Consider the following 62,393-nt stretch of genomic DNA (forward strand, 5'->3'; position numbering starts at 1 on the left):
AAGAACCTAACCATGCACTCCCATACGTAATACACCTTAGATATGAACGATGCAACACTGAAGCAACGCCGTTGTGGCAGATCATTTTTTTCATCGATGTGACGCAGAGGCCACGAGAACAGAAATATTACCACAGGCGGTAATACCTGTTGAAAAGTAAACACATAATATTAGTAAATATGCGCAAGCAGTTAAGGTAACTCGGATCCTCGATCGGACAATAATGAGAAAGTATCTCTGTGTTAACTACATAGTAAGATAGAAAAATCAGTTTTAAAATATCAAAAAATGAACAAATCTCAATTTCTGGTTTTTGTAGTAGAAGATTTCAGGGTACGTATTTAAAAGCAGGGTCGCCAATTATGGGGAGCAACCTTTTGTCGGCACGAGGCAATACGCAAATGAACTATTTACCGAACTCAGAACTCTATTGTAAATTCGTCCAATGCGATTCTTATGCACTTAATGAGATCTGACCATACAGCCCAGGTATGTATTGAAGAATCAGGTTGGGTGAGATCGCTGGCATCATAGTTAGTAGTTACGCATGTAAATTATTAACATAAAGTTAACCCCACCAATATTTGTGAGTTGGCTGGATTGTCAATATACATACAGTGAAATACCAGGAGATATGTATTTAGTCTGTTTGACAAGTTACATATATTAACAGATCGAATTAAGGTGATAGATCTTGAATGTGGACAAATTAATATTTTAATAAAGAGAAAGGAGCACAACACAAATCTACAACCGTAAGACCTAGCAATGCGGATTGGTACTTCCCCTTAACTGGAAGGGAGTACAAGATTCTAGGTCACGTTCTTTTCATTAGAATCTGATCACAGCACAAAATACGATAATGTGCTGTAATGCTCAATTGATCAATGGCCACCCGTTTACCTTCTGTAAACTGCAAGGCTGACCATGCTACGGCTGATGCTGCGTATATTACCTATTCTGCTCTTCTGCCGAACGACGGCGTTCCAAGCCAGCTGTCCTTGTTGTGCTGTTATGTAGATCAGGTATGATGTCACTGCAACCACTGCGCCGTGCATACACGACACAATTATCTGGAATTCCGAATGAGCTACACAACTGCGGTACAAAGTACTGCACCCTTATCGGATAGACTTTCTACCAAAATCTACTGCGGCTTGCTGTTCTACTGCTGCGGCTGTTCGATGGGAGCATTTAAAAAAAAATTTTAAGCAATGAGCGCCTCCCCCTCACGATTGCAGGTGCACGGGAAACACTGCTTACGTCAGATCGATTTGGCCGACTGCAGTTGACTGCCAGTCGTTCGAAAAACTTTCCGAACGCTTCCTTGGCACCAGTGTTTAAACGGACGTATTCCGCTCCTCTGTCTTACGCACAAAAAATGGATTGGGTGACTCACAGAGGTACATTTCTTGCTGGCAATGACGCCCGCGACGCTTTTGTGAGCCCAAGGTGACATGGCCAGTGGGAAACAGCGTCTCTCAGCGTTATCCACTTTGGGGAGAAGTTCTGCTGGCCTCGCAGTGTTCGGCCGGAAACGCCGCCTGGCGTCCGGCCACATCAAAACACTGCCGCTGGAGACCGTCATGGCAGGGCCAGAGTCTCCTGAAGTGCTGTAGGTTGTAAAATTCGACCTTCGGGGAAAATTGTGCCTGGCTTCCCGCACGAAACTCCGTCCGCAAAATGATTAGCATTTAACGCAATCCAGTACATACTTATTGCTCATCCCTTAGCCACCTCTGTTGACATAGTGCGAGGAACCGTAAATTTGTTTACCATCAATGCTGCTTCTTGTCAGTGACGCCCTAATTGCTTACTCAAAAATGCGAAGTGGTGATTGATGTGGGCGTTGTACTCCCAGTGCATGATCCACATAGGTTGCCACCTTGCATATGTTTCCATCAACTATTAAGTTTAGCACGAGAGGATGCAACAAAAACACATATTTTAGAAACAAAATAATGAGAATTGTTTACATTTCACATAAAATACTGTAGGGTTTTGGAACGTATACTGTATTCGAACATTATGAAGTACCTCGAAGAAAACGATTTATTGACACATAATCAGCACGGTTTCAGAAAATATCGTTCTTGTGAAACACACCTAGCTCTTTATACTCATGAAGTAATAAGTGCTATCGACAGGGGATGGCAATTGATTCCATATTTTTAGATTTCCAGAAGGCTTTCGTCACCGTTCCTCACAAGCGTCTTCTAACCAAACTGCGTGCCTACGGAGTATCGCCTCAGTTGTGAGACTGGATTCTTGATTTCCAGTCAGAAAGGTCACAGTTCGTAGTAATAGACGAAAAGTCATGGAATAAACCAGAAGTAATGTCCGTCGTTCGCCAAGGAAGTGTTATAGGCCTTCTATTATTCCTGATCCATCTTAACGACATTTAAATTTTGTCGATTTGTTTGCGCTCTCTGTAGGTTAGTTCAGACGTTCTTTGCACAACAGTTTTTAGCATGGATAGGGACTGCAACTGCTGTGTTCGGATGCAGGCTGAGTTGGCATCCCTTCGCTCCCAGCTTCAGGCAGTGTTGGCTTCGGTCACACAGCTTGAGGCTGTTGCCAATGGGCATCACTGTGGGGGTCCGGATGGGGGTTTGTCGGGGACGGCCAGCTCGTCCCACGCGTCCCCCGATCGGACTACGACTGTGGTTGCCCGGGATACTGCCCGCATTGAGGCTGATCTCTCACCTGTGGTAGAGTGGGAGGTCGTCTCAAGGTGTGGCAGGGGGCGAAAAACATTCCGGAGGGCTGAACGAAAGGCCTCTCCAGTTTGTCTGACGAACCGGTTTCAGGCTCTGTCTCAGGCTGATACTGACCTTCGGCCTGACATGGCTGCTTGTCCTGTTCCAGAGGTTGCCCCTCAGTCTGCAACATCCGGGCGGTCGCAGAGGGTGGGCTTACTGGTAGTTGGGAGCTCCAACGTCAGGCGCGTAATGGGGACCCTTAGGGAAATGGCAGCAAGAGAGGGGAAGAAAACCAATGTGCACTCCGTGTGCATACCGGGGGGAGTCATTCCAGATGTGGAAAGAGTCCTTCCGGATGCCATGAAGGGTACAAGGTGCACCCATCTGCAGGTGGTCGCTCATGTCGACACCAATGATGTGTGTCGCTATGGATCGGAGGAAATCCTCTCTGGCTTCCGGCGGCTATCTGATTTGGTGAAGACTGCCGGTCTCGCTAGCGGGATGAAAGCAGAGCTCACCATCTGCAGCATTGTCGACAGGACTGACTGCGGACCTTTGGTACAGAGCCGAGTGGAGGGTCTGAATCAGAGGCTGAGACGGTTCTGCGACCATGTGGGCTGCAGATTCCTCGACTTGCGCCGTAGGGTGGTGGGGTTTCGGGTTCCGCTGGATAGGTCAGGAGTCCTCTACACGCAACAAGCGGCTACACGGGTAGCAGGGGTTGTGTGGCGTGGGCTGGGCGGTTTTTTAGGTTAGATGGCCTTGGGCAAGTACAGAAAGGGCAACAGCCTCAACGGGTGCGGGGCAAAGTCAGGACATGCGGTGACCAAGCAGCAATCGGTATTGTAATTGTCAACTGTCCAAGCTGCGTTGGTAAAGTACCGGAACTTCAAGCACTGATAGAAAGCACCGAAGCTGAAATCGTTATAGGTACAGAAAGCTGGCTGAAGCCAGAGATAAATTCTGCCGAAATTTTTACAAAGGTACAGACGTTGTTTAGAAAGGATAGATTGCATGCAACCGGTGGTGGAGTGTTCGTCGCTGTTAGTAGTAGTTTATCCTGTAGAGAAGTAGAAGTGGATAGTTCCTGTGAATTATTATGGGTGGAGGTTACACTCAACAACCGAGGTAGGTTAATAATTGGCTCCTTTTACCGACCTCCTGACTCAGCAGCATTAGTGGCAGAACAACTGAGAGAAAATTTGGAATACATTTCACATAAATTTTCTCAGCATGTTATAGTCTTAGGTGGAGATTTCAATTTACCAGATATAGTCTGGGACACTCAGATGTTTAGGACGGGTGGTAGGGACAGAGCATCGAGTGACATTATACTGAGTGCACTATCCGAAAATTACCTCGAGAAATTAAACAGAGAACCGACTCGTGGAGATAACATTTTGGACCTACTGATAACAAACAGACCCGAACTTTTCGACTCTGTATGTGCAGAACAGACAGGGAATCAGTGATCATAAGGCCGTTGCAGCATCCCTGAATATGGAAGTTAATAGGGAAAAAAAAGGAAGGAAGGTTTATCTGTTTATCAAGAGTAATAGAAGGCAGATTTCTGACTACCTAACAGATCAAAACGAAAATTTCTCTTCCGACACTGACAATGTTGAGTGTTTATGGAAAAAGTTCAAGGTAATCGTAAAATGCGTTTTAGACAGGTACGTGCCGAGTAAAACTGTGAGGGACGGGAAAAACCCACCGTGGTACAACAACAAAGTTAGGAAACTACTGCGAAAGCAACGAGAGCTTCACTCCAAGTTTAAACGCAGCCAAAACCTCTCAGACAAACAGAAGCTAAACGATGTCAAAGTTAGCGTAAGGAGGGCTATGCGTGAAGCGTTCAGTGAATTCGAAAGTAAAATTCTATGTACCGACTTGACAGAAAATCCTAGGAAGTTCTGGTCTTACGTTAAATCAGTAAGTGGCTCGAAACCGCATATCCAGACACTCCGGGATGGTGATGGCATTGAAACAGAGGATGACACGCGTAAAGCTGAAATACTAAACACCTTTTTCCAAAGCTGTTTCACAGAGGAAGACCGCACTGCAGTTCCTTCTCTAAATCCTCGCGCAAACGAAAAAATGACTGACATCAAAATAAGTGTCCAAGGAATAGAAAAGCGACTAAAATCACTCAACAGAGGAAAGTCCACTGGACCTGACGGGATACCAATTCGATTCTACACAGAATACGCGAAAGAACTTGCCCCCCTTCTAACAGCCGTGTACCGCAAGTCTCTAGAGGAACGGAGGGTTCCAAATGATTGGAAAAGAGCACAGGTAGTCCCAGTCTTCAAGAAGGGTCGTCGAGCAGATGCGCAAAACTATAGACCTATATCTCTGACGTCGATCTGTTGTAGAATTTTAGAACATGTTTTTTGCTCGAGTATCATGTCGTTTTTGGAAACCCAGAATCTACTATGTAGGAATCAACATGGATTCCGGAAACAGCGATCGTGTGAGACCCAACTCGCTTTATTTGTTCATGAAACCCAGAAAATATTAGATACAGGCTCCCAGGTAGATGCTATTTTTATTGACTTCCGGAAGGCGTTCGATACAGTTCCGCACTGTCGCCTGATAAACAAAGTAAGAGCCTACGGAATATCAGACCAGCTGTGTGGCTGGATTGAAGAGTTTTTAGCAAACAGAACACAGCATGTTGTTATCAATGGAGAGACGTCTACAGACGTTAAAGTAACCTCTGGCGTGCCACAGGGGAGTGTTATGGGACCATTGATTTTCACAATATATATAAATGACCTAGTAGATAGTGTCGGAAGTTCCATGCGGCTTTTCGCGGATGATGCTGTAGTATACAGAGAAGTTGCAGCATTAGAAAATTGTAGCGAAATGCAGGAAGATATGCAGCGGATAGGCACTTGGTGTAGGGAGTGGCAACTGTCCCTTAACATAGACAAATGTAATGTATTGCAAATACATAGAAAGAAGGATCCTTTATTGTATGATTATATGATAGCGGAAGAAACACTGGTAGCAGTTACTTCTGTAAAATATCTGGGAGAATGCGTGCGGAACGATTTGAAGTGGAATGATCATATAAAATTAATTGTTGGTAAGGCGGTTACCAGGTTGAGATTCATTGGGAGAGTCCTTAGAAAATGTAGTCCATCAACAAAGGAGGTGGCTTACAAAACACTCGTTCGACCTATACTTGAGTATTGCTCATCAGTGTGGGATCCGTACCAGATCGGGTTGACGGAGGAGGTAGAGAAGATCCAAAGAAGAGCGGCGCGTTTCGTCACAGGGTTATTTGGTAACCGTGATAGCGTTACGGAGACGTTTAATAAACTCAAGTGGCAGACTCTGCAAGAGAGGCGCTCTGCATCGCGGTGTAGCTTGCTCGACAGGTTTCGAGAGGGTGCGTTTCTGGATGAGGTATCGAATATATTGCTTCCCCCTACTTATACCTCTCGAGGAGATCACGAATGTAAAATTAGAGAGATTAGAGCGCGCACGGAGGCTTTCAGACAGTCGTTCTTCCCGCGAACCATACGCGACTGGAACAGGAAAGGGAGGTAATGACAGTGGCACGTAAAGTGCCCTCCGCCCACACCGTTGGGTGGCTTGCGGAGTATAAATGTAGATGTAGATGTAGATGAGACCATCTGAATAGCTGTCTTAGATTGTTTGCAGATGATGCTGTCATTTTCCGTCTTGTATAGTCATCAGATGATCAAAACTACTTACAAAATATTTAGATAAGATATCTATATGGCGCGAAAAGTGGCAATTCACCCTGAATAAGGAAAAGTGTGAAGGTTTTCACACTAAAAGAAATCAGCTAAATTTCGATTATGCGATAAGTCACACAAGTCTGAAGGCTGTAAATTCAACTAAATACTTAGGGGATTACAATTACAAATAACCGAAATTGGAACGATCACATACATAATATTGTGGGTAGAGCAAACCAAAGACTGCAATTCATTGGCAGTACACTTGGAAGGTGCAACAGGTCTACTAAAGAGATTATTTACACCACACTTATCCGCCATATTCTGGAGTATTGCTGTGCGGTGTGGAATCCGCATCAGGTGGGACTGACGGATGCCATCGAGAAAGTACAAAGAGGGCAGCTCGTTTTGTATTATCGCAAACATGGCACGTGAATTGGAGTGGCAATCGTTAAAAGAAAGGCGTTTTTCGTTGCGACTGGATCTTCTCATCAAATTTCAATCATCAGTTTTCTCCTCCGGTTGGGAAACAATTTGTTGGCACCCACCTACATAGGGAGAAATGATCACGATAAAATAAGAGAAATCAGGGCTGCACAGAAAAATTTAAGTGCTCGTTTTTTTAATCACGTAGATGTAGATTAATATTTTGATAATGATTTTGCTTCTTTCGCCAATGTGGTAATTAAAAAAAAACTTTTCAGATGTAAATTTTATTAATGAATGAATTCTTTGTCTTTAAATGCACTTCCTTAATTAATTAGTCTATAATAAACAACTAACTGATTATATGATACACAAATATTTTTACTACCTCATTCAAATGATTCCATTAGACTTTAACCTTTAATTGATATGTCAACTATAAATAATAATTCCCTCAGTGAAAACAATTGTACGTATGAACTTCGTTTATCTACATTGCTTACGGGGAACACTCTTCACCTGGTTTGTTTACCTACAGATATATTGAGATGCATCCTTGATTGCGTCACATTGGGGTTCGTTCATTCTCTCACTCTTGCCATGTCAGCCGTCGGCCACGCCCTTCAGAGGCCATTATCACTACCCAGGCTGTCCGGCTCTTTAAATACCTCGCCAACGCCACAACATGCCTGACTTGATTCTCGCAAAGTTCATTCGATCCTGCTGTTTACTGTGTACAAACAAAACACCAGACAAACATTATCTAAGAATTATTAAAACCGTTCTTCCTCTTAATATTCCTACTCTTACTGTACTACGGCGTACGCTGAATAGAGTGACATACCTGGGCGTTTGAAGTACACTTCATATGTTTACTTACTAAAAAAATGGTTCAAATGGCTCTGAGCACTATGGGACTTAACATCTAAGGTCATCAGTCCCCTAGAACTTAGAACTACTTAAACCTAACTAACCTAAGGGCATCACACACATCCATGCCCGAAGCAGGATTCGAATCTGCGACCGTAGCGGTCGCGCGGTTCCAGACTGTAGCGCCTAGAACCGCTCGGCCACCCCGTCCGGCTTCTTACTAAAGAAATATTCTCGACGGTAACTTGTATTCAAACTTTTCAGAGCCGGCAGGCTTCCCTTTGACTACCATGCTATCTCTTAATATCTACTACATTGTATATACCGCTTACTATTTGGGCTCTGGATACGCCACTTCTAATAGGTTTGGGTGTGGTACCCAGTTCACCACATATGGCTCTTCAAAAATTTCGTAAAGTTTCTCTATCTCAGCTTTTACTATGAGCCCTTATTAGTATAATATCTCCAACTATGTATTCCTTTGCTACCACTTTTCTGTCATGACTCGTCTTTCGAGACCCTCCTTTTTCAACCTCGCCAAAGTTAGTTTACGCTTTTCTTCCACACATGTCAGTTCTTTCTGAAAATTTAAACCAGTATTCGATCATAGTTTCAGGCCTATTATCCATCAGCAATACTTTTAAATGATAACATCTGCCTCTGTGTACGAAATTTGCGTACCGCCTATATTTTCAGCTAATTGGGACTGCCAGTAGCCACTGGTCTAATCAAGACTAGATAACTTACTAGCCCCTCCAAATTTCTCTAACAATTTCTCGAGAGATTCTGTCCGTTCTCAGGCTCTATTACTTTGTTTAGCAGTCCAGTATCCAATCCTACTCGTATTGAACCATCCTTTTTTGTAACATACACTAACGGGTTGCAGTTCTGACTAACTGATCTCTCAATAATCTGTAAAGACAGCATTCTCTGTATCTCTTTTCTGCAGCTTCCTTTTTGCTAACGGTATTACATGTGGTCTTAATTTAAACGGTTATGTGGCTTGATTTTAACTCGTTAGGTTCTCCCTTCAATAATCCTGGTTTATTAGAAAACATCCCTATATATTATAAAAGAAAATTTTCGAGTTCTCCTTTCTCATCTTGTCCAAAACATCAATATTTTACTACTGTTTCTCTTATCTCATCTGCTATTTGATTTCGACTACCCCTTTTTTGTAAAATGTTTTTACTTTATACACCTTGTAAACACTCACGTATTATTTTTACACAGTATTTGTCTTGTACCTTCTCATTAGGACTAACTATATTAGAAAATTTAATTTCTCTTTGAGTACCATTTACCGTCCGGGTCATGCTACCCTTTCCTAAATCGATAACAACTGTGTGATCCACCAATAAATCAGTCCCTATTATCAGTACAGTGTAGCTATGTAGCAGCACCATGACAGGAACCTCCAACACTACTCGTTGCACTCTTACTAACAATAATAAATGATTCTTAATCATTTTACTCTTGCCACCTACGATACTGAAAACGTTAACTCCTTGCAATGGTAGTACCGATACTTCTTTACTTACTTATTAGTCATAAAGTCTCTTTTCTACAGCACACAAATAACAGAAGCTGCCTTAATACCACGAATTTCCACATCTACTATAAACTGGTATTCTCTTTACTAGAAACTTAGTGTTCCTCAAAAAGAGTTCCCCTAATATCCCCAGAATGTTCTTTTCATCAATCGTTTCATTGCCACTGGTTCGTCTGTCACACCAGTTCATGTGCAGACGCCACACGAACCCTTTTCAAATTTTTCCTTTCGTAGGCATATCTTTCGTGATGTCTCTCCACCGTATCACCGTTGTTTCTGTCATTAGATTCCTCATATCATCTGTCACTATACTTATTTGTACCTCCTTGGATCCAACTTCCTCTTCCACGCCCATTAAAACCATTATTGTGCCTCTCGTTTTTCCTTCTCTCAGTACAGTGTCCATTAAGAGCCCACCAGTTTCCATTTTCTCTTCAGCTCCAATTCACATGTCTCCAAACTTCTTTGGTTGTCTCTTCTCCCGATAAAGTATCTAAATAGGCTAATGCACGCAAAATATATTCAGTTTTAGAAATTCCTATTATCTTTTCCGTACAATCACTGGTAGTTCTACAAGTAAGGTTTCCTTCACCAGTTGGCTCATCTCGATGTAAACTCTTTTCACAGAAAGTTTGGAAGCAATCTTTGTAACTGTCGTAACCACTGCCCAAGAAATTTTTTCCCTTAACGATACTACTTCTTGAGTTACATTGTTGACTGTTAGGCCAACATCTGTCTAAATTTTCTTTAATAAAATCCTTCTAAGATTCACAAGACTCCCCAGCTCTCAATCTCAATGACAAAGCATCCATTTCCATTCTACTGGCAAAACGTCCTGTTTTTCTCCTGCCGTCCCCACTTCCCTGGTTATAAACCATGAAAATGTTTTACAAAAGCCGTTGGATGTAGTCTCCCTTTTGCTGAGAAATTATGAAACGTACAGTTTAAAGAAACAGTGGTCCTCATCGTTGCTGTTTCCACTATTATTATTTAGTGTCATAAGCTTTCTTAATTTTGAACTTAACTTTTCTTCTGCTCTCTCAGCACAGACATCAGTGCCCTGCCGCCAATGTCACTAACCTCCTAACGAATGCCAGCTTCACTGACAAATATCTCTTTACTATTAGTGTTTACAAAATTCTGTGCTGAATCTTTTCTGTTATATAATACTGACCCAGTTTCATCGATTTTTTTGTTTAAACTGGAGACTGGCTCATCACCTTTTTCCAATATATTCCCTGAAATTTTTACCTAAACTTTTAATTATAATGTAGAGGTGTTTGGAGATGAACAGAATAGCCATACAGCCAGGGAAAAATGACTTTGTTACTCAAATTGCTCACTTGAGGCGTTTCGGATTTATTTCCATCACCAAATAGAAAGTAAGATGAGAACAAATTTGTGTATAGAATATAAATAGTATGACAAGTATTATCAAAGTACAAAATGCAAACTTGAAAACCTACCCAAGTACACACAATCTCGCAGGATGCAGGTGTAACATAAGCTGACAGACTATCAGCTATTGTAGGGAGATGGAGGGAGAAGGAAGACAGGGTGGCTACCAGAGGACAGGGGTTACATGGTGGCGCCTGGCGCCATGGGAGTAATATCTGACGCTTCGTACACAAAAATGTCAAACAATTTTTACAAAAGTTACATACTGTATAGTAACACTTAATACGAAATGTACAAATATGAAGTGAAAATTTCTTAACTGATAAAATGTACACAGCCATGAAAAAAATGAAAGGCTCCATGTAACAAGGATGCAGACGCCGTACAAACATATCGTATACAAAAAATGGGTGGCTACAAATATTGCAGAGATCAATGTGATTCATTACTAACTGATATCTATAATCATTACAAGGTAGCTGGTTTACAAAAGTAAGAATCAAAAAAACTTTATGGGCACATAGGTCAAGGTGCTTCAAGAATATGTCACGTAATTTTAGCAACAATAATTAAATTAAGTTTATGTGGCCAACATGTTTGGCGTAGAACAACAAAGTCAAATGTAATCCACTGAAATGGACTGATTCAACTAAAATTTTTTGTGAGAGTTGAAGTAATAGGGGATCGTAATATATATACATAAAAATAGAAAAATAGGGAGATATGAGATTGAGAAGGGGGTTGGGGGGGGGTGTCGGAGGGGAGGAGGGGGTTCAGTAAGGGTCGAAGACAAGCATGCTATAAAGGGTGCAAAGAGTAGCAGTAAAATATACAATGAATATATCTATTACTACGTTCTATAAAGTGAATCAATTGTGTGCCCAGCATATAGACCAAATAACTTTTTTGTCATTCAAAAAACGATCTTGAAATCGAGGCAGAATGTAACTAAACTGATTCAGAGGTATCCATCTGGAAAGGATTCAAGTTAATACTAGATGTATTAACTCCGATCCATAAGTCTATAATACAAAAGCTATACATAATTATATGAGTTTTTCTATTTAACCAGCGTGAATTTTTTCCTATTAACAATAAAGTGAAATGGTATTGGCCCAAAGTAATGGAGAGGATGGTGGTGGTGGAGGGGAAGAACCTGTGGGCAATAGGGTACAGCTGGCAGACGGTGGGGGTAGACAAGGGGGACGGGTTGGTGTGGTGAAGTGTAAAAGAACATGGAGGACACAATAGCGTCAAGCTACATTACATGCATAAAACCATCTGACAGAACACATAGATGAAAACATCTGGAATAACAAATAAGAATAAAACATGAAGTTCATCAGAGGAAATAAAACCTAGAGTAAGGTGAAAGATTAACTACAAAATGCCTATGTTATCCGTCCAAAGCAGATACAGATTCAACAACGAAAACATATAAACTAGTTCCATAAATCTGTGACCCATTTAATACGGTATTGGTTTAGAAGTGAGGGATAAACAGAAACAGAAAACTTTATCAGTCAAAATATTTTGGGTTGATATTTGTACGTTTCGTAGCTTTTGTTACTAAATTGTCTGTAGCCTTTATAAAAATAGTTTGAAATTTTTGTATATGAATCGTCGGATATTACGCACATGGCACCACCATGTAACCTTTGCACCCTAGTGGTTCAGCTGCCTTCCTTCTCCCTCCGTCTCCCTACAATAGATGATGGTCTGTTCGCTTCTGTAACGCTCATATCCTGTGACCCTCTGTGCACTTGGATAGGTTTTCGTGTATTATATTTTGTACTTTGTTAATGTCTGTTACATTTTCCCATATTCTACGTACAATCTTTTTCTCATCTTACGTTTTAGATATCTGATGAAGGAAATAAATCCGAAACGTGTCAAGTGAGCAATTTGAATAATAAAGGTGTGTTTCACAGCCTGTGTGACGTTTCTGAAGCGACCTGTTCAGCTCCTACACAGAAGTGCGTTTAATATAACCATGGCCACCTTCCTCCTAAGAGATTTCATGTCTCAATATATTACACTTTTAATATTCTGTTGGAGTTTATTAATACATCTACTCTCGCTGGTATATTCCTCTAATTTATCGTTGGGTTTTTGTTAATTTCTTGAATGACTTTTATTAGTCGTTGGTTAATAATTCCAACAGTTACTTCTGTTTCCTTGTTGGTTTCATCTAGTTTATTCATCACAGCTAAAAAATTTCCTGACTATTAAATTCTATACCATTAGTCTTCTTAGTTTCATCTCCTTTGCTCATGAACTCAGCAACAACTGCCTGTGCGTTTGACTCAGGCATGTTTTCCTTGCTTCTATAGTTCCTAACGGCATTTCCTACTCCTGGTTCCCTACTGTATTACTCATTCTAACTGATGGTCCTTCCTTAGATTTTGCAAGCGGAAACATGTCAACATTCTTTGTTAAATCTACGATTTCTTGAGCTAGATTTTACGTTGCATTTTCACATAGGTTAATCATACTAATTGTTTGACTTACTCTGGCTCTTCTAAGCAACATTGCATTACCATCAATAAAATATTTATAAACTCTAAAGGAATTTTAACTTGATTTAGGTAGGTTTCTATACTCTATGGTCAACGTAACGCTCCGACGTCTCGCGTGCTTCTAACTCCAGACCTCTGCGCTTGCACCTCCAGCGCACCCCTTCTCTGCCGCTGCACTGAGCTAAGATGCTTCCCGCTCGATCCCGGTGCGCCGCCAAACTTCCTCTGGTTACACGGCTGTCTTTGCCACGCTTGATCCCATGATCTTTTTTTTTCTCCACCTCGATGTCTTCTCGAAGATCGTTCTTGAAGTTGCACTCGTGAAATGTTCTTAATACTTGGACGCGATTTGTATTTTCTACTACGTGGACTTACTACGGTTCTCGACACACTTTTCGTACAGATTTAATGTTGCTACCCGAAAATCTCAAATTTCAGTCACTTTTTAGATTCATTGTTCACTTTCCGCTTCCCTATCCGTTGTACTTGCTGTCGAACTGCAATACGTAGTTCCTTCCGCCACAAGTAATCCACATGTGATCGGGTTTTTCCATGCAAACAATATTAGATGCGAAACTTCCTGGCAGATTAAAACTGTGTGCAGGACCGAGACCCAAACTCGGGACCTTTGCCTTTCGCGGGTAAGTGCTCTACCATCTGAGCCACCGAAGCACGACTCACGTTCCATCCTCACAGCTGTACTTCCGCCAGTACCTCGTCTCCTACTTTCCAGACTTCACAGAAGCTCTCCGCAATATCCTTTCTTCCAGGAGTGCTAGTTCTGCAAGGTTCGCTGGAGAGCTTCTGTAAAGTTTGGAAGGTAGGAGACGAGGTACCTACTGGCAGAAGTAAAGCTGTCAGGACGTAGCGTGAGACGTGCTTGGGTAGCTCAGATGGTAGAGCACTTGCCTGCGAAAGGCAAAGGTCCCGAGTTGGAGTCTCGGTCTGGCACACAGTTTTAATCTGCCAGAAAGTTTCATATCAGCGTACACTCCGCTGCAGAGTGAAAATCTCATTCTGGAATATTAGATGCGTCCACTGCCACTTACCCAAATGCGACCGCATTTTCCCACGCAATGGATGCGAAGTGCAAGGTCCTCCCTCTTTACTAAACGTCCTGATGTGTCTCATTTCATTTGGTGAGTCTGCAGAAGATGGCGGAAGAGGTGTATAACTGCCCTTGCTTTTCTATCCGAGATTTGCAGAGATTAAGTCAACCCTACCTTGGATTATCTTTGCGAGTCGTCGCATAGGATTTCTTCCTACCTTTTTTCCCACAAACCTCTCGTAGTTGGTGCCCTGGCAGAAGCATCAGCAGCGCCATCGGATTCTCTGGAAACTGGAATTCTGTACTCTAAGTGGTCCACGAACATTATTTCAAGTAATGTAGCTTCCAACATACATGTTCGTGGATGCCATTATGATGAGTTTATTTACAAAAACAGCGCAAGCTCACGAGAAAAATAATATATCACTTTATACGTCAAAACTAGCAATTTCTCAAGAGCACGGTCTTACGGCAGATATATATGTTTCTGAAAGCATGCTATCGGCGACTGGCGACTATGGCGTGCAGTCTAGACCACTTATTTACAACCATGGAACATTGCGGTCGTCCGTATATCTGCGTCATATGAAACAGTAGTCGTTTGTTTCTTGAAACGACTCCTTTCTTGCATCGTAACATTGTTGTAAGAAAGTATTTTTGACCAGTAGATTTCTCCTGACTTCTGTAGTGGAAAAAGCGTCTTTTATTAGTCAATATTTATTTAAAAAATTACTTCCTTAGAGCCATAAGGGCTTTGGTTTCACTACGCATCGCGGGTTGATGAAACTTTTTCTCATAGCTATCCATTGTGCATCACATCACCATCCACTGGCAAAACTAGAAAGTTTAGCGTCTACTTCAGACAGCGTGGCAACTTTCTGCAGCTCTGTTTGAGAACACTGAATGCTACTGATACCTGCAGACGCGATATAAAACACAAACCTGGAAAAAAAGGAAATAAAATGTGGTTTGAAAATATTGGATCCCTTGTAAGCCACAGCGTTATTACCTCTAGCGTTATGGTGTGGAGAGCTATCGGGTGGCACTTCAGTGATTGAGAGTATTCTGACGCCACAGTAGTAAGACGCGGACATTCTTTTTCCTCGCATGTTGCCTCTCACGCAACCGTCCGCATCTCGTGGTCGTGCGGTAGCGTTCTCGCTTCCCACGCCCGGGTTCCCGGGTTCGATTCCCGGCGGGGTCAGGGATTTTCTCTGTCTCGTGATGACTGGGTGTTGTGTGCTGTCCTTAGGTTAGTTAGGTTTAAGTAGTTCTAAGTTCTAGGGGACTGATGACCATAGATGTTAAGTCCCATAGTGCTCAGAGCCATTTGAACTATCTCACGCAACAGGAAAATGCTCGTTCACACGTGGTACGTCTCTGTCTGAGTGGTGCTGTGGTACTCCCACGGCCAGCAAGATCTGTCTCATATAGAACATGCGCGGGACCAGCTCGGAAGTCACTTCTTGTCCCAGTGCTGTCACGCAAGGTATCACAAACTACTTACAATAGTTGTGGACAGGCTTGCCTCAAAATGGAATATAACGGCTTTATGACACCCTTCCCAGGCTAATTAGTGCACACATCATACTGATAACAGGCTCAAACTGCCAAAGTTCACTGTAAATTTGATTCAGGGGTGTAATCACATAACCTCTGAGTTCGTGAAGTTTCATTTTGTTTCGTCCTCCCCTTCTGGGAGTTTCACTTTTTTTGTCAGGCAGTGTAAATTAAAGACCCCCACCACTAGTATAAAATCCATTCCCGCTACCTAGTTCTCCCAGCTAAAGACTCTTCAAATTTTTGTTGAAAAGATCAAGTGCTTTCTCCTCAGTGCAAAGTGCGTCCCGTCTCTGAAACTGGACACATAAGATTATTTCTACCAAAGTTTTCTTTTTACGATTTATACGAGATCTTTCTAACATTCCGACGGCCGATATTGTCAACCGAAGCAGCGCATAATCGTCACAGCTTTCTCATTCGAACTGATACAATCGCTCTAATAATTTTGACCTGATACCTGCAGTGGTATGGACATAAACGGAAACAGACACGAGTTAATGGAAATCTTCTATTCCGAGCACAACGTGGCACTAACTTCATGAATACGATGTTCGTTCAGTAAGTAATGCTCCACATTTTTAAAAAAGCCATTAATATACATAGACAAACGTTATTGTTGGGATTTCACATCTGATGTTAGTTCTGTGCGCCGGTGCAGTTTCGAGCCGTTCTGGCAGATGGCAAAGCCGTAGTACAGCGTCAAAATGGTGTCAGCATACGACCCACGTTGCAAGCAGCTCCTTGTTATTGACTTCTTGTGTGCAGACAAAGAAACCGTGGTGAACATCCATAAAAGTTGATGTGCAGTGTATGGCGATGCTGCAGTTAATGGGTACAATTGGGAGATGGGTAGAGAAAGTTAGAGCCTCATAAAATGGAGAAACAGAGCTCCATGATCAGCCACGCTCGGACGTCCTGTCACAGCTACTGCGCCAGACATGCTGAATCGTGCTGATGCCATTATTCGTGTCGACCGTCGCATTAGAACTCTACAATTGGCGCTACAGATGTCGGTCAGCTTTGGAAGTGTGTCTGCAATGATCGAGACTCTCTGATATTCAAAGTGGTGTTCACGATGGATTCCACGAATGCTCACAGCGCACCACAAGATTCAAAGAAAGGCCATTTTTGTTGGAGCGTTCCAAGACCGATGGAGGAGCCTTTCTGTCACGGATCGTTATGAGGGACGAAAGCTAGGTACATCACTTTGCGCCGAGAACATAAAGGCATTCCATCGAGTGGCATCATCCTTATTCACCACAAAAGACGAAATTCAAGACAACTCATTCTGCTGGAAAAGTCATGGTGACAGTCTTTTGGGACTGAGATGACATCATTCTCATGGATGTGATGCCAAGAGGGTCAACCATCAATTCAGAGGCATACGTGAAGACTCTGAAGAACCGTTTCCAACGTGTTGGATCGGACAAGATTGCAGCAGAAAACTTGCTCCAATACTATAATGCACGCCCACACACAAGTGTGAGAACCCGGGAACACATCATTGCCTCATCCACACTACAGTCCAAACCTGGCACCCTCGGACATCCATCTCATTGGTCCGCTTAAAGATTCTCTACTGGGAACACACTATGAAGATGACGAGAGTGTCAGTCATGCAGTAAAAACATGGCTACGCCTATAGGACAAGAGCTTATACCAGCAGTGAATATATGCTCTTCCAAAACGTTGGCGTACGGCCATAGAACGTGATAATTACTACGTAAAGAAATAGGACGTGAACAGTCTTCTTCTGCTTCTGTCACTGGTGTCATGTCCCGCACTGACGGAGGGTCGGCATTGTTAGGAATGGATTTGGCAAGGTTAGTGTTATGGGGTGGCTGGATACCCTTCCTGCCGCCACCCGTACCCCCCGGGACGGAATTAGTGTACCCCAGCTGTCTGCATCTAGTGTAATTCATGGAATAGTGCGAACGTGTTCAGATGTCTGCGAGTCGTGTAAAAGAGGCGGAACGTGGGGACCAGTCCGGTATTCACCCAGCGCGATGTGGAAAACCGCCTAAAAATCACAGTCAGGCTGGCCAGCACACCGACCTACGCCGATAATCCGCCGGGTGGATTCGATCCGCGGCCGGTGCGCCTACCCGAGTCCAGGAAGCAGCGCATTAGCGCTCTCAGCTATCCTGGCGTGTAGGACATGGACAGAACATGTTGTATATTGTCGTCAAATTCTGACTCTTGAAAATAAATATGTTCTGAGAAAAAATGTGGGGCATTACTTATTGAATGACCCTTGTATATTGTACCACTAAACCGTCAGAACAAATGCGATATTCGATCTTTTAATCTGTAGCGAATCTTAATATCGATAAAACATTGATAAAATGCTAATAATTAGCGAAATATTGCTTACAAGACCACGAAACTCCGACTACTGAGGTATTTACACATTTTGAACACAAATCCATAGTCAAAATAACATATCATATAACACAATTTCAGTAGTAGGGATAAGTTTTACAACAACGGTGTCGAGGATCCGTACTAGTAATTGCCGTAACGCAACACTTAATCTGGGTACTGTTTCGTAATCACGAACTGTACGCCACCAATTCTCCCAGCCGCGTGCGCCAAATTCATGCCAGTAAAATATCTTAAAATTAAAATTCGTAGCTTTATTTCTGGGTCATCTTACAATTGTACGCTGCAACGAGTACCATCGAGTATTTCTTTGTAACTCACAATAAATTAGATGCGGTTGGAAACTCAAGAAATTAAACTCAAGACACATTAAAATGAAAAGATAACGAAACCGACGTGACATTGAAAGACGATGAGTATAACAACCACTTCCAGAAATTGTCGAAGATAGTTAAAGCAACTATATCTGTATTTCACTGAATAGTATTGAAGGAAATGCGACGGTATATTTTTCGCGTTTACTGCACTGGTAATTATCTTCTATTTTCCCGTTATCTGTTGAGAGTAGGCATGTCGTACTGTCGTCGATATTACACGTTGCGTCACCAGAGTCACCTACGTGCACCTTGTGGCTAATTCTTTGTCTTTCAGAGCTCTGACGTCAGATAATCGATCCGAAGTACAGCTCGTCAGCCATGAGTTCACGTGTTTTGCAACCTGCGTTTTATCGGATTTTATGAAGTGTAAGTTGTGAAACTGTCTCCTGGGTGGTTCCGTTCCGCTGGTCCCGCTGCTAAGGTCGAGGGCTGAAATTTCTTCGCGGTGCCCACACCTAGCTCCTAACCGGTATCGTTGTTGCGTTTACGGTGAAACCTCGCTGCTCACCAGGAGCAATATTAAGGCGCAGCTGTTCCCATATCGAGCAGAAAGCTAGTAGAGTCGAACGCGGCATTGCTGGGCTGATAGTGAAGCAGCTTGTCTCAGCTCTAGTTTCAGGACATACGATGATGGTCACAGCGCGAAACACAGACCAGCTTGATACGTATCATTGCCTGGCGAGGACGGTAGTGAGTTGTTTCATAATGCCCCAGACATGCTCACCTTGCTGACTGCTGCGACCGAGGAGGCGACTGCGACCTTGAACGCTGCCATAGCGGTGAAAAGGGCTCCTCGGGAACTGCACGCGGTTCTGGCGAGCAGACCACCAGCAGAGGAACAGGAGGAGGCTACCGCTGCCACTGTCCCAACCAAGGGGCTGATGAAACAGGAAGAAGCCTCTGAGCGGACGACCTCTTCCTTGATACACTCAGAAATGCGAGAGACCGCTTGGGAGGACTCTCGAGACGACGACACCTAAATTCGCTGCCACCTCAAACGAATAGATTCCGTCGACACCGCAGATTACCGGGGCGGAAGGACCGCAAGTCAACAGGGTTGATTTAAATGGCTTCTTGATCGATTGAAAGGCGCTCCAAAGGAACAGCCGCGGTGACGGCGCAGGGAGGATGACCTAGATGAGCCGAGCAAAATACAGCTGCCTGAAGAATCATACCATGAGCTCATCGCACTGGCGGCAGAGACTCGACTGAGACAGGCTGTCCGACAGCGCCCCTGCATCTCAAGAACCGTTCCAAACGCTTCTGACACCAAGATGGGCTGGCTGGTCTCCTTCACAGCAGGGCATTTACGACAAACAGATTGCTATGACAACGATTTGGAGCTTCACGAGACCCGTTGCTAACCTACTCTTGCCTGAACTGTCGCACACAGAAACAAGTCCGCTACTGCCCTTACCACCTGTTCAGATGTTTTTTTTTCTCATGGCACTTGGCATGGAGGGATTTTCCCTCTGTCCTAAACCCGTTATTTCTCCACACGTTTGTGCCCAGTATCATATTGATGGATAATGCTACCCAAACGTACGGACGTCGTCACAGACCCACATCCTGTGAACTCCTGTATGTAATTAGCAACAAACTGCATAACTGACAGTAGAACTTTGTGGAATGTTAACCACACTAACGCGGTCGTAGAGAGACTCCACGTGCTCATAAAAAAAGAAGATGATTCATCATCGCCATGCCATGCAGTGAGTAGCGAGGTGGCACCAGGCAGCATAAACGCACCCTAGATATCTATGGAAGACGTATTACAATTAGCAGCAGCGGTCTTTTGTTGTAACAAGCGAAGGGCGAGGAAGGAGCGTCCAACTGATACAGTAAATATCAGAATTAGTAGCTAAAACTGACAGAAGCACCAGCTAATAATTCGTTTCTGCTTTGTGCCATTAGCTGTGTAGTCTTGTATGAAGCAAACATAGTTTTCAACGAAGTGCCCCGCTGTGTTTTTCTATCTGTATGTGAAGGCTAATCTCAAGAAAAACTGCATGGACTTTGATACGGGTTTCACTACGGTAAACTGACTCACAAGGCAGGTTTGTGTAGATAATTCATTAACAGTAAGCTAGACAAATCGTTCGGCCGTAGACACTTGATGCTACTTGTGCGAACCCGGGGCGGATCGCAAGTTGCATACGAAAGTCATTCGTATTCCACTTGATAATTCTATTTTCTGATTACTATGGTAAGATAGCTATTTTTTGATGATGTTATTGGATGTGTCAATATTTGTAAAGGAAAATCATAGATTTGAAGAACTGTGGTCAGAGAAACAGTTGTTACGCAACAGTATGTGTGCCTGCGATGGCAGCACTGTGGAATCGTGGAATCTTTGACAATCAGTAGTGGATAGCTGCGGTGTGCAGCAGGCAATGTTCGTTGAGTGTAGAGTGTAATCCATGGACGCGCCTTCGGAGCTATGTGAGTTGCAGATTTATTACGAGGACTCAGACCATATGTTGGATAGCATACAGACATAAAAAAACTTTAGAAATGAAGAACACGGTATTATTTGAGGAGGTAAAAAGTCTATTTTTATTTTTGTAAGCTTGTATTGTTGGTCGCCTTCACCCTCGTCACAGTCGAGATTTTGGTAATTATTCTATTGATTGATCTTCTGAGTTAATTTACTGTAACTTGGAAGTTATTAGATTAAATGCATTTTCTTATTAGCCTATTGTTTTCTTTGAAAAATTGCTTCCTAACTGAAGTTACAGTACTTAAAGCTTGTGTCAAGATTATGAACACAATTTCCCTGGACCAACTGTAGTAGTTAGATTTTAGCAGAATTTTTTTCTTTCTATCTCTCTCTCTTTATTTTTATTTTTTATTTTTTTTAGCTGTTGTTGAGTCTTGCTGTGTTACTGTCTCTGCCAGTAATTAATTTTACAGGTGAGATTCGTAATACATGACTGTTCCGTTTTCTTTGAGCAATTTAGGTTCTGTCTGTTTCTTTATTTTACCAGGGTCATATGTCAGTGCAGAAATTTTCGTGTGTGACAGGTTACATTCTTCAATACGTCGACATTACGGTTTTTTCATACAGTTACGTTTTTTTTCAAACAGTTCGCACTAACCAAGTGTACTGAGCGTGAAATTATTGGTTTGCTTATTTATTTGCTTATGAATGTGGTCGGTTTTCACACACTCAGGATTATTTTCAATTTCATGTAATTGATGTGGCTCTGAGCTCAGTAGCACTTTTAGGTTGTCCGTTCACGTTCCTAGATTTGTATTTTCGTTAACACATACACACAAGTAAAGGCTACTCAATCACACCATTTCTGAGAGAGATTGCGGAAAAGATTCTTGCAATACCGATCTACATATGTCAAATCATAACAGTAAAAAATGGTTGTGATTTGTTGCATAACAGTATCTATTACTTTTTTATCTTGTATACTATAGCCGACCGCGGTGACCGAGCGGTTCTAGGCGCTTAAGTCCGGAACCGCGCGACTGTTACGGTAGCAGGTTCGAATCCTGCCTCGAGCATGGATGGGTGTGACGTCCATAGGTTAGTTAAATTTAAGTAGTTCTAAGTCTAGGGGGACTGATGAACTCAGATATTAAGTCCCATAGTGCTCAGAGTCATTTTGTATACTATATTCACAGACGTTCTGAGTTCTATATTGGGTTGAATTACTAATCATTGTCTGACTGTGTGATTGTTGAATACAGAATAGTCTGCTCTCGGACTTCTGACTACTGTATCCATATGTTAAACAAGTGTAAAATTGGGCGCATCATTCTATCCTGATACTTCTGATTCTGTGACTTCTAAATACTGACCACATTCCTTGTTGCAATATGTGAAATCACCGTGGTTTAATATGTTCTAGGATGCAATTTGAGGTCTATGACTGACAGAATTTTGCGGATATTGCTGCACAGCAGCAACATGCACAAAAAATTTCGATTTCTGTAAACTACTTTTGCTACCTGTAAAATCAAGCCATACCGTGGCTACTGTCATCAATAGCTACACTGCTAGCGCTGGAATGCTAACCACATTTTATAGTCCAAAAATAGTACTCTGGGGTACAGATGTACCTTAAAAGAAAAGACATATTTTTTTGGTTTTTGATAAGTATATATTTTCAATTAACACATACAACTGAAAGCACTTTGGCTTTCATGTGAAGAACGACAGTCATTACAAAAAGGAAATTGATTCACCCAGAGGCAGGACATATTTTGTTTTGATGCGTCAAACAGATGGTTCAAATGGCTCTGAGCACTATGCGATTTAACCTCTGAGGTCATCAGTCGCCTAGAACTTAGAACTAATTAAACCTAACTAACCTAAGGACATCACACACATCCATGCCCGAGGCAAGATTCGAACCTGCGACCGTAGCGGTCGCTCGGCTCCTGAGTGTAGCGCCTAGAACCGCACGGCAAGTCAAACAGATGAACTTGTTACATGTGGTGCACTTAACCCTGGATTCCCTATCTTGGAACCTAGCACAGAAGGCACATCTTCCTGTTGATGGTTGTGGTCTGTTAGACGTTTGAATCTCATTGTTTATTTTCGACACATTACATATGTAGTCTCGGCAAGCTGGCGGTCTTACTAAGGCCATGGCTAGGTTTTTAAAATATGAACGCCTATTCTTGATCGTTTCCTTCTCCGGTGCACTTGAACCTCTCAAAAGGATCATACTGTTGACTCCAGTGATATCCAGCAAGTCGTAGAACAAACATGGTGACCAATGTCTAGTTTTTCTGTATACAGAGTATGAATGGCACAGCTGGCCCAAAGTGTCTCCGACCCCTATGACGTGGCTGTAAAATTCTATAATATCTGGCAGCGTTGGGTCTTATCCTTTCTGGTGTATAGAGCAAAACATAAACACTATCTTTTTTCTCTTCTTTTGCGGACAGTAAGGCAGAAGAGTGACCTGATCACTATATGCGAACATAGCAGAATTGTTCTGACTAGTTTTTACTTCTGGTGTTGATCATTTACCTGTTTATATTTCGGCATCTAGATAGTAATATGATCAAGATCTTGACACCGTACTTATCAGGCTTTGAGGGAATATACATTTTGACTGTGTAGCGGCCCGTGAATCCTACCAGCTGCTCATCGATTATTGTGTATTCTGATGTAATACATAATTAGTTCATTTTAAAAAAAAGTCTATCAAACACTTCTCGAATGACCGCCAATTTACCGTTTTGTTTTCTCTCATTTCTAGTGTCTTTATCATCAACTCTGAGACAATTTAGTAAAAATCGAAAGCCAGCTTCAGATATTGTTGACTGAAATATTGTTATCGCCGAGTCCTTATCAAATAATTCATAAATAACACTCCGTACATGCTCATAACACCTGCATAATATGACACAACGAAGGCTAAAATTTCTGCATCATTAGTAGTCCGGGCAGACGATGGCCCGAAGCTTGCAATTTCAACACGTGTCGAACATTTTTATATTCCAGTCGCTGTACAGCTATGCCTTCGGGTGTAAATTGTGTAATTAAGTTTTAATTTTCTTCAGAAGTACATAATTTCCATGCTTCTAAAGCTGATTTTACATCCTTTGCCTCTTTCCTATCGCCTAGCGAATGACAGATCAAATATTTCTTGGAGTGTTTATGAAGTTCCCCTTTCTTGCCACTTCATTTGATGTGACCGTTGCATTCACAGTTACTAGCTTTTCATTTGAAACATGTGGCTCATCCTCGTTTGAGAAGTGAGGTTCATCCCCATCTAAACAGAGGCTCTGTTCCTCGCCAGACTCGAAAGTTTGAGATGATGTAGTATGAAGGTGAAATGAAGTTCACGAATTATTGTGTGGTTCGTGTGCGTTCTCTGTACCCTCTCTAAAATCGGTGATAACTGCATCTCAGACTCAACATCCAATTCTACAGAATCTGCACTGAAAAGTATCTTACGAGTCTCTGCCATGTCAGCTTCATTCGTCAAATCGAAAATCGGTTGGAACTCATGTTTCCGACTGAAACGAGAACAAAAATAAACATGAAAAGTTAGCGTTAAGCAAAACGCAAAGTTATCGAGAAACGAAACTTGTAAATACAAGAGAAATTAAGTTCCCTTTCATGTAGAATACAATTACCATGTGATAGAAAATAGTCGAAATAACCAAGCGATTTGGCTACACTATGGGACAGATGTATCCCAAACAGTTTGCACGTGAAATATATGCACACAAAACCAAGTAAGAAAGACAGAATCAGGACAGGCTACCAGTCACAGGAAACTAGTGCGTTGGACTACACCTGTGGCGCAACCTAGTGAGAAATGGTGGAATCTTATTCCCCCTCTGGGGTACAGGGGTACATCGGGTAGCATTCCTGGGCTATTGCACCCTTCACAAGATATTTCAGTAGTGCGTGCTGAAACAGTGCGCACAACAAAAAGTAAATGCCCGTTAGTGCAGACCGAAGCAGTGACAGCATCATAACATGCTACTTTTCTGTTGACTGTTGCATCTCTATATTAAACGCGCATAAAACTAAAGACTGATCTAAGGTATCGTTCTCCAGGACAGTTTATGAATGGATGTATTCACAAGTCGCCAAGTTTTGGGCCTTTGGTACTTTTATTTGTTTTATTCTTTCCTTCAAAAAATATCTTACGGGATATCGACGCTTTACTGCATTGAACCTTGCATTGTAGTCCTAACACAGTTTCTTCTTTCGTTTATGTCTATATAATGCACAATAACTTTTCTGGCTATAATAAAACTTTATGTAAACGGTCGGAATGATGGGAGCTATTACTTCACTTAAGCATATTTGCGGTAATCTAGTGTGCAATTTCAGTTTTGCTATAGTACACCGTGCACTGCTTATGTTCACAGCTTAGTTGATGTCCTGTTTTGATTTTGTGCTTGACACAATATTCCCGTTGCACTCTTTACGTTTCCACCCTTTTAATTTCACTGAAGGTCGTTTTGACTTTAGTCCTCCCAGCGGTAATTTCCTTTTTTATTTCTTCACATTTTTGATGGAGCCATTTCGCCTTTGCCGCCCCACACGTCCAATTTATTTCATTACCGATTTCTCTTGGTGTAGTCGTATATTTCCCTGATCATTTTTCCACTTCCTTCTTTCGTCGATCAGTTGATTTCTTCTATTAGCCATTGTTCCTCCGCAGTTGTCTTCCTTTTACCTATGTTTCTCTGTCCAGCAACTGTAATTGCCCTTTCAGAAATGACCACTTCTCCTCAAATGAGCTGCCTACACTGATATTCCTCATCGAAACGTCCACATGCTTACCAGACTTCAAACGGCTGTCAGTATTTCAGTAAGCCACTTCCTCTCGCACTGATTGATCCGGACGATTCTTGTAAACTTGAGTCCACTCTTCATCTTTACTAAATTGTGATCTGAGTCTATATCTGCCCCTGGACAAGCCTTACAATTCAGTATCTGATTCTGGAATCTCTGTCTGACCGTGACTCTGTGTTTTTTCCAGGTATGCTTCCTCCCTTCGTGAATTGAACAAAGTATTTGCTATTAACATCCGAAATTTAATGCAGAGCTCAACTGGTCTTTCTCTTTTTTCATTCGTAATGTCTAACCCGTAGTCTCCAGTATCCCTTTTATCTATTCGTTCCCGTAAAACTGCATTCAGTTCTCCATTCATCTCCCTTTACATATGGAACTTCCAGTTCAATATTCTTATCTACTTCCTCTATTTGTTCATCTTCTACTTGCGACGTTGGCATGTTTCCCTGAACTATAGTTTTCGGTGTCTTACGAGAACAACCCTATCACTCACCTGCTCACAGTAGCTCACTCTTTGTCCTTCTTTCTTACTGATAACAAAACCTACATACCTTAAATCATTGTCTGCTGCTGTTGAAATATCCTGTATTTGTATCACTAGAAATTCTTAGTTTTACTTTCATTTCACTTTACTGACTCTATCATATCTACATTGAGGGATACTTAATGATAATTCACTTATACCAAAATAATCGCTTTCTTCCTCTAACGTTAGATCATACATTGACGTATCGAACAGAAATGTACAAGCAGTTGAAATACACACGACAGAGGGTACACTATTTAAAAATGTGCGTGGGCTAAGATCTTTGATAGTGATGCTGAATCTGTGGCGTCAGGAAATACAAGTGGCCATAAAGGTACGGATCCTTTTTCCTGACCGGGGTTCGAAGAAACCTTCGGCACACCATACTTCTGAGTATGCCAGCACATATAAAGCCCTTATTCAAAGATTTAACAATATTCCATTTCCCTGTCTCCAAAAACACAGCGCACGTACCAGAAATCTTCTCTTGTCCATATCTTCAAAGCTTCAGTTGAGAATGAAATAAATGAAGGCAGTCAAAATATTTAATTCTAAAATCATGATCCATTTTCTTTAAATACAGTCAGAAAGCTTCATTTAAATGAAATATATAGAAAATCTCTTTCTTGACTAATAGAACCTACTATATGTTTCAAATGGCTCTGGGCACTATGGGACTTAACATCTGTGGTCATCAGTCCCCTAGAACTTAGAACTACTTAAACCTAACTAACCTAAGAACATCACACACATCCATGCCCGAGGCAGGATTCGAACCTGCGACCGTAGCGGTCGCGTGGTTCCAGACTGAAGCGCCTAGAACCGCTCGGCCACACAGGCCGGCAACTTACTGTATTCTTTCACTTAATTCTCAGGTGAAAAGTAAAGTAGAGACGCAATGCTTTTATTGTTACGAAACATTTGAGACCGACACGTAGCAAGGAAATCAGAACCGTTATTTTCCAGTCACGCTGCATACAGTGTGTGGCTCAAGAGAAACAAGGAAATTTTGTATTTTACGTTATATCGTAATTAAGCTCGTCTGTGACGTGCGGTGTGTGTGCTTGTGAGTTAGATGTGTTTGCGTGTCACATATCTTGACACCTAACGTGCAACAGAGAGAGTACGTCGCACTTAGGCTTCAAGAAGACAAAACTTCCGCACTTGGCCCATCGAGCAGCGGTGCAAACCCAAGGACATTGTAATGCACATTTGCATTCCCTTCACGTGTTTAAGCCAAGTATTAGGCATATTTATGCGATCGGGAATGCTCAGTAGCAGCCAGGCTACATGGGCATTTAACAATTAAGCGTCAGCAAGGAGTATTAGTGATGAAATTGTAGGGGGCAATGTTGGGCAACGTTAGTAGGGACACGATCCGACTATTCGGGAGTAGGATTTTACAATCTGAGATAGTGTTCCGAGACAAACTTCCGTCACAATCTCCGCAAACGTGACGTCAGATTCGCCTAGCAACAGCGATCTGAACGCCCATTGGCTGAAGGTTTGGATATATACACTACTGGCCATTAAAATTGCTACACCACGAAAATGACGTGCCACAGACGCGAAAATTAATCAGCAGGAAGAAGATGCTGTGATATGAAAATGATTAGCTTTTCAGAGCATTCACACAAGGATGGCGCCGGTGGCGACACCTACAGCGTGCTGACATGAGGAAAGTTTCCAGTCGATTTCTCATACACAAACAGCAGTTGACGGGCGTTGCCTGGTGAAACGTAGTTGTGATGCCTCGTGTAAGGAGGAGAAATGCGTACTATCACGTTTCCGACTTTGATAAAGGTCGGATTGTAGCCTATCGCGATTTCGGTTTATCGTATCGCGACATTGCTGCTCGCGTTGGTCGAGATCCAATGACTGTTAGCAGGAAAGGGAATCGGTGGGTTCAGGAGGGTAATACGGAACGCCGTGCTGGATCCCAACGGCCTCGTATCACTAGCAATCGAGATGACGGGCATCCTATCCGCATGGCTGTAACGGATCGTGCAGCTACGTCTCGATCCCTGAGTCAACAGATGGGGACGTTTGCAAGACAAGAACCATCTGCACGAACAGTTCGACGACGTTTGCAGCAGCATGGACTATCAGCTCGGAGACCATGGTTGCGGTTACCCTTAACGCTGCATCACAGACAGGAGCGCCTGCGATGGTGTACTCAACGACGAACCTGGCTGCACGAATGGCAAAACGTTATTTTTTCGGATGAATCCAGGTTCTGTTTACAGTATCACGATGGTCGCATCCGTGTTTGGTGACATCGCGGTGAACGCACATTGGAAGCGTGTATTCGTCATCGCCATACTGGCGTATCACCCGGCGTGATGGTATGGGGTGCCATTGGTTACACGTCTCGGTCACCTCTTGTTCACACTGACGGCACTTTGAACAGTGGACGTTACATTTCATATGTGTTACGACCCGTGGCTCTACCCTTCATTCGATCCCTGCGAAACCCACATTTCAGCAGGATAATGCACGACCGCATGTGGCAGGTCCTTTACGGGCTCTTCTGGATTCAGAAAATGTTCGACTGCTGCCCTGGCCAGCACATTCTCCAGATCTCGCACCAATTGAAAACGTCTGGTCAATGGCGGTCGAGCAACTGGCTCGTCACAATACGCCAGTCACCACTCTTGCTGTGCTGGTACTGCGAACGGCTGAAAGCAAGAGGAAATTACGGCCGTAATTTTTCCCGAGGGCATGCAGGTTTACTGTATGGATAAATGATGATGGCGTCCTCTTGGGTAAAATATTCCGGAGGTAAAATAGTTCCCCATTCGGATCTGCGGGCGGGGACTACTCAGGAGGACGTCGTTATCAGGAGATAGAAAACTGGCATTCTACGGATCGGAGCGTGGAATGTCAGATCCCTTAACCGGGTAGGTAGATTAGAAAATTTAAAAAGGGAAATGGATAGGTTAAAGTTAGATATAGTGGGAATTAGTGAAGTTCGGTGGCAGGAGGAACAAGACTTTTGGTCAGGTGAATACAGGGTTATAAACACAAAAGCAAATAGGGGTAATGCAGGAGTAGGTTTAATAATGAATAAAAAAATAGGAGTGCGGGTAAGCTACTACAAACAGCATAGTGAACGCATTATTGTGGCCACGATAGACACGAAGCCCACGCCTACGACAGTTGTACAAGTTTATCTGCAGATGATGAAGAAATTGAAGAAATGTATGATGAGATAAAAGAAATTATTCAGGTAGTGAAGGGAGACGAAAATTTAATAGTCATGGGTGACTGGAATTCGAGAGTAGGAAAAGGGATAGAAGGAAACATAGTAGGTGAATATGGATTGGGGCTAAGAAATGAAAGAGGAAGCCGCCTGGTAGAGTTTTGCACAGAGCATAACTTAATCATAGCTAACACTTGGTTCAAGAATCATGAAAAAAGGTTGTATACATGGAAGAGACCTAGAGATACTAGAAGGTATCAGATAGATTATATAATGGTAAGACAGAGATTTAGGAACCAGGTTTTAAATTGTAAGACATTTCCAGGGGCAGATGTGGACTCTGACCACAATCTATTGGTTATGAACTGTAGATTAAAACTGAAGAAACTGCAAAAAGGTGAGAATTTAAGGAGATGGGACCTGGATAAACTGAAAGAACCAGAGGTTGTACAGAGTTTCAGGGAGAGCATAAGGGAACAATTGACAGGAATGGGGGAAAGAAGTACAGTAGAAGAAGAATGGGTAGCCCTGAGGCGTGAAGTAATGAAGGCAGCAGAGGAACAAGTAGGTAAAAAGACGAGGGCTAGTAAAACACCTTGGGTAACAGAAAAAATATTGAACTTAATTGATGAAAGGAGAAAATATAAAAATGCAGTGAATGAAGCAGGCAAAAAGGAATACAGACGTCTCAAAAATGAGATCCACAGGAAGTGCAAAATGGCTAAGCAGGGATGGCTAGAGGACAAATGTAAGGATGTAGAGGCTTATCTCACTAGGGTTAAGATAGATATTGGCTACAGGAAAATTAAAGAGACCTCTGGAGAAAAGAGAACCACTTGTATGAATATCAAGAGCTCAGATGGAAACTCAGTTCCAAGCAAAGAAGGGAAAGCAGAAAGGTGGAAGGAGTATGTAGAGGGTCTATACAAGGGCGATGTACTTGAGGACAATATTATGGAAATGGAAGAGGATGTAGATGAAGATGAAATGGGAGATACGATACTGCGTGAAGAGTTTGACAGAGCACTGAATGACCTGAGTCGAAACAAGGCCCCAGAGTAGACAACATTCGATTAGAACTGCTGATGGCCTTGGGAGAGCCAGTCCTGACAAAACTCTACCATGTGGTGAGCAAGATGTATGAGACAGGCGAAATACCCTCAGACTTCAAGAAGAATATAATAACTCCAATTCCAAAGAAAGCAGGTGTTGACAGATGTGAAAATTACCGAACTATCAGTTTAATAAGTCACAGCTGCAAAATACTTACGCAAATTCTTTACAGACGAATGGAAAAACTGGTAGAAGCCGACTTCGGGGAAGATCAGTTTGGATTCCGTAGAAATATTGGAACACGTGAGGCAATACTGACCTTACGACTTATCTTAGAAGAAAGATTAAGAAAAGGCAAACCTACGTTTCTAGCATTTGTAGACTTAGAGAAAGCTTTTGACAATGTTGACTGGAATACTCTCTTTCAAATTCTAAAGGTAGCAGGGGTAAAATACAGGGAGCGCAAGGTTATTTACAATTTGTACAGAAACCAGATGGCAGTTATAAGAGTCGAGGGGCATGAAAGGGAAGCAGTGGTTGGGAAGGGAGTGAGACAGGGTTGTAGCCTCTCCCCGATGTTATTCAATCTGTATATTGAGCAAGAAGTAAAGGAAACAAAAGAAAAATTCGGAGTAGGTATTAAAATCCATGGAGAAGAAATAAAAACTTTAAGGTTCGCCGATGACATTGTAATTCTATCAGAGACAGTAAAGGACCAGGAAGAGCAGTTGAACGGAATGGACAGTGTCTTGAAAGGAGGATATAAGATGAACATCAACAAAAGCAAAACGAGGATAATGGAATGTAGTCGAATTAAGTCGGGTGATGCTGAGGGAATTAGATTGGGAAATGAGACACTTAAAGTAGTAAAGGAGTTTTGCTATTTGGGGAGGAAAATAGCTGATGATGGTCGAAGTAGAGAAGGTATAAAATGTAGACTGGCAATGGCAAGGAAAGCGTTTCTGAAGAAGAGAAATTTGTTAACATCGAGTATAGATTTGAGTGTCAGGAAATCGTTTCTGAAAGTATTTGTATGGAGTGTAGCCATGTATGGAAGTGAAACGTGGACGATAAATAGTTTGGACAAGAAGAGAATAGAAGCTTTCGAAATGTGGTGCTACAGAAGAATGCTGAAGATAACGTGGGTAGATCACATAACTAATGATGAAGTATTGAATAGAATTGTGGAGAGGAGGAGTATGTGGCACAACTTGACAAAAAGAAGGGACCAGTTAGTAGGACATGTTCTGAGGCATCAAGGGATCACAAATTTATCATTGGAGGGCAGCGTGGAGGGTAAAAATCGTAGAGGGAGACCAAGAGATGAATACACTAAGCAGATTCAGAAGGATGTGTGTTGCAGTAAGTACTGGGAGATGAAGAAGCTACCACAGGATAGGGTAGCATGGAGAGCTGCACCAAACGAGTCTAAGGACTGAAGACCACAACAACAACAACATACTCTTGATGAGCTGTGGTATCGTGTTGAAGCTGCATGGGCAGCTGTACCTGTACACGCTTCTGTTTGACTCAATGCCCAGGCGTATCAAGGCCGTTATTACGGCCAGAGGTGGTCGTTATGGGTACTGATTTCTCAGGTTCTATGCACCCAAATTGCGTGCAAATGTAATCACATGTCAGTTCTAGTATAATATGTTTGACCAATGAATACCCGTTTATCATCTGCATTTCTTCTTGATATTGCGATTTTAATAGCGTAAGAAACGAGAGAAGAGTCCTTATTGGATGAGGGAGAAAGGGGTGGGGTGTCTCTCTTATCCTTCGGGAAGACAGGGCGAGTTAATAGCGAGGAGCCACGCAAAACGCACGGTCGAGTAACCGGGGAGGCTCTAAAAGAACGGTCGCGAGTGCAAAATACAATTGCAAAATCTTCATGGAGCAAATACAATTGCAAAATCCTAGAAAATTTTGCTACAGGAAAATCAAGAAAATTCTCCAGATGATGGAAATCTACAGCAGTAGACCGAACCAGAAAATAATACCCTGCTTTCATTGTTACGGAAAGTTCCGAGATGTGCTGACGCCACAGAAGATGACAAAAATGAATGGATTGTCCAAGATGAAGAATTTGAAGTGACAGATGGAGAAATAGTTAACACGGTAAACGATAAAGAAGAAGACGAAGAAGCGGATGTAGTGGAGGAATGTGCGCCCAAGATGTCTCACAACGAAGGACACAAGGCCTTAGAAACTGCTTTAAAATATGTAGAGCAACTGGAGGAAACATCGTCTACCGAGGTTTTACTTCTTAAGAGACTATGTGATTTAGTGGCAAAAAAAAAAACGGCAAACAGCAGGCAAACAAAAGACAATCACTAATTTCTTCACACAGTAAATATCTATTCAGTCTAATTTGATTTGTATTGTATTAAATGTTTAACTCATTTGGCCTACTTTAGTTTAATTTTCGTGTTTGATTTTGTATTATTTTCCGCGTTATCCTACCTTTTCGCTTGTCCGACCTCACCGCGACCTGTTTAGGTCGGATAATCGAGACTCTACTTAGTATCACTAGCAAAGAACTAATCTGAGGTAAAGGAGCACGAACTCACTTCGGAATTTTGTGTTTTGTTTGGAAGTAAGTAATATTATCTTTAGATACAACCGATGTTATTCTTTATATTGTGGGCCGTGACATAGCCTCGCTCAAGTGGTAGCAATGTCAACATGAAAGTAGCACCCACTGTGTTCTGGGTGAAACAACAAAATTTCGGGTTGTACTGCACAAAACAGATAGCATAGAAACTTAAATTTTTGCTGTTTTTTCTGCCACTGAAAAAGACGGAGAAGTCAAAAATGGGTTGAAAATATTATGAAGAATTCCTATAAATAATAAGACCTCTTGAAATGACCACCAGAAAAGCGAGTGAGAAATATTCATTTGCAGGAAGTGCATCAGATGGTAGACTTAAGGCTTTACATGAAAACAAAAACGTGGCCATGAAACATGATTTATGTGCATTAAGTTTCTTCCCAAGAACATTCATTGATGAACAGAGAAAGTAGCCTACTATTATATGGTACAGAAAAATTTCCGATACCAGCCACAATAAAAGATTATTTATTCGTCACACAAGCGGTTTAGGGGTTCTGCCCATCCTATGGTGTTTATACATCCAGATACATGTTTATATTGCCGCAGATCACTGTTTGAATACAAAGAAAATTGTTTGCTAATGACTAATCAGATACCAATGGAACAACTGTAAATAGGAAGCCAGCATTTGTCGAAAATGTATCTGTACTTACATAAAGATGAAGTATTCTTATTATAATTATGCTGTGGTGACAGTTGTTCCACATAGATGCACATTTGTTACCATTACCACGTTTCTGTTTCCGTTTTTTAAAGTTTAGCTACATTCACAACAACATCAACTTCTCCGTAGAACATCAAGTAGATAAAGGAATCAATTTCCTTCACCTTACAATATATAATGTAAACAACAAACATGCCTTTCAGATTTACAGAAAACCCACCGCTAGTGATGTTGTCATTAACAACTCCTCCTGTCATCCAGTAAAACACAAAGTGGTATTCTTCAGATCTGCACTTTATCATATACATAAAATCCCACTCAGCTCCTACGATGAACGAGAAGGAATTAACATTGTCAAAGAAATTGCACGCAGAAGTGGATACAACCCAGACGTAATTGATAAACTCTAAAAAAAATCAAGAAGAAACAATCCACCCCTCCTAAATCAGATTCACAAGAAAGAAAAAGCACACTGGCCCACATACCATTTATAGGTAAAATTTCATACCAAATTGGCAACCTCTGCGAGGAAACTGATATTCAAAGTTCTTTCAGCACTATCAACAATCTACAACAGCACATGATCCACGACAGTAAGACAAATAACCATTGCCACCGCAAAACAGGTATTTACAAACTTTTATGTGACAGTTGTCCACAGTTCTACATAGGCCAAACTGGAAGGAATTTCATTACAAGATACCGTGAGCATGTGGATGCATTCCGGCTAAATATCTTTGTCAAATTCATCATTGCAATTCATCTAAAAGGCTATGGTCACTCAGTCACATCCAATAAGGACAAAATTCAAATACGTCACACTGTCAACAAAGGAAAGAAATTCAATCTGCTCGAAGAGCTAGAAATTTACATCCACAGTTCTAACTCACCACACCTTACTCTCAAGGAACAAGTGGAGATTGCAAACAAATCTTATCTCCACATATTTCATGATACATTCAAAGACCAAAACTCATTATACTCTGATATCTAATAACAAAGTAATATGCTAGGAAATTCGACATAGCAAACATACAACAGTTAAAATGTCATTATCGTAATTTGTAAAAGTCATAGTGCAAACACTAGTTTTAACTATCGTTTTCGTAATTTGTAGTAGCTTTCAAAAATGTTTATCACATCATTGTACATCCTAGATCGAAGTTCTCTGACCACAGTGTGGCACACAATAGTTCTAACTGTCGTATATGTAATAGCTCTCAGTAATTTCATACGTATAACGTCATTGTATTTCCTAGATCTAAGTTCTCTGATAAAAATGTGGGTCAAAAAGTGCATAATGTGGATCCAAAATTTCATAATCTGAATCAAAAATGTCGCAATTTATAGTAGCTTTTTACGTTTCTATGTGTGCAACATCTTTGCACTTCCTATTCTAAGTTCTTTGACCATATACATGTTTCTGTATGAGAAACATCTTTGAACCTCCTATGTCTAAGTTCTTTGACCATAATCTATATGTTTGAACGTAAACACAGTGTATATCACGAGTTCACGACACAGTAGTGAAATATGCAGCTATATTAAAAAAAAACTGAAACATGGACGTGAAAATGGTAACAAATGTCCACCTCAGTGGAAAAACTGTCACCACAGCATAATAATAGTAACGATATTTCATCTTTATGTAAATACATATATATTTTCGACAAATGTTGCTTTGCCACTTACAATTGTTTCACTTGTATGTGTTTAGTCACGAACAAATAATTTTCTTTGTATTGAAACAGCGATCTCCAGCAATATAAACATGTACATCAATGTATAAACACCTGAAGACGGGAACAAACTTGAAACCGGTCGTGTGACGAATAAATAACTTTTATTGTGACTGGTGGCGGAAATTTTTCTATGCCATATAAAGGAATACTCACAGAGTTCAACAGCATCCACTAAAGACAAAATTCAGCCTACTGTTTCTTTGAGCTTAACTGAAGTACCTCACTAGTATGTCCTCAGTATTAATACCACGAAATATTCCCCTTAATAAAAAAAAATTGACAGTTGAAAAAACATCAAAGCGAACCGATTTCGTCTCATGTACTAACAGGCAGCGACCAGTCTTTCATAATGCTACAAACTGTACTAAGGGACCTATGACGTGTGTTAAAAAGTGCAAGGCTATAACCAAGATGTTCACTTATGCCAGTACAATTGTAAGTGTGGATGCGTCTTATCTTATAGGGAAAACGCGTGATATTCGGATGTAAACTGCAGCGTGTATTGGCTAACAGCTGATAATAGTCGGCATGAATCACAGTAACTAATCTCGATATTCTCAGAACCACAGCACGAACCTCGAGGATCTCAGCAACTGAAATCTATTTTATATTGGCTGTAATACGCACCCAAACAAAGAAGAGTACTGTCCGCCAATGGCAGTTTAATGTGATAGCAGTTCCACCGAAGGCAGAACGTATTCAAAGAATTGTGCTCTCATCAACTACGAAATGAACCAACGGATAAGTGAGCACATGAGTGCTGACCACGAAGATCGGAAAATTTTGTAAATGACTTTAGGAGATAATAAATTAAGAAGTACTTTGAAATGTACGACCGTTTTTATTCAATAAATAAGAATGGAAATTGAGTAACAAAGTTGCACATATCTTCCAAGGCACCACGTGGGTTACAGAAACCGGTATTATCAAAAACAGAACAAAATAATCACATATATTCTTAAATCCACGTGATATTATCCAGTGAGCGGTAAAAGCATTACCTATACCCACAGATGACTTAATGAAAGACTCATATTGACTCTTGTACAGTTAACAAAGCCTACACCGGAACAACAAGTCTAGCATTGGCCACAAAGTGACATACCTGCAGAGTTGAAAAAGTATGAATGTAATACAAACTTATGAAATGGCCATCTCGGCAAACTACAATAAAAAACCATGTGAACTTAACAAATAGAACCAGGTTAGCTCGTGTTGCAGCATAAAGCTTGTCTTAGCAGAAGATTTTTGTGTTCATCCACCTGGCCAAGCGAATTCAAACTTCGACCTTCCATTCGCCTGATTGGTCGACAGGGTTTTCCTTCAAAGTACTCCGTGCAGATATTCCTCTACTGTGCAGCCAGTTACGCAACTTCCCTAGCAGAAGAGAACAGTGAGAGTTCTGGCACCATGTTAGTGGATTACAACTAGAGCTTAGTGATAGTTAAGGTGAAAGATGTTTCTTCAACAGATTGCTTTCAACAGGAAACAGCATTCTACTATCGAATTAAAATTTAGGTAGCCAGCTTATGCCTCTGACTAAAATTGGTTCTTTAAAACTGGTGTACATATCTAAAAAGCAACTGAAAATAAAATATCGATTTACTAGCAGAGAAAGGAAACGAAAAAATACTGTTCCTACCATTTTATGAAATGACATGAAAACATGATGCCGACGACGGCGAAATCCATGAGTACGCGGCGAGCAGCAGTTTTCGACGAGGAAGAAGTTAACAAATTCTTTGACAGATTAGATGAGTTCGTAGATAGCTCAAGTTTGTAACCATTTACGATCGAATTAAAGCTTTTTAGGAACAAAAATGACTGGTACAGTCCTCCAAAAAATTAAGCAACTGAAATGCAGCAGATGCAAAAAATATTAAAAGAAGCTCAACTACTTTATATTATTATGACACTGAGTTTTATAATTCTGCTACATAACGTATCGTAGTATTGTTTAGTGTAAAGAATGTTCCAATACAATTGAAAGGCGTCTGCATGGTACACAGGAGAGATTCTGCTAAGTCTGGAAGGTAGGAGACAAGGTACTAGCGGAATTAAAGGTGTGAGGACTGCTCGTAAGTACTGCTTGGGTAGGTCAGATGGCAGATGGGTCCGGCACACAATTTTAATCTGCTAGATTCATATCAGCGCACACTTCACTGCAGAGGGAAAATTTCACTATAAATATGAAATTAGTCAAAATCCGTAAAATGTAAATACACTATTTAAAGACTGGTGGTACTTCTGTAAGACAAACTGTAATGTAATTGTTTAGGATTACGTACAGTACAAAAACAAATATCCGTAGGATATTTCTACTTACGGATGCAATGAGAAATATTACTTTACTTGTTTTTTCCATTTGCTGTACGAAAAATTGCAGCCAAACAGTACGCATGTATTTACCTTTGCGTCAAAACTCTAAAGGTAACGTAATTATACCAGTTCATCCCTGATTCTTAAGACTGTTTCATCAGTACACAAACAATTGTTGACATGTCCTTTGGAATCGTAATATAGCGGTGAGCGCGAAGTGCTGGCTTCAATTGCGCCAATGGCACCGTATGTGATGTTACCAGTCTAGTAATGTAAATCTGTGGCTGGGGTAACATATCTCTGGGTGGAAACCACAAGTTTTGTCTTGACAAGTCGTGTGAACTTTGACACGAAGCAACCAAAAGTGAAGCTTTCCAGCAGAATTCGTTTTCACAAGGATCGTGGCCGGCATCCAGAGGCACAGGCTTCTTGCCACTGCCGAGATGACTATATGCCGATCTGACTGGCAGTATGGACGCTTGGTCTTATGATATTAAAACGGCCAAATTCATCCACCTTCATCGTGGATTGTGTTGAGATTGTTGCTTTGCACACAGGTACCGCATCCGCGTGTTGTATTTTACGTGACTTCTCAGGTGACGAAGAGTTAGGTTTCTTCCTACGATGTGTTCTCCAGTCGATTTCAACATGGGGAACGTTAGGTCTTTGTTTGTACGTTGAGCTTCATTACAAACGCAAAACGCAGGGATCAAAATCCAAATTTCATACAGTCGTCCAATGTTTCAGGTTGCTTATGTCATTGTTCTGCCACTTGCAAAATAACGTATCAGGCATTACCATTAATAGGGGATGATTTTATTTTAGCTGTTGCATCCAGTGGCAATGTTAGGAATTGTCGTCGAATTGTAGGTGTACATGAAATACATTATGTTCCACACAAATTCTGGTCATTACATGGCCTTCGGCTTAACTGGAATTTTTACGAGCTTATCATCACTTTCCATGGCCTTTGACAAATTAACCTTCCACTCTTCCATATTTCCACATGTGTTTACTCAAGGACCATATTGTCGAAAAGTACCACATTCGTTTTAATTTACCTTAAACTGTGTGGAAGTATCCTGCCTTGAGCAAAAACTGCAGTTTCATCGAATAAAATCTTTAGTTGTGTAGGTAAGTTTGTGCTGTTGTCGAAAGTCGAGACGCGAACCAGTGGAGATGGAAACATCGAGATAACTACTGCCACCAGTGTAGCTCAGGGTTTTCAGACTAATATAAGGTGATAAAGGCCGCAGACTGCAAAAACAATTGCACTGCACGAATTGTATCTATAAGATACAATTCCTTGACATGCATAGCTAGTAACAGCCTGAGATCTACAGCGAGAATTATAGTTTCAGTTTTGTCTGAGTGAAGTGAGATTAACCCTCCATTTTATTATTGGGTAGCGTTTTGTGAATGTCCTCCCGACTTCTAAACGTAAATAATTTGAATCAGATTACTCTGTTTCACATATGGGTCATATTTAAAATAAATAGGTAACATTTCGGGGCGTAGAAACCAAGGTCATAACCTTTTATGAACTCCCTGTTCAAAGTACATGGGCATGTCTTTCCTTCGACGGTTTGTTTATTTGTAGTATCTCATTTATAAATCCCTATTCAACTAAAGCCTTGGTGACTCTGCACAAATCCCAGGGTTCTGCTCTGGTATTTCAACTTTTCAGACGTAATGTATAACACGTCGTAGTTGGCCTAAATTGTCATTAATTTTTGTGGACATAAGTGTGATCATTTCCACAATAGGTTCGAAATTGTGCTCCTCTTGCAATGTCTGGATTCATGTGTATCCACTGAAGGACTTTATTTTTTTGTACCTGGTCGTGATCTTGTTTCGGTCTTTCTAGCGAGACTATATGAAGCGCTCCCATAAGCATTTTTGCTAACACCGTTGCCTTGTATAGCCTAACTGTGTTGAGATGTTGAGCTCCATATTGCAGAACAGTGGCATTACTTCCGTCACCATGACAGAGACATTCGTTTCTAAATCCAGCACTCGTCTTTGGAAAAAGAGGTTCTGATCCAGTGTGACTCCGAAGTATTTAACAGCTGCGCTCCAAGATACACTATGTGATCAAAAGCATCCGGACTCCCCCGAAAACATACGTTTTTCATATTAGGTGCATTGGACTGCCAGGTACCCCATATCAGCGACCTCAGCAGCCCTTAGACATCGTGAGAGAGCAGAATGGGGCGCTGGAACTCACGAGCTTTGAACGTGGTCAGGTGATTCGGTCTCACATGTGTCATACATCTGTACGCGCAATTTCCACACTCCTAAACATCCCTAGGTCCACTGTTTCCGATGTGACAGTGAAGTGGAAACGTGAAGGGACACGTAAAGCACGAAAGCGAACAGGCCGACCTCGTCTGTTGACTGACAGAGACCGCCGACAGTTGAAGAGGGTCGTAATGTGTAATAGGCAGACATCTATCCAGACCATATTACAGGAATTCCAAACTGCATCAGGATCCACTGCAAGTACTATGACAGTTAGGCGGGAGGTGAGAAAACTTTGAGTTCATGGTCGAGCGGCTGCTCATAAGCCACACATCATGCCGGTAAATGTTGGTGTAAGAAGCGTATACATTGGACGATTGAACAGTGGAAAAACGTAGTGTGGAGTGACGAATCACGGTATACAATGTGGCGATCCGATGGCAGGGTGTGGGTATGGCGAACGCCCGGTTAACGTCATCTACCAGTGTGTGTAGTGACAACAGTAAAATTCGGAGACGGTGGTGTTATGGTCGTGTTTTTTTTATGGAGGAGGCTTGCACCCCTTATAGTTTCACGTGCCACTGTCACAGCACAGGCCTATAATGATGTTTTACGCACCATCTTGCTCCCACTGTTGAAGAGCAATTCGGGGATAGCGATTGCATCTTTCAGCACGATCGAGCACCTGTTCATAATGCACGGCCTGTGGCGGAATGGTTACACTACAATAACATCCCTGTAATGGACTGGGCTGCACAGAGTCCTAACCTGAATCCTATAGACACCTTTGGGATGGTTTGGAACGTCGACTTCGTGCCAGGCCCCACCACCGACATCGATACCTCTCCTCAGTGCAGCACTCCGTGAAAAATGGGCTCCCATTCACCAAGAAGCCTTCCAGCACCTTACTGAACGTATGCCTGCTAGAATGGAAGCTGTCATCAAGGCTAAGGGTGGGCCAGCACCATACTGAATTCCAGCATTACCGATGGAGGACTCCACGAACTTGTAAGTCATTTTCAGCCAAGTGCCCGGATATTTTTGATCACATAGTGTACCTCTCTCGTCTCTGTTGTGGAAGGTTTTTGCTAAAGGATATTTCCGTTGTTTTGGCCAGGTTAATTTTATGCTTGTCATGACTGGACCACTCTGTGCTGAGATCTGATTGCGTCTGCAGCCTCCTTACGTAGGTGTCCACTCGTGAACTTCGCAGTGTTATCTGCGAACTGCGCCAGTTGAACGTTTGCCATCACCAGCCTGTCGTTGAAGTAGATTCTAAATATGAGTGACGACAAGCCTAATCCTTGGGGAAATACGACGAGTTTTATGTCCGATCTGATGCGTTCAGTTTGCGCTCGTATTTTTCTGTTGGAGAGAGAGCTCGCTATAAATTTAATACGACACTCTGGGATCGCTGTTTGGTGTATCATCTTCTGGAACAATTTCTCACGCCTGACTTTATCATAGGTGTGTTCCACGTCTACAAAAACAGCAGCGGTCCAGCTTCCTGTACTGAAGTTCTTCGTGAGTATTCAGTAATTCTCGACAGTTGGAGCTCTGCCGAAATCTTCACCTGGAACCTATACTACTCTGGCCGAATCGTTTCGTTTTTTGAGTTAAAATGTCGTGTAGCCTGTCCTTAACGATTCTTTCGAACGCTTCTCCAGATCTGCTCAAATACCTGATCGGAATGTGGCTGGCAGGTTAAGTCTTTCCTTAGGTTTTGACTGGAAATGGAGTGTGCTCACTGCCATTTTTCTGGAAAATATGAACTGAGCAAGCAGCTAGCCTAGATTATAGTCAGCAGCACAAGTGGTTTTCTAGGTACTGTCCAGAGTTGTTCATTTATTACTGCATACGCCCCAGATGCTGTATCGTTCTTTAGATTTTTAAACTTGGCCCTCATTTCGCTAGGTGTTGTTAGAAGGGCTCAATTCCTGACCTCTTGCATGGCTATCAGTTGTGTGTGTTTGGTTGGTTATTATTCCTTACTCTCTTTCTAGGGTATCTACGTCTGCCTGTATTTGCATTTCAAAAATTTCAGCAAACGCGTTGTTTATAAGCCCGGTTCGAAAACATAGGAAGCTTCACGATTTTGCTTGTTATCCTTGAGCAGGCGCTATGCTAATCTCCTACGTATCTTTGTAATTTCAATGTGCGGTATATACTGTGAAGTAAAACTCCTGGCTCATGCAGATGATATAGTGTTGCTGAGGGAAACTGAGGAAGAACTGAAAGACATGTACAGATCTCTCAGGCACAGTGCCAGCAAAATGGGGGTTTTGATTAACCAAGAGAAAACCGAATATATGGAAATAGGTCGAGTCATAAACCCAAATCCTTACTTTGAAATTGATCAGCATTTTAAGTTCAGAAAAGTTTTCCAGTTTAAATACCTTGGATCACGTTTCAACAGTAAAACTGTCATAACAATGGATATAAATGAAAGAATAGCCTCAGGGTCAAGATGTCTGTACTCACTAAGCAATCCACTAAAAATTTATGAGTTAATGAAGCAACCCACTATCATTCAGAAATTAAAAAGTAAGAGACTTCAATGGACTGGACATGTGGCTGGAATGGAAAACAACAGAATCACCAAGAAAGCATTTGAAGGAACTCTCCCGGCAACAAGACGACATAGAGAAGGACATCGCAGCATTAGGAATTTGCACAGGGTGGAGAGCGGCTGCGAGGGATAGAAGGCGGTGGAAGCAGCTCGTTGATGCAGCGCGTGGTCTACAGGGCCTGTGATAGCTGAGAAGAAGGAGAAGTATATACTGACGAAGCGAGCACGTCTCGTTAGCCTGAACCGACGCATGTTTGATGGAACCGTTTCAAATGCTGTACTCGGAAGAAAACGACTGCAGTTCTATGAATTGTTAAAAGGAAACTTTCACTGGTGTAGTTTACGAGGCCGCTTCCTATCAGTGGCGAGATATCCAGAGCAGTCGGCGGCCACAAAGAACAGCCTGCTGCGATCTTTTATCAAATGAGTCCCTCAGTCGGCAAGACGCCGCCATGGCCTTCGGTGTCGTGACGCGTACTGCCCTCGCCTGCTACATGTGCGCCGCCCTTTTCAGCTTCTGCATGCCAGCAGGTGAGCCTATTGCTACTTTCTGTCCAGTCACAACTCGGATTCACTCTAAGGCGCGTCTTTCAACTTTCACCGTTCTTGACAGAGTCTTCTTAGTAGACGGAAATACGTTGTTACGATACGTTTACATTACTGATGGGTTGCGCTAAATATTATGGACACCGTGACATCAGTTTCTCAGTTGTGGGACGTTTCCGTAGGCACCAGATTAGTATTAATGCAGTTCGATACTTTTTCTCTTCGTAACAAAATACTGAGTATGGTCGCGAAAGATTTTTCGAAATTTCAATTCGTTTCTTAAGTTGTATTGAACCACTCTTCAAACTAAATAATATCGGACACGTAAGTTAACAGATTTTAAAAAAATCTGTTTCCAAAGAATATATGTAAGTTAAAGTTTATATATGTATATATATATATATTTCCATCCTTTCAATTCCGTCGTTTCATCCATCGTTTTCATATAGGTCGTTTACAGTTGTGGCTGGTTGTACTGAACATGATATTGTAAATTCTAAAGAAGTCGTTTCTAAAAAAAATAAAAAAAATTGTTGTGGTAGCAAATTGTTACGAGTCATCATCTTGCAGTGAAAGCGTAGCTTGCCGTGGAGCCGGGAGGAGAGCAAATTTTGGTTTTCACGTTAGCACTGCTGCGAGCCGTGTACTTGCTTAACGCTGCGTGCAGTACGTTACACATACTGTCTCTGAATCTGAAGAAGTACTATTAAATATTAATTGATCTTTTTCATACTTAGTTTACCAAATGCTATGGGTAACATAACCATACTGTTAAAATTTCATAATAATAACTTGAGTACTTTCGGAGAAATAAACGTACTGCCATTGTGAAACTAACTTGGGGGCTGTAATGTATTCATCAATAGTATCAGTGGAAACTACAGCCAATGGGATAGGTTCATACAATGTAATTTCCTGGAATTGTCTTTAGTTTCAGTACCATAGACTTCTGACGTAATTGAAAGTACTTTGCGAGGCGTGGTGGCCGTGCGGTTCTAGGCGATACAGTCTGGAACCGCGCGACCACTACGGTCGCAGGTTCGAATCATGCCTCGGGCATGGATGTGTGTGATGTCCTTAGGTTAGTTAGGTTTAAGTAATTCTAAGTTCTAGGGGACTTATGACCTCAGAAGTTAAGTTCCATAGTGCTCAGAGCCATTTGGACCATTTTACAAGTACTTTAAAAATTTATTGTTTATCGCGTTTTGATAATGTGTTTTGGAGAGACTGTGAGAGTGAATAGAGGACATATGCACATTAAGAATGTGATATTTTATTAAATCTATGTAAATGTGTGCGTGAGAAAGTTGTTGTGCGATAAGGGAATTTGTGATGTATGTCTGAGTGAGGTTGATTTGTAAAAGGCAGCCGGAAAGGGGATGGAGTATTAAATTTATTAGTTATTTACTTTTGTATAAAGGAATGGTTTTTTCATTGAATTTTATTTAGATTCGGAATTACGAAATTTCTAATTTAAATTACTTGTGGTAAACTAATTGGCAGACATTAGAAATACTGCTAGTATGTAAGTGCTCTAGATGATTTGATTGGCTGCTTAACATACTAGCCTATAGGAATTGTCGCTTAAGCTGTCTTCTGATAAACACGTACCCTAAACCGCGCTTAACAAATTTGTACCAAAATGAAAAAATTCACGCATTTGATCGGGATCTAGTGATGTTGACGAAAAGCGACTACAGTATTGAGTGTTTCGTGAAAATTTTAGCTTTGTGAGTGGTTGATTTTAGGAGATATTCGCGTGTGAACGTTTCACGTTGTACATAAACTCCGCGTGGCGTGTTTCGTGTAGCTTACGAGACATTATGGTGAGCTCTTCTTTATAAGAATCCTACTGAACGACTGAATCTGTTAACTCGCAAATAGTTGTGGGTAAGTGACTGTTTACGATGTTCAGAATATCGGGTCGGACTAAATATCTTCTAGTTGCTTTCGGATGTGAACTTCAAACAGAGGCAGTCAGTAACATTTCACAATTGATGCTGGGACATTAAATACGGACTAGATAGCCATATTCCGTGTTTTACAGACAATAAACCGACTTAAAGGTAATTTCAGACATTTCTTCAAACGAGTCATGCAAGAATCCCGAAAGCACGATAGTTTAACTAGCTTTTAGCTATTGCCCATGGACTGGAGCTATGTCACCTTGAGTGTTAGGTATTTACTCGAATTTTCGTCAACGCTGCCTTTCTTGGCTAAACCAGTATCTAACATCGCGGAGCGAAGGGGCAGACAACCTGAAACCTATCCAGGTAAGGGGACTGATTGTTTAAAGGATAGTGAGATCTCAACCCCTCCCCACAGCAAGTGGACCGCGTGTGGTTATAAACATCAAGTAAATACGAGTGACACAGCCTAGTGCTAAGTTTACACGTCACAATTCTCGTGGGCCCAATCGTCACAAATATGGAAGTGGATCCATCCTCGAAGATTTAATTGAGCGTACAAAATAGTTTCCCATACGTCGCTAAACCTCCTAGAAAAAAAAATATTTTCTACAACATGTTTCGTGGTCACCTTTGAAACGCTTACGTTTCATATGTATTCATTACCAGCGATGGCGAGGCATGACATAATCTCTGACCAGAGAGTTATTTATCGTTGCTAGTCTGCCCTTGACCGCGCGAGAGTGTGCAGTTGCGAGTTGCACTCTGTCTGTAGTAGAAGTCGGATACAGTTGTGTGTGGCGAGTCGGCATGCGTCCGCGGTGTGCTATGCCCACGAGTCTGTTCAGGAATGTCGTGGACGATATGTATATTATTGTAGAAGGTAATGAAGCAGCATTGCGCTCAGCTAATAATGTATGGTAATTGTAATTAATTTGTTCAAGAAATGCCCCAATAATAATTTTTATATAGTAAATGGCTCTGAGCACTATGGGACTCAACTGCTGTGGTCATTAGTCCCCTAGAATTTAGAACTACTTAAACCTAACTAACCTAAGGACAGCACACACATCCATGCCCGAGGCAGGATTCGAACCTGCGACCGTAGCAGTCGCACGGTTCCTGACTGCGCGCCTAGAACCGCGAGACCACCGCGGCCGGCTATAAAGTAAATCTTTTAAAGAAAAGTAATCATTTCAATTTAAAGAATTTTTCCACTCCTTTGAAGAAAAAGATTCATTTCAATTTAAAGAATATTTCCTATGCATTCCCTCCAAGAATTAAAATTAAATGTAGGCCAACATTGCACGGAGCTGTGCCGAAAAATAAGAGCAGATATAGATGCAGTTTTTCTGAGGTAAGAATTTATCAGGTTTAATTATTTCACAGGGCTGAAGGTCAGTGTTGCTGCCCTTATAAAATTTATCAGGTTTAATCATTGCTGTTGAGATGTTACATTCAGTTCCTAGATCATTATTTAATTAACATTATCGTGGGTTTAATGATCAATTATTATTCTTTAATTTTGCAAGGAGGTTACGCTTGGCCCATTTTATTATTCACTTTTGTGGGATGACAACATTTCACTTATCATTGACTTTCATATTCTTGCTGGGGGGTTAAAATTTCACTAATATTGACCTTCAAAATTTCTTGCGGGGAGGTTACACCTTTTTGTTTTACAGTGATTCTGGAAGGGACAGAAATAACATTGTCTCCTTTTGCGAAGCTCTTGGTGATAATTCTGGAGCATCATTTGACTGGACTCAACACACAATTGCACTCTGTAACAAGGCGTCAGCGTCACTGCTCTCATTACAGAAAAAATGGAAGCTTGTTGAGAGACTAATACTCATATTGACTGGTGATCCTATTATACAAGGAATTTCGCACGAAAGCTCACACACGCTTGAACTCGCGATGAATGTTTGTGCACGATACATTTGTGACACGTTTTCGACCATATCACTCCTGCCTACGAACAGCTGTCGCGGCTACATGCTGATAAGGATAGACAGTCATACCCTGTGTTTGCTCTATCGTCATCTCAATCAATGCACTCCCTGTTGTTTGTCTTCCGCTCTTACACTACTGTCTTGACAACGCAGGGGAAATATTCTTTCTCAACAAAATAAAGTTCTCTCTGAACCATCACATATCACTGCCGTGTTCTGTGAATTATTTTCTGCGTCAGAAACCGGACTTTGGAAATATCTTCCTCAAAATATCAGATAAATTAAATTCCTTCCGAACTTCGAAAGACAGCTAGCTGATGGCCTACCTATCACAATACCCAGCGCTCCCAAATTCTGTACAGCACACTCTCGTCAGTCCCCCTCCCCCACAACTCTTCCCTACCCATTTTCGTCAGAGTTCTGTATTTGTTTCCTGTTCTTTGATAACAGCGACTGTCACTGTTATTTCACTCTTCTCCTCCTTCCTTGTATCATCTGTTTCTGACTGGCTTGATTCAGCCCACCACGAATTCCTCTTCCGCACCAACTTTTCATCTCATCCTCAGTTATTTTCTGGATGTATTCCAGGCTCTGTCTTCCTCCACAGTTTTTGCTATCTACAACTCACTCTAGTGCTGTGGCAGTAATTTTCTGATGTCTTAACAGATGTCCTGTCATCCTGTACCTTCTTCTCGTCAATGTTTTCCATGTATTCCTTTCCTCACCGATGCTGCAAACCTCTTCATTCCTTACCTTATAAATCCACCTAATTTTCAAAATCATTCCGTAGCACCATACCTGAAATGCTTCGATTATCTCCTGTTCCGATTTTTCCACAGTCCGAGTTTCACTACTATACAGTGTCCTGCTTCAAACGTACATTCTCAGAAATGTTTTCCTCAAATTATAGTCTGTGTTTGATACTACTAGACTTCTCTTGGTGAGGAATCTCGCTTCTGCAAGTGCTAGTGTGCTTTTGGTGTCCTCCTTCCCCCGGCCATCATGGGTTATTTTTCTTCCAAGCTAGCATAATTCCTTAGTTTCGTCTGCTTCGTGATCCCCAATTGTCATGTTAAGTTTCTCACTGTTCTCATTACTAACACTTCACATTACTTTCGTCTTTCTTCGATTTACTCTCAGTTCATATCCTGTTCTCACTGGATTGTTCATTCCATTCAAAACATCCTGTCATTCTTCTTTACAAGGATAGCAATGTCATCAGGTAATTTTATCATTGATGTCCTTTCACCTTGAATTTTAATCCTACTCTTAAACCTCTCTTTTACTTTCTCGATGTTGGAATTGAACAGTAGGGGCGAAAGACTGCGTCCCTGTCTTACACCCTTTTTAATCAGAGCCTTCCGTTCTTGGTCTTCCGCACTTATTGCTCCCTCTTGATTCTTATACACCTTGTATATCATCTGTTTTTCCCTACACCTCACCCCAAATTTCTCAGAATTTCGTACATCTTGCGCAGTTTTTCAGTATCGAACAATTTTTACATGTCGACAAATCCTATGAACGTGTCTTCACTTTTTTTTCAGTCTTAGATCCATTGTCAATGACAAAACCGGAACCGTCCCTCTTGTGCCTTTACCGTTCTTGAAGTCAAACTGATCGTCCCGTAACAGAGCCATAATTTTCTTTTGTTATTCTTGTCAGCAACTGAGATACATGAGTCGTTAAGCTGAAGGTGCAATACGTCTCGCACTTGGCATATCCTGCAATCTTCGGAACTGTATGGATTACGTTTTAAGACTGAGGGTACATCGCCAGACTCATACCTTGCGTCTTAGTTTCCCCGCACTTCCTAAATGACTTGTACTTCTGTTTTCATGAATTTCCATGAGCATATTTGTATTTCCCTCTTTCGTTGATGAACTGAAATATTTCTTCTGTTATCCGTGGTTTCTTCACAGTTACCTGCCTTGTACCTACGTTTATCTTTCCAACTTCTGCGATTGGTCTTTTCAGAGATGTAGATTCCTGCTCAACTTAACTGCCTACTGAGCTATTGGTTATCGCAGTGTCTATAGCCTCAGAGAACTTGAAGCATATCTGTTCATTCCTTAGTGCTGCCCTATCCCATTTCTTTGCCCACTGATCCTTACTGACTTGTCTGTTAAACTTCAGCATACTCTTCAACATTACTAAATTATGATCTGAGCGCATATCTGCTCCTGGGTACGCCTTACAATTCAGTATCTGATTTTGGAATCTCTGACCTTGATGTAATCTAACTGGAATCTTCCAGTATCTGCTGGCCTTTACTAAGTATGCTCCCCTCTTGTGATTCTCGATCAGAGTATTGACTGTAGTGTAGGAGACATTTACGGCAGAATTGAATTAGTCTTTTCTCCTTTCTCGTTCCTACTATCAAGCTCTTGGTTTATCCTGTAACACTTCTTCCACTCGTTCCCCTACAGCCGCATTCCAATCCCCCATGACTATCAGATTTTCATCTCCCTTTACGTACTAGTCTACCCTTTTAACATCCTCAAGTATTTTCTCTGTTCATCCTCTGCTTGCCACGTCGGCATGCGTACCTGAACTATTGTTGTCGGTGTTTATTTGCTGTCGATTATCATGAGAAAAACTGTCAGTGAATTGTTCACAGGAACTCAGTCTCTGTCCTTCCATCGTATTCATAACGAACACTACTCCCGTTATACTATTTTCTGCTGCTATTGACACTGCAGCCTTAGCATTTCCCTTTTGAGATATACTAGCTTTCCTACTATGGTCAGACGTCTGACGTCCACGCCTCGTTTAGTATAACGCTACCCTTTCATTGGCTATTCTGACTTTTCCTGATGGTCACCTCCCCATTGGCAGTCTCTTCCCAGAGGTAGTAATTGAGACCTGGTCTGGAATGTTTTGTCAAAGAAGAGCTCATCACGCAACATTGTCAGTTACAGAGCACATGATCTATGGATACACATTATGTATCTTTAATGTATTGTTTTACATTGCCTTCTGCATGCTCTTGCCGGTGATCACTGTTGATTATTACGCTTTTTAGGGGCAGTTTCCCAGCCCAAGGGCAAGAGTGTGCCCTGAGCCTCTCTCCTATCCCCTGCCTTCTTTTACAAGGTCATAGGCAGAACGAGGGTGACTCCTTATGCCGGAAGTATTCGGCCGCCATTGCTGATAATATTTTTTCAAAATTTAAGCAGTGGTGACGTTCGAATCCGGGACCCAAAACTTTTTGATCGCTAGTAACAGACGCTATCCCTAGATGACGGGATCTGCACATAAAAATAAAACATAGTAGGGGAGCTTTCCACGTGACACAAACGAGTGGTTATAACAATAGCTCCAAGAAATGTCTGCAGTCGCAATGCTCCACTATTCCAGATGTTACAATATGTCGCCACTGAAGTTGCTTGTCTCTCATGCAATTATAGGGAAGGCCACAAACTGTAGCAGTGTATCCTAATTGAACTGACCGATCAGCAATACCTTTGAAAGTTTGTAAAACACAGTCTAGGAATGTTTGATATGTCCACGTACTTATTTGGATTTACTTTTAAGTAATTGTACGATTTATTCCAAAAGTCATTGAATGTGTTCAAATTATCACCTTATACAAGACCCAGTTGGCAGTGGACGGCCACTAGTAGGCGCAAATTCAGTGCTCGTCAAACATTCGAGAATGTTAATAACAAACAATTCATCAGATTGCTACCTCTGTGTACTGATATCGTACTACTCCAAAGAGAGCACACAATAAATTCTCCAAAGTGTGTAACTCTGCCAGAATCAAACAGTCTCGATGTGTGCTTTGTAAAAATTCGATTGTACCACTCTACGAAATTCTGTTATCGACTTTGTCACGTGGAATATTTTCTGGGCTTGGTAAACAGATCACTGACAAATTTTTCGACTGAACACAGCTCTGAAAATCGCGAGACTAAACCGTCTCTGACGAAATCTTTCAACGCACCAAGTTATCCTTAAGATTGGCAGAGCTGAAGGAAACGTGTTGAGTATTAGGAAACGTTTTAAGTATTAGGAAATCTTTTATGCAAGTATTTGTGTAGACTGGATCCTTGTACAGTAGTGAAATTTTTGTGGTAACCAATTCAGACAAGAAACGAGTATCAGATTTTGGAATGCAGAGCTGTAGAAGGATGCTAGATCGGGTAACTAAAGATGAGGTACTGAATCAAATCAACCGCATAATTAAAGGAAGGAAGTCTATTGGTGGAACACATCCTGAGACATTAAGAACTTGTCAACTTCCTTATGGAGGGAAGTGTGCAGGATAAGATTTTTAGAAGGAAGCCAAGACGTGAATACGGTACGCAGGTTCAAACTGTTACAGGTTGTAGAAGTTAAGCAGAGATGAAGAGCCTAACACAGGATAAACTACAATGGAGAGTTGCACCAAACCAGTGTTCACGCTGAAGGCCACAACAAAAACAGCAGGAACAACAACAACAAATAAAATTACAGAAACTCTCGACACATAGGCTTTGCCACACTACAAAAACCCCACAGCTGTTAGAGCGCTGAGGGTGGCAGAAGCCGCGTTGTAAGGACAGGAAATGTTGCGACAGGTACCGATACCTAACAAGCAGTATTTTGGAGGCAGTCGGCCAACTTTTCGTGAAATAAATAACCAGTAAACAACCTACAGAGAGATTTTTACTTACACAGTATAGCAGCCTCGCATGCGGTACTCACTAGTAGCTAAGAATGTGGAACTGACAGGTTGTCACTCTTGCTCAACTGAAACTTTGACGTTAACGATATTGATATTTGAGGATAGACTGTGTCCAAAAATGCGTACTCGTTTCATGCTTCAGTTATTCAGCTGACTCGTTACATCCATAATTACCACCAACTTTTGTGGTGTTTTAGTGATTTACGTAAAACGAGTCTACAAAAGTCAATGTGAAATAAGGTACTTTAACGTATTTTATTGCTCTCGTAAAGTGTAAATAACAGTTGCCCGAAATAACGGACAGCACTTTATTATAAGGCACAGGTGGCAACCCTAAGCATTCACTTGTACGAGGGCTATTCGGAAAGTAAGGAACGATCGGTCACGAAATGGAAACCACAGAAAAAATCAAAAATTTTTTATTTGTAACAGTTAGCTACAACTTCCAGCTACCTATCTCCATAGCCGCCGATCCGACTTAGATGTGTGTGGTAGCGTTTTACCAACTTTCCAATATCCTTGTAATAGAAGACAGCCGCCAGTGCTTTCCGCCAATTCTCTACGCTGGCCTACAGCTCGTTGTCTGTGCCAAAATATTGTCTTCATAGCCAGCGGTTCATGTGAGCAGACGAAACTCAAAGGGAGACAATTACGGGCTGTATTGTGGGTAATTAAACATTTCAAATTGAAAACGATGCAGGAGCATCTCCATTGCTCCTGCAGAATACGGTTGAGATTTGTCTTGAAGAAGAAACCGCATGACAGTGATGTAATGTTGGCTGCATAGCTTCAGGCGAAATTTCTCACCAGGCCCTCGTAATTGGCGGGAGACACTATTATTCTAGGTATCTTTATGTGCTCCCTGTGTGCTCAGAACTAAAAGGAACGACGTAATGCTATCGACGGGCATACTAGAGACACTGCCCAATACACCCGTGCAAAACCTCATCGAATTTTCACTGTGGTTTCCATCTCACGATCGATCGTTCCTTACTTTCCGAACAACCCTCGTATATGCGGACACTACATTGTCTTCCACCATAAGAATAAACCTGATGTAAACGTTACATCCTGTGTTCTTCCACGTTTGCTGGAATCTTATAGGATTTCATTTTGCGTGGAGCAGAAGCCAAGCTGTCTCGAGTACAGTCAAGTGCAAAATAAGGTTAAGTTTTGATTTTATGCTGTGCGTTATCGTGCATATCGACTGAGCAATACAGCCTTATCGCCGCATTGAACTTGGACAGCACTGGCCAGCTAGCTCGTCCAACCCGCAATGATGTGAGCAGTTGCAGTTACGACGTAAAAAAAACACGAGCAGAGAAACAATATAGCTTCGAATGTCATTTAATTTTTAAAGGGAATGAATTAATACTCCGAAAAAGTCCAATACCGCAAGCTTCTTAGGGGACCAGACGGAAAGCTTAACATGTACTCGTTCGTAGCTGACATAGTACTGATAACGAAAAACAGGAGTGATGACAATTCCTATCTTAAACTGAGGGCAATTTTCTGTGCATGATATGTTTGGCGTAAAAGCATAATGCAGAGATTGCACCGTGTAGTTAAATATTGAAACCACTGAACGTATTATTTATAGTGAGTCGTCTGGAAATCTCTTAACTCCTTTTAGATCCAAATACGAGAAATACATTACGCTACTAGAACTATCATCTACTACACTGATAACGAGTAGATCAGTCACAGAATCCTCGAAGCCATCCAGGTGCCACATTTTCTCCTCCTCTTTTATGACGTGCCGTTCTCTATATGGGCAGCGTTCGGCAGTGACGTGTGGTATAAGCTTCGTGCACTGGTTCCAGTACGTCTGGCAGCATAAATACATTCTCATTCCTCACGACAGATCCCTTAACTTGGCTCCAGATCAGCTGTGTTCTGTTGCGATGATTCTGAAATAGTACGGTAATTTTGCGAGCAGTACGTTATTAGAAACAAGAAGATGTGCATTTTTCCATTAAAATGATGGTTAGATATGTGTTAATTAGCGTTTATTTGATGAATTTTACATTTAATAGATTTAGGTATTCCAGGTGAATGAAAACAAAGAACACCAGAGCGAGATTTGTACAGACGATCCATGAATTGTACCAAATTTTTATTCTACAAAACTACCGATTAGACACACATATGGATTTCAAATCCCCCTTAACTTGAGTAAATACACTTATCCAGAAAACTTAAAGGCTTTCTGTAAATCTGTAAAAAACATTAAGAGTAATCTGTTTCTCGCCACTTTTTAACTGTGTTCCACACGCGTGTTTCACTACAGAGCAGAAAGCAGCGCCAGCCATTTTCAAAGTAGTGTACGTATTAACAGCGCGACAATCAGGGCACATCAGTACGGAGACTGAGATTTACACGATTTTTGAAATAAAAACTACATGCCTAAAGTATGATTTAGAAACACTTTGATGGATCTTAAAGTTTCATTTACTGTAACATAGCAATAAGGTATCTAATACATAAGTAGGAACTACTTCCAAGAGCGTAACAACACCAGTGTCTGTGTGCTACGGATGTTGACTAATCGTTGCGTTTGTTTAAATCAGGTTAAGTCTTGTGATGGTGGTGTAGAGAGAACGAAGGAAAACAATAGTTAACGAGGACAGCCTACCCGTATAAACGCTGTGTTATTGTTACCTGGCGCTTACAATCAGCGGGTAGGATACGTACAACACCACATAGCCAGAGTCACGCCGCGTAACTCTGATATTCAGTGATGATTATTTTTGCATAGGGTGTGCACTGTTTTTGAGGAAAGAGACAAAATGACAAAGGAAAAGAAGAACAATTCAGTTGTATGGGTTATTACGTAAGCACGTAACACTGAATTGTCGCTTCAGCTCTTTTCAGCACTATTCCAAAATCACGTATGTATGCCAGTTGACGCTTTTCGCTTGTTTCTCATTACAGCTAAGGAGGAACTTTGAAAACAGAACTCTAACTGCCAACGACCACATAATCTGAAGAAAGACTAACATTTATAGTCTGTTTGCTAGCAACTGGAAACCTTTACGTCGCATTTCAACGGGTGCTGTATCTCGGATAGTTTCTGTTGCCTATAGCAGCGAATCCCTTGTAGGAGTTTTATTAAATTACATTTAAGGAAGATAGTGTTACTGAAATATGAGTAATGAGGTGTGAAATAGACATACGACCTATCACACAGGCTACATGATAAAAACTTCTATATAGCTGAAAAGCAGGAAGTTATCTTGATCGCAGGTAAACAACTTTTATTTATTATCAAAAATCTCATATATAACAATGATACTCAGACCATTCAATACGGCTAATATTAACGTAAGCAGGGAGAATGATCAAGCATTTATTATATTTTAATTATAATCATCGTAATAGTCACGAATTCCAATTTGTTTCCTTTCAAGGAAATTTATTATAAATTCTCTTTTTAATACAAAAGAATTCAAAGTTCCCAAAAAGAATTTTCAGTCTGCTACGGAGTGCGCGCTGATACGAAGTTTCATTCGATCCCTGCCCATTTTGTCTTCTCCAGCCTGTAGCTGACTGTGACCCCCAAAAAATGTGCTTCATTTGTTTCAGAGCATTGTGAAATTGTAATCAGTTTGTCATTTGAGGAAACCTCTGAGATAATAAAAAAATAAAAAGAGGAATAACAAAGAAAAAAGATTGGTAGAGCATTTTCCGGCAAAAGGCAAAGGTCCAGTGTTCGAGTGCCGGTCCAGCACACTGTTTTAATCTGCCCGGAAGTTTCAGATCAAAAGCTGTGCTTATTCACTCCGTTCGCTTCTCATGCAAGTATCTTATGAATTGACCGTCTTATACATATCCCGTGTTAGTCCTTCGAGTGCTTCAGGAATTTTCTACCTGAAAAGAGGGAGGTGACCATGAGGAAAACATGGATTAACCAGAAAAAGGGTAATAGGGTGAAAGAATCGCAACGTGGCATGACAGAAGTCTGAGCGTTACAGAGAAGGCTAGAAAAACTGAAAATCGAATTTTCAAGGCCTCTATGTCGATAGAGCAGGAGTTAGCGAAGTGAACTGAGAAAAAGATAAGGATTTCTGGTCAAGCGAAAATAGGGTAACATCAAAAGCAGCAGAAAATGGCGTAATGGGATTAGGATTCCTTATAAATAAGAAGGTAAGCTGCTGTGAACATTTAAGTGATAGGGGTGCTCTCACCAGATTGGAAAGCATACCAGCGTCGACGCCAATACTTCAGGTGAACATGCCGGTGCCACAAGAAGAAAATCAAAAGAAAGTAAATGAGGATATTGACCTCGTAATTCAATATGTAATGGGAATGAAAATCTAATAATGATGGAGGTTTGCACTGCGATAGTAGGGGAGGGAATAGAAGAAACAGTTACGGAAGAATATTTGATCGGCAGTGTGAATGAGAGAGGAGAAAGGTTAACTGAGTTATTAATAGCAAATAAAATTGAAAAATTACAGGAGGAGGAGATATATTTGGAAAAAGGCAGGAGATGCGGGAAGATTGCAGTTGGACTACAACTTGGTCAGACAGAGATCCTGAAATCAAATAGTGGATTGTAAGGCACACACAGGAGCAGATATAGACTCAGATCAAAATTTAATAGTGATGAACGGTTAGGATTAAGAGAATCGTACAGAAGGTGGATATTCTAGAGCACTAAGGAACTATGAGATGCTTTTGAAGTTCGCTAATGATGTGGATACTTTCATAAGGAATACCACCGTAGATAGTTCAGTTGCAGAGGAGCGGAGATCTCTAAACAGAGAAATCTCAGAGGTTGGAAAGACTGCGGTAAACACTAGGAAGGTAACTTCGAAGAAACGACGCGGAACAGGCGAAATACTTCAACTGAGCGACGAAGGAAGGAACTTCAAAAACGTTCGGCGAAAGAAACGATTACAGCAATAGAAATGAGTTAGGAATGAAATAAACAGGAGGTGCAGGGGAACCGAGTTGGACTGGCTGCAAGAAAAATCTGAAAAAATGGGGAAAAAATGACAGTCGGAAGGACTGACACAGCATACAATCAATCGAAACAACCTTCGGTGAAATTAAAAGCAAGGGCGTCAAGAGAGTGGAATGGGAATTCCACTCTAAAATGCAGAGGAGAGAGCGGGTGGTAGAAGAGTACATTGGAAGCCTGAATTCTTTGATGACGTCATAGAAAAAAACTGAGGCTACATGAAGCGATAGGACATCGAGTATTAGAGTCACAATTTAAATTAGTTTTCGAAAACTTGAGATTACATAAAGCAAAATGGATGGATGATATTGAATCGGAATTTATGAAATCATTGGGAGAAGTGGAAAACGAAAGACTGTTCAAGTTGGTGTATATAGTTTAGAAGGCTAGCGACACGTCATCATAGTCATGGGAAAATACTGTATAACCCATTTATTTCCGAAGATTGCAGATACAGGTAAGGTCAGGAGATATCGCACAATCAGTTTAAAAGCTCATGCATCCAAGTTGCTGACAAGAATAATACACAGAAAGAAGTAAAAGAAAATTGAGGATGTGTTAGACGACGATGAGTTTGGCTTTAGAAAAGGCAAAGGCACAAGAGAGGCAATTCTGACGTTGCGGTTGGTAATGGAAGCAAGACGGAAGAAAAATCGAGACACCTTCGTAGGGCTTTTCGAGCTGTAAAATGTGTTCCACGATGTAAATGGTGCAAGATGTTCGGAACACTGAGAAAAACTGCAGTAAGTTGACTAAAGGTGCTACTCATTCAGAGTGTCCCTCTCCTTTAAAATGTGTTAATTTATTTATTGCCTATACGACTAATTGTTGTTTGCATACCCTCTGAAAAACCTCAAAAAATTTGTACTTGCCCACATTTTTTTAACCGATGGAATTTAGTAGCTGTAGATTTGTGCGTATTTGGCTGTTTGTGTTTTGTTTTGAGGTTAGTTATCTACCTTAGCAAAATTCAGCACAGTAACGTATGACATTAGAAATCATCTCACATGAGTTAATGCTGGACAGCGCAGCATTTTGGTTTGGACCGCTAGAAATGGTGGCGGTAAGATATTTCGGGGTCATGTCATTAATTACCTAACGTTGACATTGGCTACTGATGACACTTATTTTTCGATATATTTTCGTCGATCATGTACATGGTTCAGTTTCAGATCCTCCTTATATTCTCTTTTTTCTTCTAGTTTCATTTCATATGTACAATGAGTTTCTCTCGGACCGCTTCAACCTGTTCTCCTTCTACCAAGGAATATAACATGTTTCTTCAGAAAATATATTCTTCTGCCGCTTCTTGTCGTTAGTGGTTGTGTATTTTTAAGTCTTCCTCAACTACTAGTATTCAGCTAGTTGTTAATTTAGATAGTTTAATTAAAGTATGTTTATTATATTTCATTTTCTCTTCCGTATATGCAAAACATTATGAGTTGCTTTTTTTTTCAAGTGTCTGGAGCACGGCCTTGGGTGGTGGAACTGCTGGAGGACAAGACCACAACGTCCAGAAGTCCAAACATAACGACTGAAACTCCAAGCACGACGACTCCCATGCCACCAACCGCAGAGTCTATGCTTTGGTCCCACTCTGGAAGTAACTCTAAGAAGCATCAACTCCACCCATCCATGACCCCGCAATCAGCACCGAAGAACAACACCGTCAATAAGATCCCCACCAGCGAAGCGCCACTGCCATCCATCGCATCAGCTGCTGTTCAAATGGAGCCTCAACTCTTTCCATCCATTCAGCCTCAACTCCTGGGAGCCCTTAAACCTGAAATGTTACCATAATAATAGGTAACCTGACTCTTATGTCGATACTTGCAGTGCTTATCCCTCAATGTAAGAATACTGTACGGGATCATGTATTTGCCTCCCATGTCATAAGCACCTTCAGTGTCATAAATGTTCTTCTCCACCTCGACTGCAGCTGTCCGTATTTCTTTGAAAACTATCTTATCTATCAGTGGCCAATGATCGAACGATCCAAGGCACTTCAAAGCCGAAATGGGGTACTGAAGAGTTGACACCAGCGCCAGTGGCCCAGAGGGGCGAGAAACGTCCTCCAACATACATCAGTCTCCAGCTCAGCTACGCTGCGAAGTCTAGCAGAAGAGAGATAGGAACATGTGGAGTGACCTGACACTGTCCCTGGAAATAATGCATATGGCATGGGTGAAACAGACAGGGAGGAGAACAACATTCTGAGAAATGGTTCTTCCTAAGCAGCGTCATCATGTCCATATTGCCCCAAATACTACGACCAGGGTCGGTGAAATCAGTGGCAGCATTGGCCAGGCTCTCAGCAGCTTACGCAATCGTATGGTGTAGAACCGCAGCGACCATCAATAGTGGCTTCCTAGAAGATGCAAATTCCATTCTATGGTTGAAGAGAATGGCGGGATGCGTAAGTGTTCTGGTCAAATTACCACTTGTGTGTGACACTTTTTACTTGCAGTGCGCCTTTAGCAAGTGTTTGCATCTAAACGAATCACTACCAGCACACTTTTTCTTTGCCATCTTTGGAGGAGTGTCTTAGCCCATCATAAATATCTAATCAAACCTAAAATTGCATATCAAAGACGGAACATGACTGGCACTCATGGTGGATGACTTTAAGGCAAGTCATTGACGATGACGCTGCGGCATAATCCTCACTTTCTCCCTAAGGTTGGCAGAGCTGAGGGAAACGTGTTACTAGTTCCAAGTTTTCCCAGTTCTAAGAAGTAGTGGACTTCATTACAACTTATATATCTTTCATGTGATATTGCATAAAATAATGTAGATACTTAAATAAACACTTTTAATGATTGTGTAAAATCTATCTTTTTCATTCCTATTGGAAGCCTTCCTCTCGTTTGCTTGTGTTATACTGAAATGGGTGTTCTTAGTGGTTGTTTTCTGACGGTGTACTTTGCAGCTTCTATATTCACTCACGATCTCGTTACCTACTTTGATTCGGTGCTTGCTGATACTTGGTAGGGGGTGGCCCAAATATTTATTTAATTAATTAGTTACTGTAGTTGAAGTAAACTATGTTGCACAACGGATAACGCAAAAGGGAGGAAGCAAGCAATCAAAAAAGAGATAAATGAATGCGATCACTTGCAGCACAGTCTGACACGATAGTTATTCATATGGGCTTATGATTTATTTACTGACTTAAACAGTGTTATTTCAGGAGATGAATCTGATCAGGATGCATTATCAGGCGGTATAAGCTCACTGAAATTTCTAACGTGAATGATCTGAGGGTAATTCTTATTTAAAGACGTAATTCATTTATCGAGTTTGCCCAAATCTCAAAGTCGAACAAACCATACACAATATACTTTCTGCTCTAAGGGTGCTTACCAACTACAACTAATCGATCTCAGAATCTGCTGTGCACTGGATTAGAAGGAAGGTACGTTGCTACGTTGCTACTGAGACTTCTGAGATCATGATGCCTTTCGTAACTATCTATCACACACACACACACACACACACACACACACACACACAAACACACTGGTTAATGGCTATCGTTTGTCATAATTATGCACACAAAATGGATACGGGGTGCTGAGTATGGGAATAGTGAGTACCTAATCTCAAAATATCATTTAATGAGAAGTAGTGATGGAGCAAACAAAAATATACGACATAAACACATATAAATCAATAGTACATTCTACCGTATACAAAGGAACACACGCCTAGCCTGGCATGAACTCCTCAAGAGCGATCAGTGATCAACGACTATGCAGCCAACACCATTTGGGTGAATTGAAGTCAGTGGCAGAATTGCGTACTTCCCATGTTGGGTCGGTATGGTTTATTAGCAATATTCTGCACGCAACACGTGCAAAACCTTTCACAAAGTTCCTTAAGAACGAAGTCAATGGCACAATTATGTATTCACCAAGTTGGATCGTTCTTGCATGAAAAGAAAAATTGTACATGCATCACAGGCAAACCCTATCCTTAACTAACGTAGGAAGAAGATGGTCGTTTCTGCATGCAGTCATACTCGCATAGGAGAACGGGAAAAAAACTCCAGTAACACACACTATCCGTTCGAATATAAACCTAATCTGAAATAAATGTATGAAAATGCTTATTCTCTGTTACAATGGTTGGGATCACATGTGTGCCTGATACACAGTGGATACAGCCCATATTACAGAGAAAAACCGTGTAATACTCTGAAAAATAGCTACTGAAAATGAAGAAACTTAAGTCAACGAACATTTAAAGTGCTGCCTAAGACGGTGCTTTAATTATACTATACTTCATTCTCTGAATCTACTATTCATCCTGATGGAGACATGCGTACAGTTCGACCATCCACTCAGCCAGCAGGATCCTAATGCTGAAAACTGTCGGAGCGCTGGATAACGGGCACTTTGCACATCTTTGAGGGCGATGGGGGGAAGCTCTTACAGACCCCAATGAATCTATCACCAAAGGTTCATCTTTGACTGTTCACCCCAAGTATTAGCTTTTCACCCAAGTTCAAGTAAAACATGTATCTCTGCATTATAGCTCCTTAACTCATGCACACACAACCAATACACTCATTTTATTACTGATAGCAACATAATACGGATGGGGAAACGATATGCGTCATAGAATAAATAAATAAACGAAATCGAGTCCAGCCCCTCGTCAGAGGCTCTCAGTAACAAAAATGTGAATATGACCAATTTGTCATTAATTATTCAGAACCAAGACTACCTTGAGGTAAAGTAACGAGGTGGAACAGTCAGTTCTATCGCATCACCTCTTCCCCAGTGTGAAAAAATGGACTGAGTCTGTCCTTGCAATGGAAGGACAACTACGATTAGGAGGAGACCATAGGTCCAAGTTGGTGCACACCGATTCTGACATGTGTGAGATTGGTTCTGATCTACATTCCTTCCACAGTTGCACAAGGACGCTCTGTGAATGTTTTAGGAATTTCGTGTAGAGCCTATGGCCTGTAAGGTAGTAAGATACCATGTCACCCATGCAGAGTTCAGAAGAGTGCAGCAGTACGAACAATGACGTAATCAGACTATAATCTCAATTTCGGTTCCACTACACTCCCTGTAAACGAAATGTTATCGCTAACAGAAATTAGAATACGGGTTCAGGTGTAACTATATGTTGGCAAACAATGAAAAATCTTAGATTTTCGTATTAAGGTTATATTTTTTACTCTAAGTATGACTTCATAATATCATAATTTCAATACATACAGGAATGGTAAAATATTGATATTGGGTGTTCACAACTGTGAAGCAAAGTTCATAAATGTTCTAAGGTTCTTTAATAGTAAGATGGTTGATGACCAAGTCTCGGGGTCGATAATATACAATAAATACAACTGGGTCCACACATATCAGTTAAGCTAAAATGCACAATTAAAATAACCAAATAATGGATGGTGGTCAGTAAAGAGCAATCAGAAAGAATCATACGATTAAAACAGTTCCATAACTTCAGGATATAAAGCACTATACAGCGGCTGATCAGTTCTTTTCATTAGATCAGATACCTCGCGTTTCGGTTTCAATTAAGTCCGACAGACAGAATACGTTTAACTACAG

General features: G+C 41.3%; 1 protein-coding gene and 1 pseudogene across 1 annotated transcript; one reads left to right on the forward strand and one right to left on the reverse strand.

Moving 5' to 3' along the window:
• Positions 1-42,270: 42,270 nt before the first annotated feature.
• Positions 42,271-42,368, reverse strand: LOC126261396 (U6 spliceosomal RNA; annotated as a pseudogene).
• A 798-nt stretch (positions 42,369-43,166) lies between these two features.
• On the forward strand, positions 43,167-59,619 carry LOC126259839 (uncharacterized). The gene is made up of 2 exons (XM_049956896.1): positions 43,167-43,299; positions 58,271-59,619. The coding sequence occupies exons 1-2, from the start codon at positions 43,221-43,223 to the stop codon at positions 58,609-58,611; spliced, it is 420 nt and encodes a 139-aa protein (XP_049812853.1). The 5' UTR covers positions 43,167-43,220; the 3' UTR covers positions 58,612-59,619.
• The last annotated feature ends 2,774 nt before the right edge of the window (positions 59,620-62,393 follow it).

This window comes from Schistocerca nitens, chromosome 5 (genome assembly GCF_023898315.1).
Source record: "Schistocerca nitens isolate TAMUIC-IGC-003100 chromosome 5, iqSchNite1.1, whole genome shotgun sequence".
In the NCBI taxonomy this organism is placed as follows: Eukaryota; Metazoa; Arthropoda; class Insecta; order Orthoptera; family Acrididae; genus Schistocerca; species Schistocerca nitens.

What these genes read in the sequence shown, in the direction of transcription:
- LOC126259839 (XM_049956896.1), top strand. Translation starts at nt 43,221, where the DNA reads ATGGCCTTCGGTGTCGTGACGCGTACTGCCCTCGCCTGCTACATGTGC. An exon ending in CAGCTTCTGCATGCCAGCAG is followed by an intron (nt 43,300 to 58,270) that starts GTGAGCCTATTG and finishes TTTTTTTTCAAG; the next exon opens with TGTCTGGAGCACGGCCTTGG.